Source organism: Sipha flava, unplaced genomic scaffold (genome assembly GCF_003268045.1).
Source record: "Sipha flava isolate LNK unplaced genomic scaffold, YSA_version1 610_pilon_pilon, whole genome shotgun sequence".
Taxonomy (NCBI): Eukaryota; Metazoa; Arthropoda; class Insecta; order Hemiptera; family Aphididae; genus Sipha; species Sipha flava.
Genome location: NW_020273587.1, coordinates 1 through 57,049, shown reverse-complemented (window position 1 = coordinate 57,049; position 57,049 = coordinate 1). Strand labels below are relative to the sequence as shown.

At 30.0% G+C, this 57,049-nt stretch overlaps 4 protein-coding genes across 9 annotated transcripts; 3 read left to right on the top strand and 1 right to left on the bottom strand.

Annotated features, from left to right (window-relative positions):
* Positions 1-24,367: 24,367 nt before the first annotated feature.
* Positions 24,368-43,479, top strand: LOC112691399 (very low-density lipoprotein receptor-like). Of its 4 annotated transcripts, none has more exons than XM_025565640.1 (11): positions 24,368-24,473; positions 30,745-30,860; positions 32,059-32,178; positions 32,451-32,576; positions 32,924-33,046; positions 33,530-33,655; positions 37,553-37,675; positions 38,561-38,683; positions 38,886-39,008; positions 41,897-42,060; positions 43,169-43,479. In XM_025565640.1, exons 1-10 carry the CDS (start codon positions 24,386-24,388, stop codon positions 42,029-42,031), a joined length of 1,203 nt encoding a protein of 400 aa, XP_025421425.1. In that variant the 5' UTR covers positions 24,368-24,385; the 3' UTR covers positions 42,032-42,060; positions 43,169-43,479. The 4 variants fall into 4 exon arrangements, with proteins under 4 accessions (XP_025421425.1, XP_025421426.1, XP_025421428.1 ...); XM_025565642.1 differs by having other exon boundaries at positions 24,386-24,473; positions 30,745-30,855; XM_025565641.1 differs by lacking the exon at positions 32,059-32,178.
* Positions 24,975-28,638, bottom strand: LOC112691400. 2 transcript variants are annotated; one of them, XR_003149305.1, is made up of 6 exons: positions 28,323-28,638; positions 27,644-27,716; positions 27,475-27,585; positions 27,172-27,409; positions 25,366-26,481; positions 25,016-25,303 (listed from the first exon to the last, which is right to left on the bottom strand). XR_003149305.1 is itself a non-coding variant. In XM_025565644.1 (5 exons), exons 4-5 carry the CDS (start codon positions 27,371-27,373, stop codon positions 24,984-24,986), a joined length of 522 nt encoding a protein of 173 aa, XP_025421429.1. In that variant the 5' UTR covers positions 27,374-27,409; positions 27,475-27,585; positions 27,644-27,716; positions 28,323-28,638; the 3' UTR covers positions 24,975-24,983. The 2 variants fall into 2 exon arrangements, 1 of the variants encoding a protein (XP_025421429.1); XM_025565644.1 differs by lacking the exon at positions 25,366-26,481 and having other exon boundaries at positions 24,975-25,303.
* Positions 43,480-44,946: 1,467 nt separating the features above from the next.
* LOC112691397 (translocating chain-associated membrane protein 1) lies at positions 44,947-47,412 on the top strand. Its single transcript, XM_025565636.1, has 7 exons — positions 44,947-45,367; positions 45,450-45,617; positions 46,169-46,284; positions 46,375-46,590; positions 46,687-46,802; positions 46,861-47,166; positions 47,227-47,412. Exons 1-7 carry the CDS (start codon positions 45,236-45,238, stop codon positions 47,328-47,330), a joined length of 1,158 nt encoding a protein of 385 aa, XP_025421421.1. The 5' UTR covers positions 44,947-45,235; the 3' UTR covers positions 47,331-47,412.
* A 614-nt stretch (positions 47,413-48,026) lies between these two features.
* Positions 48,027-56,918, top strand: LOC112691398 (dynein assembly factor with WDR repeat domains 1-like). Of its 2 annotated transcripts, none has more exons than XM_025565639.1 (5): positions 48,027-48,316; positions 48,385-48,457; positions 50,817-51,038; positions 54,258-54,380; positions 56,438-56,918. In XM_025565639.1, the coding sequence occupies exons 1-5, from the start codon at positions 48,277-48,279 to the stop codon at positions 56,676-56,678; spliced, it is 699 nt and encodes a 232-aa protein (XP_025421424.1). In that variant the 5' UTR covers positions 48,027-48,276; the 3' UTR covers positions 56,679-56,918. The 2 variants fall into 2 exon arrangements, with proteins under 2 accessions (XP_025421424.1, XP_025421423.1); XM_025565638.1 differs by having other exon boundaries at positions 50,817-51,050.
* The last annotated feature ends 131 nt before the right edge of the window (positions 56,919-57,049 follow it).

The window sequence follows — 57,049 nt, the reverse complement described above, 5'->3', positions numbered from 1 at the left end:
AAAAAAACATTGGATAGATACTGAAGATATTATAGTTGATGAAGTTATAGATGATGCATTATTAGACTCAATTCCAAATAACTATGGTACTAATTTAATTAAGGATACTATATTATATTACATAAGTGGATTTATAGTTAGAAGTATTTACTTGAAAATTGATTGTGATACATGTGTAAAAAGTTTTATGCATGTTTCTTCTGATTATAATTATTGTCATGAATATTCATTTTATGTTTTAACAGATGTTAAAAATAGGGGAGGACTGGTAAAAAGCTCAATAGATGTAATTCAAATTGTAAAATTTGTTGAAATTACATTGTCCAATATTACTAATAACTTAACAAATATGAAATCTTGCATAAGTTCTAAAATAATAATTTATACAAAAAATTATGTGTTTAGTAATAATATTTTTCATAATTTAAACTGCTATGACAATAGCTTTTTGGAAATCCATAAACTTAATTTAGCCACTCTAATATGTAAACAGTACTTAAAAATTCGCTTACATCATCTAGCTAAATCAAAACTTTCTAATGCAGTAAGTAAACGTCGATTACTTACAAAGTTGATTTTATTTAATAATCAATAGTAATAATTAAGTATTAATTACACAAATAAGTACATTTGTTTGATAACTAAAAGTAATCAAAAATATCTCCTATTAATATTGGTATTTTATACATTATAAATTGTATTGTTTATTATTTATTTGATTGTATATGTATTATATATTGTTGACTTATTTCTTAGTATATTAAATGAGAAAGTATAAAATACGTACTTTTCTATTTTTATTTATTCCAATTGTTCAAAATGCCTGTCCTGTTCCATCTCCATTAATTTTTTAATGATGGTTTTTTCTTTTCAGAGGTAAACAAATGGTTTTTTATAGTTTTACTATGATATATGCTTTTATTTGTCTTATATATTCCATTGGTCATTTTTACCCTTTTTTAACTCCTTAAAGTTGCATTTTGGAAAAAGAGGTTGTGAATAGATATTTTATTCATTATAGGTATGACAGAATATGCATGTTAAATTTAAAAAAAAGTCGACCAAAAAATAACGCTTTTATTTTTACTCCTTTTAACCCCCTTTGGGTTGGAATTCGCAAAACCTGTTCTTATCAGATATCTACATAATATATACTACCTACCTACCAAATTTCAGCTTCCTAAGTCAAATAAGTTACGATATTTCGTATTTAATCGAAAATACTATAATACTATATATATTTATAGAAGACGTATTTTTTTTATTTTTTTTTTGAGACAAAAGGTAGCCTAAAACCTGCTTAGCGATGTTCTTTTTAATTCAAAAAAAGTTTTGATGATGTGATAAGTAGTTCCAGAGATCATGCGTGACAAAATTCGAATTTTCACATTTATGTATATAAATTAAACTGTATTTTGCCAACCGACAAAATGGCGGCAAGCTTCTACGTGATCTTCACTGATAACAATGTAAATAATATACGAGTTCCTTATCTAGTGTAGTATAGAAGTCTGTGTTCATAGTATACCTAGTACAAGTAATATTTTTAATAATATAGTTTTTATGCGTTATAGAAAAACATTCTAAATGTAATTATGAAGAATAATTACAGTAATTACGAATTAACAAAGATGGAAGATTGTATGCTAAAATAACTGAAAACTGAAATGTAAATAATATATTAATAAAAACATTAAAAATTCTTTTAATTATAATATATTTCATAAAAAAAAATTAAATAACATTAACAATTACTTGAATTATGATGTAATTCATAAAAAATTATTTCATTTTAAATATTGACCATGATTATTTAAGCCATTGTCAAATTCCAATAAAGCGTAAGGTGTTAATTGCCAAATCTATTGAAGTTTTATCACTAAGTCATCTTAGAACTCCGAGGAAGGCAAAGAGACATTTAAACATGGTGAAAAACAAATATAGTGAAAAGCAAATTCAAAATGAAAATCTGAAAAAACGAATAAAAAGATTGACAGAAAAACTCAATACTTATGATGATCTTGTTCTAAAATTACATAGTTAGTTTAGATGCTTGTCTTTAAAACCAAATATTATTACAGAAAATTTAATTTCATAAATGTATTAAAAATGTTTATTTATTATTTTTATACATATAAAAATTTAATTTATTATTCATATAATTTAAAAAATTACTATTTCAAAGAACAGATAAAATATGCAGTAAAAATTTAAAACATATTCATTTATAGGAAAAAAATTGAAAATAGAGGTATGCATAAATATGTGCAAAAAACTTTTAAATTTCAAGTCCAGACACTAGTACCTACAATCATTAAAATAAGTACTGAAAAAACAATTAAATACTTCATAATAGGCACTGAAATAAGCACATAAAAATATTAAAAAGAAGCAAAAGAAGCACGATATGATTTATCAACCCAATTTTTTTCCAGTTTAAAATACGACCCATGGGGGGGGGCAAATGTCCCCATCGGCCCCTCAAATACGTTTTTTCTCATCGCTCGCCAATGTAAACCCGGCCTACAAGGCCGTATCTGGGGGGGGGGGGATCCAGGGTGTCTAGACCCTCAAATTTCTTCAATATTTTACGAATGATTAAAATAATTATTTATTTTTAATACCAAAATAAATATTTTCAGTCAAAAATGATTTAAGCTCCAATTAACAATTGACTGCTTTTAGTTTTATATCATAAAATCATATGAAAATATGATATTAATTTTAATAAAAGAATATTAAATCTGTCTTATTTTTATCCAAATACTAAAAGTTAAAATCTAAATTCAATAAAATTACAACATACATGTTTTGGAACCCTACCGTAAAAAATGTCTAGGTACGGACTTGATTAATATTATATACTTTTATTACAAACCAACGTTGGTAATTATTTATATTATATTTATATTATTTATTGACGTCGGAATTGAAGAACCACCATCAAAAAAAAGACAATCTAGAGATTCTATAAATGATGAGGAGAGCTGCTCATCACCGAATTATTAATTTTAAAATACAATACGAGTACGAGCCGTGTACTTCCTTCCAAAATAGTTAAAAATAATAAAAAACAAACTAAAATCATAAATGTTTTTAACATATAATACAATTTGTTATAAATAATAATAATAATAATAATAATTATAAAATTTTATTATATAATATGTATTATGTAATAGCTAATACGAAGTAAAAACAAAATAAAGTTAGTAATTTTATTCAGATTTTTGTTTGTATTATTTGCCATGTCACCTATAAGATTCATTCGGTTATAAAATTCACTTTATGCTGGTCCTAAAGTTATAAGAGGCGCTCACTGCATATATATATACAGTGGCGTAATTACGGGGAGGGTATAAGAGGTTTCCACCCCCCTACAGATTTTTTTTTTTAATGATATTTGATTATTATTCATTAATATTTATATATTAGAGTAAAATATTTTGATTTTATTATGATTAGGTATATATTAAAAATTGAATAACAAAATAATTTTCATTAAATACAAGACATAATAATAATACCATTTTAAATGTAATATTATTACATATAACTTCGTTTTAAGATATACAAAGAACACTGAAAAACTTATTCTTAAACACCCCCTCCAGAAAAAAATTGTATCTACGCCACTGTATATATATACATAATACATAATGGTGAAAACAATACATTCTTTCTTTCACTTTAGAGTCTAAAATGGTGTCTGGCATATCTTAGTAATTACTCGATAATTACAAGACCGATTTTAACGTAGTTTCTTGAAAAATGGTCCGTATTGTCCGGAGAAGTTTATAATCCAATTAAATAATTTTTATGTCCCATAAAAATTTAGTTTTTAGGTATTTAGGTATTTAGGGTTTTAGGTACTTTTGGTACCTCAGTATCAATGTACACGCTCTTGAAACCGAACACTACGAGTATGTATGGTTGGTGGTCGATGATGAGTGGATAGGAGTTTTGTGGTTTATCTGAACGGCTGAGTATGAAAGTTGTATGTAACGTAAGTAGTAGTGGGGGTGTGTATGTTGGAACGGTTACACTAGATATAAATTATGAAACCAATAAGTTTGATTTTCAATTGCAGTTTTAACTTAACCATATGAGAGGTAGCATTTCAATAGGTCATCGAAGTGCACGAAAATGACTTGCACAAAAGTTGACGTGGCTAGTTGTTAAGTTTTCATTTTGATGCTTAAAACTCAATAATAACATAGTGTTAAATAATGTATTTTAACCAATGTAAATTTAGTTAATTTCATCAAGTGACTTGTCGGCCGTTTGCACTATAACAGGCATCACCATAGGTGCAACTAAGGGGGCGCAATAGGGTTTTTACGACCCCCAAGTTCAAATGTAGAACTCCTGTTTTTTTTTCAGATCTATATAATCTATGGTAATTACAGTTAAATACTATTTAATTTTATTTTCAGCGATTTCAGCACCTCCAATATTTAGGTTCTAGTTGCGCCCACGGGCTATCACTTAAGACAATATTGTGTATAATAATAGCAAATAACAGCCACTTATACCAGATTTGATTATTTTTATTGTGATTAGACAATATTACATTTTTGATTATATATACGAGTATATATATACACTCGAAATTTCATTAAAATCTAACCAATTATCAAACAATCGGATGCAATACAATTTGTTTGCTGTCGACATTTATTACCATGCGCTAGTACGGCGAGTAACGACTATATTGTCAAACAATTTTCGTTAATTAATAATAATAATAATAATACACACGAGCCGCCCCTGCATACAACCATATGGGCTTATGCTGGGACCTAGTGTTTTTCTCGTTTTAAACAATATCTCGTTATAAGCGGTGTTCGGTTGTAGTGATTTCTACTGTAATACATTTTAAAGATATAGTATAGAGCAGTGGTTCCCAACCCATGGGCCGCGATCAGTGTCGTACTGGGCCGCGAACCATATTATATTAACATTACTGACATATATTTTTAAAATAATAAATATCAGCTAGTGAAAAAGATTCGTTGATTGAACTTTCATGTGATCAGACTCTAAAATCGTTTTTTAAAACTACTCCATTATAACCATTCTAGTTAAATAAAGTCTCGGCAAGACTTTCCAGCAATCTCTAAAATTGCACTTAGAAACTCGATGGGCTATATTTCAACAACCTGTGTGTCTGTGTGAACGAGCTTTTTCCACTTTATTTTTTTTAAAAAATAAATATAGGAATAAATTGAATTTTGAAAATGATTTAAGGCTAAAACTTTTTAGTCTTAATCAAGATATTGATTCTCTCGTGGGGACCAATAAAAAATCATATTAAATTGTTTAACTCTTGAATAATCTGGTTCAAAGAAGTTTTTTTTTAATGAACAATTGTTTTTTAATAAATAAATTGTAATAACTGACGTGTGTGCACTTTTCAAATATATAACTAGGCTTAGGGACTTATAGCTCTAATAAATACACAAATATGCATGCAAATATGCATTATAATATGCATTTATATGCATTAAAAAAAAAAAAAAGACCACATAGTACACAAAATAAAACGTGTCCATCGAATTTAAATATATTTTTAAACTCCGAAACAAAACTTTGTAGTCGGCTAATCATAGACTGTTGTAATTAGCTGCATGTCCCCCGCCCCCCCCCCCATCTCGGACTTTCGAGTTCAAATGTTTACAATCGTTTGTGTTTCGTTTGTGTTTCGTTTGTGCTTGTTTGAGCTTTTATTTCCGTCCTTTATGCTTAACCTGTTTCCGAGATGTTAAACATTCATAGAGGGAGGGGCCTAAGGACATGTTTAATAAATTCAAAATATATAATATAACCATTGGTGGGCCTCAAACATTTTTTTACAAAATTGGTGGTCCGCAATACTAAAAAGGTTGGGAACCGCTAGTATAGAGGGTACTCGTATAATCACTATCGGATTTTCTAGTATCCCGCATTACTTTGTAGTTATCGAAAAAAAATCCAAAATAACTTTATGTTGTCATACAATTCGTATTTAACATAAATAATTTGAAAATTATTTAGAAATCAGCGAAAAATTCAAAAATTCCTGGCACTACTTATGTGTAGGTACATATCATGATAAAATTATGTTTTTTTAGCATTGAAAACATTTTCAACATTTTAAAATTTCAATATTTGGAAATTTAATAATCACATAAAATCTTTTAAGTCGTAGGAGTATTAATTGTAAGAAATAGAAGATAACCTACTCGCAGACCAAATATTTTTACTTTTAATGATAGATTTATCGATAATGAATTATTGTTCGTATTTTTATAAGGAGATACACGTACAAGACAACCTAATCTTACATATTTTCAAGTTCCCTTATTTTCTCTATGTTCGTTTTATAATATATCGCGGTCAGGTCTACTTTTCTTTCACCGAATGAAAAATGACTATTCTTTTCAGGTTCAAGTATTAAATCTAAAAATATACATAGTGTATTTTGTGAAGTTGGACTGGTAAATTATAGAATACAGGTTTAGTTTCAGCAACACTAAGACACTTTAAAAAATTATTCCGAAGGCTATTGATGCGTGTCAAACTAACATTGGGTTTAAATTTTGGTGCATACTACTTACATCTCAGTATGCCTTAACTTTTATAACTTAGTTGCATCTCGAATAAATCGTTTGTTCGTATATATTATTTGTTATGCATGCGAAATTATGAAGATAATTTAAAGCTAATCTCCCGTCATGTATATTCTATTAGAGGTCCATTTTTTTTTAAACATCAAACATTATAACTTACACAGAAGCGCATATAACTTATGCACATTGATTGCTATAGAGAAAATATTAAAAAAAAATACAACACGGCTGATACATCAAAACGTATTGTAATATAATTTAATCTTATCGTTTATCAAACAAAGTTATTAAAACTATTGTCAATGTAGTATTAATATGCATTTTTTTACAAGCATCAACGGTCGTTGTTTGGGGAAATGCCCCAGTTACCACCCCCCTCCCCCTTCTCCAAATGACGCCACTAGTTCAATTGTATAGTACAGTACAATATTATCTCTATGCCGGACCCTATGTAAAACAAAATCATCCATAAAATAAAACAAACGTTTATGTTTTCAACATATTTTGATGTTTTACGTGTTTATTTATTTATTTTTCGTTATGCCGATGCCATATGCTAATACAATATACTATGTATAATCAAGGACGATCAAGAAAAATCTACTACCTATAGCGGCGATTGACAATGAACATTCCGCGCTAACGGTTTACAACTTGTGTTGCACTCGATCCTACCATAGTTCGAGTTTCGAAACGTTTGATCGAAACATTGTACGTCGAAATCTAATGTGTACATATCTCGCCTCTTCGAAAACCGACGTCGTGACAGCGGAGATCCGGTGCACCGGGTATCGTACGCGGTCGGCACCTCCTGCGGCGTCGCCTATTCTTTTCTCGTGTTATTTATTTTATTTCGTACTCGTTTCGATTTAATTCTCTCGTCGTTGTCATGTTCGCGTACACAAAACCATACGAGCCGGCGCAACGGCACGCGTCCACGGTCGGAAAGTAACAGTGCGCGCGGGGACGAAAGCCAACCTTGAATTCGTTCTACTGACCCTTATTGCGGTTGGCGATTCATCGTAATATATACGCGTCCTGCACGCTTGTCACCGTGTGTCGTCGTGTTTTGTACACACGTCCGTGTGCGGTATGGCGTACGCGTCCTGTCAACGAAAGTGACCCGTTGCAGGACGTTCGTGCGTGTCGACCGCCGTCGAAGGTCTCGCGTCGACATAAACAAACGGCTGGTACCGAGGTCGTACGCGTCATCCATCCCTTTTCGTCGAGCCTGTCCGGTAGTAATTGGTTCAAGGACAAAGCCGTCGCGCGCACATACATTATCACGTGCTCCGCCGTCGTCGAGGATACGGCACATCCTTGTACGGCTCGAGAACAAGGCCGGTTAACCGATGATGGTATGCAGGGACACCCGCAAATATGTAGCTCGGGGTGGGCGAAAAAAAAAAATTGCCAAACAAATATGAACTACGGGAAGATATAGGTACCACTACATCGTTCGTAAGCTTAAATTTTGTAACACTATCATTTATAATGATCTAAACAAATTTAAGTTGATATAAAATTACACTATTAGTTCAAATGAAGAAAAACGTAATAAAGTTTAAACAAAAAACAACTTTATTTGATCAAATTTACATCCAGAGGCGAACTGGAAAGAGAACGGCCTACGGATATTTGATAATCTAGCGACCTGTTTTAAAATTTTTAGTAGACAGTAGTGCTCTGTTCGGTCCGTTATTTAAAGGACCAAACCGGACTTCAAATTTTACCAGGGGACCGAAGTCGGACCGGACCACATTTGAACGTTAATCAAAGACCAAAATTGAACCGAACCGACGGTTTCATATTATTTTTGGACCGGATTGAAACAGTAATTAAATACCATTTAATAAAGTAGACCGAGGACCGGACTGTCGGTCCGATCTTAAGATATTTTGGACCGTTTATGGACCGATTCGTAAGGTTCGGTCTGTATTAGTCAAGACCGTACTATATGATGTGTTTAATATTACACTGGACCGGACTTTATAAATAAATATATACCTAAAGTTGTAGGTTTTTATCGTTTTATTTGTTTACATAACAATATATTTATTAAGATTTTAAGTATTATGATTGACACCGGACTGGAGTGATTTTCTTTACTTTTTTTTTTTTTTTTGAAACCGGAAAGGACTGAAAATAATGTATTTGATCTAGGAACTACTCCTAAAAATTATTTAACCGGACCAAACCAACGATTCAATAATTTTTGTATGTAAGGACCGTACTTGACTGGACCATGCAGAGAACTATTAGACAGGCTTATAACAACATATTATTTATTAAGTAACCATGGTTCCAGACAATGCATGAAATTTAACTCAACAATTATTTCATACGTTTTCGTACACTTTTTCGTATAAACTTCTGGTAGATCCAATTCAGCATAAGCCAGCCCTCACACAAACAATATTACTGAGAATATGACTTGTGTGTTACTCAAAAGTAAAAGTAATGGCTGCATATCACCGAAACAAAAATTAGGTACCTGTAACAAAAACTTGTACATCAAAACCTATGAACGGGTTCATAAATTAAAATGTTATTGTTAAGGGAAATATTGCATTTTAGGATCGGGTGGAAGCTTAGGTTAACTGTTCCTAAATTTTTTCATCATGTACCTATTGAGGACTAAATGTTTAAATTGCGACTTGCTTCATCGATGAATACCGTCAGTCACTGTTTGCGTATATTATATACGCCAAAAACACGACTTAGTTACGAATAATGTTATGTCAGCATATTTGATCATTCCGGCGCAATTTTAATTGACCTAATGTAACAACCGATGGGTATCGAAGAAATTACTGTTGGCGGTTACGAATCGGTCGACGGATTCGTACGTATAGTTGGAGAAAAAAAGCATCGACTGTTCACCGTTGCTTCGACTAGAAAATCAAAAAGCCATTATAAACACAAACGGCTTAACATAATGCATTAACTGTTGTACGCAACCATACATTATACAAGTATAAATTATTGTCGAGAAAAAAACCATGGCGAGGGAAAATCAAACTAATACGCGCAAAGCAGGATTCAAACGATCGGAAGCAGTATATGACGCACGTAAAACAGGCGGCTTGACATTGACATTGCACTGAACATAGTTTCACTGAACGATCGAAACCTTTAGGGTGGATCTCATTTTGAAGGAATTTACTTTGCCACATGAGAGTTAGGAATAGCAAGTAAAAATCACCAATGAATATGCATACGTAAATTCCTACAAAAATAAAACCTATAGCAAATTGTATTGTATTAATAAACCTACAACTTTAGTTAGGTTCGGATTTATTTTTGGCACTTTTTTTTAGCCTCTTCTAGCTTTTTTTTCCAGCCTCATCAACAATCTCAGATGTTTTCCGGTATGAATTACCGCACTAAATTGACGTTTTCATAATACTTTTACGCAGTAGCGGTGCGAAGTTCATTTTCTAACGAAATAGTAACGTGCATCTGATCACCCCAACTCAAATCAAAGTTTTAGATTCAGAGTGAATATTAAAATTAACGGGTCCAAACAAAATAGTATACGATGACATTTTACGTGAAATTCGCAAATTATGTATTAAAATTTTCTGTCACATAATACTACCCACCCAGTGACGGTGCTAGAATTTGCGAGGCCCTGGGCAAAATAAATGTTGAGTCTTATAATTTCTATTAATAAAATATTTCAAGTTCAATTAAATTAGAACCGCGGGGCCCTGGACAACTGCCCCTATTGCAGTAGTATAGATTTGTAGGTTCCGAGTCCATTTTTTTAACTTGCAAACTTACAAAAAAATAAAAACGAACTCAGAACCTACAAATAGGATGTTGGAAAAATGGACTCAGAACCTACAAATCTATATTACTTATTGCCCTCCCCTCGCGCCGTCCCTGTACTCACCTCATTTTAGTCATGAAGAACCTGCTTCGATAAAACCCGAATCGCACGGCACCGTCCTTACGTTTATCTTCTAAAAAAAAAAAACAAAAATTTATAATAATAATTAGTTAACAATACATATAGAAATAATCGCACCACATTAGTTGTGGATCTTTACGTGGACGTTTAAACTAGAGCTCTTAAAACACGTGTACACGGATTACACGTTTACACGTGAAATTAAAAATTTCGTGATGAAAACCGTGTAATCCGTAGTTCACGTAATTCACGTGAATTTCGTGTATTTAAAAATCTTACATGTGAATTTCGTGTATTTATAAATCCTACACGTGAAAAGATACACGTGAAAATGTGAAATACACGACGTGCATTTAAAAGAATTTTATTTTTTTTCAGCCACCCCCATAAATACGCCCCTGGCACACACGTTAAAACCGTAGTGCATGCTTGTACATTCGTGGTGCACATTGTGTGTCGGGGTGCACATAAAAATATGGCCTGGTTATGAGATGTATACTGCATGCAGGTTAAAATCTCATTCGTATAACCACTAAATTAGACAGATTTTAATAAAATTATATCATATTATTAACAATAAGTACAATATTATTTATAGATATTGTAATACGTTATTTTAACAATACAATTTCAGATCAGAATATTTAATTAGAAATTAGTAATTACTATACTGCACTAATAGTAAAACAATATTATGGCCAGGCTCGTAACAGTATTTGTACGATGATGACGTCACTTGACAAGGGGGGAAGCGGTAGTTTTGAATGTAAACACATGATTATGAGGTAACCTTTACTATCTATAAACCTTGGGTGTCAGTGTGTGAGTTCTATTTTCACAACCGGACGCCTTGAATTACCACGAGCACATAAAGATTTCAAATAAAATACAACAAAATAAACAGTACCCAAAATCGGTTTTTGTAATGCAATATATGACCACCATGTAGGTATCATTAACAAAATTAACAAACTCTTTTTGTTTTACAAATAACTATTTTTTATACAATCATATTTTTGATTAATGCCAATTCACGTGAATATACTAATTCACGTGATCACGTGAATATGATTCAGATACGTGCTCACGCGATTAAGCTTTCGTTGATTGCCGTGAATTAACCATACGTGATTTATTTTGATTCATTCGCGTGATCACGGTATACGTGAACACGTACATTCATATTCACGTACAAAAGCGAGACCCCTAGTTTAAACAGCCCGCCCACGCGTGTCTTTGTACATAAATCCATCCCGTCGAAAACTGTACGTGCAATCGAATCAATATCCGGAAACAATATGACGGGGAACACCGGGAACAGCTGTATCAAAAACCCCCGGACGAGTGTACCGTAAACGTACCGTTAGACTCATTGATCCGCTGTAGATCTTCATATGCGCCATTTTAGTTTAAAAATGTTATTTGAATGGAGACGGACTTAAAAATGAACAAGAATCATTAACAAGATAAAAATTGAGTACTTATAATTACAAATAAAATATAATAATTACAAATAAATATTCGTAACAATTTTTGATATTTTACTAAATACTGTTATTTGTTATTACTTTAGCACCGCGATTCGCATTCGCTAAGTAACAATAAAAATGAAAATTTTAAAAAAATATAATTACTTTATAATATTTATAATAATAATTATCTGCAGTAAAATTTTAAAATGCCCCGATTGTGTTTGGGAGAGCATTATCATTTTTTTTTTTTGTCAAGAAAATGGATAAATAAACTTTGTGTAATAATTTACTATTTACGATTTTTGTTTTTTATCCTTGACCTATCGGTTTTTTTGATCTTCTTTGGCGCATTTTATGAACATTTAACGTTATTTTGCTATTGTCGATGATTAATAATTAAATATATACGAATATTACAATTATAATAATTTTTTTTGTACCCATTAAAAATATTTACCAGTTTTAATAATTTAACATTTTTCCTAAGTATTTTCATACTATTATCATTTTAACTGAAAACATATTTAGAAAAATTTCTCAAAGCACTTAGAATAAATGTTGCCAGTAATTTCTTATACAATCTAGAATCACATTAAATTTTTTAATTCGTCAAAGGTTTCAGAATATTTTAAAGCATTTAATTTTTGAACATACATGTATTGACTTTTTACAATCATTATTTTCATTTTCTTATTTGTATAAGACCAATATATTGTGTATATATATATACAATATATATTTATTACCTGTATATATACAGTACCCTACTAACTGCCAATAACGCCCTAAGGCAACAATATTTCACGCCCTCTCCACTACCCGAATTTTTCGTTGTAAAATTTACTTCACATTTTTAGCGTATAACTTACTTTATTCCTTATTTATTTAAGTACCTATGTTTAATATTTAATAATAAAATTATCTACTTATATATTATTATTATTATTATTACAGGCATATTTATTTTGTTTCGATATAATTTAAAAATTAACTTTTCGTTTTCTTGATTAAATTATAGAAAAAATACTTTTTTACACAAAACAATAAATAAAAATTATAAAAATATTTCTATTCATAAATTAAATATAATTATGAGTACTGGGTTATGAGTTATAATTATGAGTACTGATTATGTTCGTCACGACACCTCCTGCGGTACTCTACCAGTGTCATCAGTCCACGACTGGTCGCGTCCCGAAAAACAGTTAGTACATATTTTTCATATAAACAGATACCGTCCCGCCTTGGAACACGTACCATAGCCGCTTGGAGCACTGCGTTTCGTTGACTTCGATAATTTTTTTTTAACATTTGTACGAACTATTTTCATGTACATATATGTTCAATTACATTTTTACGTCATCCGGACTTTTTAATTCACTGGGCAAAACAATTATTATACACTTCATTACATGAATTTGTTTCGCGATTAGCGTTGCTAAAGTGATAATAAATAACAGTATTTAGTTAAATGTCAATAATTTTCACGAATATTCATTTATTTGTAATCATAAGTTCTTAATTTTAATATTGTTAGTGATTCTCGATCATTTTTTGGTCCGTCTCCATTTAATTAATATTTTCAAAAATAAAATGGCACATTACAAAAAGACAACATTTGTTCCATCCGTCTCCTTGAAACGACGTGATAATTTGGTGGCATCCAATTACACCAATGTTCCAAAATTCATACCGTCATACCAGGCAAAAAGTGAAAAACCGAACATGTTGTCTTTAATATCGATGGAATACCAACAAACATGGATAAAAGAAAAAAACGAATATTTGAAATCGCAAACAGCAAGAAATACTGAGAAAAAGGAAAACAGTTGGAAGTCGAAGACTAAAGTGAACCAACAAAGAACCGTACGTCCGAAAGTAACGGAAAAGCCACTTGCAAAAAAGACAACGAAATACGATCATATTCAGTCGAGGTATAAAATAATTAATCAGAAACCTCGATCCCCGAGTGAAAATAATCTGATATCAAACGATCAACATAAGACAACAAAAAAGTTTCGAAATAGAATCTAATGTAAAAGCAACTCGTGATATTTGAAATGGTATAGACTTAATACAGAGACTGGAAATTAATTTTCTAGTCTAATACCTTTGAAATGCCAATTGACCAATCGAAATATGTGTGAATTTAGTCAAGATGTAGGATAAAGCCTTTACTTAAATAGTATCTTGAAATAGCAAATTATTCAAAGTTACCGCGGGTAAAGGCTTAATCTTACATCTTGACTATATTCACACATATTTCGAGTGGTCAATTGGCATTTCAAACATATTGGACAAGAAAATTCATTTCCAGTCCCTGTATTAATTTATCAATTTATTTTTATATTTTTTATGGAAATAGTATTCATTCAACTTTTACGATGAAATAAACCTTACAACTTTGTTTGTAACCTAACATAATATTATAGTTCTTGATAGTGTACGAAATTAACTTACTGAGCATATCTACTAAGGTATACTTTGTACTATTCGATATTCTTTATCCATCATTAAGTCGTTAATTAAAATCAGTGGAAACACGTGATGTTTAATGCGAATAAAGATGGAATTGAAGAATAGCTTTTCTATATACAAATAATTACACATTACACATCACTAGTCGTCACTGATTTTAATAAACAACTTAATAACGGATAATGAATATCGTATAACACACGGTATACGGTAATAGATGTGCTCAGTAATTTAATTTCGTAACTCATCGAAAATTATAATATTAAATTACAAACAATATAAACAAGGTTTATTCTATTGTTTATTTTGAATGAATACTATTTTCATAGTAGTAAAAGTAGTAAATCACTTGATTATCTCACTTAAATAAATCGTAACTTGGCGTTTATCTTAATAACATTATTACATAATAATTAAATATTTCCTTTACATGTGTAAAAGATCGAACTTATTTAACATCGTATGATCGATTGTTTTAAATTTGTTAAAAATTTTTAATGTTGTAAATATACTACATTTATTTTAACCAATATAAAACGCGTTGTTGATTGTTTAAAATGTATAACACGAAAATATAATAAACGTCCGCAATTCCTAATATTTATCTTCCTATATTAATTTCTCGTTCCTAAATTGTTGTTATTATTATTATTTATTATTATAGGCGAATTCTCTAACAAATAAGCAAACTAGAAAAATTAATTATTTTTTTTTACCTGAGTCAAAAAAACTAATGTCAACCAGACTTAAAAATACCGAGATCAATACAAATAGTAGACAAAATGATAGTGATAAGATTAAATATATATAAATTTGCTGAACCCTTCCCCCCCTCATAAATAGTTCCTGGCTACGCCACTGTACCAAATCATATTATCAAATTTATTTCCGAAATTGGAGAAGAATGTCAATTAATGTTTAAAATCATTGTTTTCATTTGTTTTTTAGATGTTATGTTATTTTAAGTTTATATTTTGTTTATCATTTGTTTATATTTTTCTTATTATCTTAATATTTAGTAATTATATTATTTTTTTTTATTTTTATATTGTATTTCCTTGTAAATATATAACATATGTATAAAGAATATATCACTCACAAGTAGAGCGTAGCTTGTGATGGAGCAGAAAGTTACATTTATAGATAATTTACATCAAAATAAATACATTTTATACAAAACGATAATTTAAAATTTGAATGACAGAAAATATATTTATAATGATACATACAAACCGATTAATTATAATATCATTTAATGTAAAGTATTAAAATAAGTTTAGGTTTAAGAACTAAATATTTTTTTTAATTAACAGTAAATAAAATAAAAATGAAATATACATGAAATAAATAAAATAAAATAAAATTGGCAACGAATAGAGTACATAAATAAATAACAAAAACTAAAGATATCATTAATGCAGACACTAAGAAACTGATAATTCTGAAAAAATCCATTTATATACTACTCTTTTTCAATTTAATGAATTACAATGAATATTTCTTTATATGATATTAGCATTTCGTTAAAGTACTTTGAACCCAAGTAGTCTACAAATGATTTCCCAAATTACTTTTTAGTATATTCCATCGGCATATCATAAACCCTATGGGCTCTTACCCGTCCGTAGATTCTGCCTTGGAATTATATTAGTTTTTATTATGAACATTATAGCAATTTTTTCGTATAAATATCTAACTGGAAGAATACTTATATTCATATAATTTAATTTAGTTGAGCCTTCGAGTATTTTTTCTTCTTCTTCTTCTGACCTGTTAATACGGACCACTGAGGTCCTTTGCCGCTTCCACAATCCTTCTCCATTGATCCCTATCCGTTGCCATGTCTATTTTGAAGGTGTTGTTTATTTTTGACAGGTATCTCTTCACCGTATCAAACCATCTCTGACGTGGTCTCACCAGCGGTCTCTTTCCAGTTGGGTTCCCCGCCATAACCTTCCGTATGAGGCATCCTTCTGCCCGCCACACGTAGCCTGCCCATTCTATTCTCTTACTACGGACGAACTGGCATATACTTGGGTTGCTAAAAAGTCTTTGTATCTCGTTATTCTTTCTTCTTTCGAATATCCCTGAATTCACATTATACACTGGTCCATATATTTTCGAGTATTTTTTAAGTAAAATTATTCTTAGTATATTGTTTTGATTTGATTATAAAATTTTTAAATATTTATTCTTAATCCTCTCCATACTAAAAGTCCATATTATTAAATGGATTGATAAAAGGCAAAATAAATATTCCGTAATGTCTCTATGGGTAATATATCTCTTAGTTTAACACGTATATAAGATATGAGGCGAAGCTTTCCAACCAGATAGTTAACATGAAGATTCTATCTCAAGTTATTATCAAATATAATACCTTAATAACGAATTTTAGTTATTTGCTTAATTTGAACACACTTATGATTGTCACAATTTATGGGACATTTACAGTTATGAATTAACAATGGATAATATATATTACATTTATTAATTGTAAAGTTTATATACGTCGTAATTGATCGTTAACCCTCTTTCACTTATACATTTATAAGTTAAGTTAAGACTTTTGATAGCTTTGTGGTTGACCCCTCCCACGAAATATCCGAAATTAAAAGACATGAATCATCTGCGTATGTAATCATTTTACCATCAATACTTAACGTAAGTACTTAACATATACTAAGTCACAGACAGCATTAATGTAAAGTAAGAACAAAATGGGCTCTAATACACTACCCTGTGGAACACCATATTTGATAAGATTAGCATTACTTTTGGCCTCATTCAATTTCACTTAGTGATGATTAAAATTGATCATGGTCTTGCGGTCTCGCAAGACTCTTGCTGCAAGACCAAGACCAAGATTAGGCTTGCAAGAACAAGATCAAACCAATACCGAAGCTGCAAGACCAAAATAAGACCATCACTATAAGACTTGCAGTCTTGCAATTTTTTTTTCCCCCGAAAACACATTAGTTATTTAGATTATATTAACTAATAATTTATAACGAAAATTCTAAGAAATTATTTGTATTGTTATTAAATTTGATCAGTATTCGAGGAAATGACGAATTATTGAAAAAATCATTAGAGATAATTGGAATTAATATTACAAAATAACCTAATATAGTTGTTTCATACTTATAACTACTTACTCATATCATTTTGATTGGAAATACGTTTTTATTTTTGTTCGTAGCTAGAGTGATTTTTCCATATTACACATTGAGTACTTAAACTAGTGTCTTATACAGTATATAATTTCATTACTGTCGTAAACTTGTAGTCTATAATATTGATATTTATTATAAATGTAATAGGAACTTAGAAAGTTAATTATGCTGATAAATTGATTCATCAAATCAGTAGTAAAAACAAAGTAAAACAAGTAAAATAATACAAATATAATATTTTAAAATGCAAAGTCCTAAACGAGTATCTACAATAAAAATTAAATTGATTGTTTTATATTATTGGTATACTATATAACAGTGGTGGCCAAACTTTTTTTACCTCGGGCCATTAAAAAAACAACTTTTTTACCGTGGGCCATAAAAAAATGTATTTTCAATTTTTTTTTACGTAAATGTAAAATATTACAGTTATGCAAATAAGTGTTGTAATGTAGAATACTTTCGAGAGCCAGATATTAAATGATGGTGGGCCGGAGTTTGGCCACCACTGCTATATAATATATTGGACTTAAGTTTCATCTTAGAAGTCATAGCAAAAAACCTACACAGCTATAACAGGTAGGTACCTATTTAGTTTTTTTTTTTATATTTTGTGAAAATAACAAGAGTCTTGCGTAAGGCCAAGACCAAGACCGGGTCTGCAAGTTCAAGACTTTTGAAAGTCTTGGTCTTGTTTTGATGAAATCACTAATTTCACTACTTGTAATCTATCCGAGATGTAACTATTAAACCAAAGTAGACTTCGGTTATTTATGCCAAAAGTAGGTAGAATTTTTGATAAAATACCATGGTGAAATGAATCAAAAGCCTTAGCCAGATCTATAAAAACAACAATTGCTTTCAAGCCATTATCCAGTGAACTGTATAAAAATTGCGTTACATCATATTAAGCATTCTCTGTGTCTAGTCCTAGTACAAAACCGTATTGGTTTTTGGATAATAAGTTGTTGTGCTCAAGGTAAAATATAAGTCTTGTTTTAATTATTTTTACAAACATTTTATCAAGATTAGTAAGCATAAAATTAGGCCTATAGTTACTCATTGTTTTGCAATTACCGCCATTAAATAAAAGTTTAATCACAACAACTTTAAAGTAATCTGGAAAAATACTGTTTTTTATACTTAAATTAAATATGTGAATAAGTGGAGACATGATAATTTCTGATATATTTGTTAGGATTTGAACCATTATTCCATCCCATCCAGCAGTCGTATCCTAAGTAAAATTGTTTATAATTTCACAAACCTCTGAGACCTCAATTTTATTTAAAAAAATTCTGTCAAAGGAACTTAAGATATTATCATTGTTCCTGATCAAATCGATATTAGCACTCTCATTAAACTGCCAGATTTTTTCCTACATTACTAAAAAAAATCGTTAAACAAGCTTGCCGCTTCTTTAGGGTTATCATCAATATTTAAAAAATAATCATTAACTTTAATAGCAATTACAATTGATATTAAGAGGAAGTCGAATAAAATTTATTGAACTTAAACAATATAATATATACACTAAACCAGGTTTAACTAAACGGTTCTTAACCTTATGTAGATCACGGACCCCTGATGAAAGATTTTTAGAAATTGCGGATCCCCTTACTAATTTTTTTCTCGAGTACATTTTTTTTTACAAAACATCTCATGTTATTAAAACCAAAATTATAATAATAAATTACATTAATAGACATAACAATACATACATATTTATAATTATTTTTATTTGACTTAATTTTTCAATTGACTTAAATTTAATTATTTTAGTTTTAATTTCTTTTTTTAATATTCTTAAAATTTAATTTTTAATAGCTTCGTACAATGGTTGGACACAAGTTTCATAACATTGCATAATGATAAAATCTATCTATTAGGTATATAATAAAAAATATATGAAAAAAAATAATAATAATATTAATCCAACAATATTATAATAATGCACTCATGTCATGTATTGATGTATGTTATGTGTTAGAGCTGCTGCGGACCCCCTACATGAGTATCGCAGACCCCTAGAGGACCGCAGACGAAAGGTTAAGAACTGCTGCACTAAACGACATGCACACAAGATTTGACACAGGTAGGCACTGATAAGTAACTGAATATAATATAATATAAAATAATAATTACTTCCTATTTATTTAATAAACATTGATAAAATACAATTTTACAATTTATTATTGATAACTTATTATTTTGAGGTAATATGTTTAATGCTCACATATAACATTGAAGTTATTTAAAAATGTTTAGTTATAACACTTTTATCAACAAGTAAAACCATAACAATTAACTTTGAAAATTAAGCAATAGCCATTAAGGAAAAATATGAGACCAGTTTATCATTTAATTTTATAACAATTTATTATAAAATTAATGTAAATGGTTGTATAATTATTTAATTATTGAAAAATCAATCCATTTTAGATCCAGATCTTAGTTAACTAAAAACTTATTTTAAGTTTTTAATTGTACACTGTTTATGCTTTTTCAAATGTGTAAGCTTGATAATAATTATTGTTAAAATTAATAGCTCTACTCTAATAATATACTTTGTCTTAAAACCTTACATTAAAAGCATTATTTATAATACACATAAAATATTACTATAAGAGTCTAATTACACCAATAATTTAATCATTAATCATTTACAACAAAATGGGACCACTCCAATATACCAATTTATACAACTTAAAGGACAAATAATTAATAGGTTTTAGTTCATTAACTAATATGAGAATTTAGAATATGTGCTTGAAAAAACCAATACAAAAAAAATTAAATGAGAATTTATACCTACATCATATGACATAAGTTCTAATGAATATATAATAGGCTAAAATGTATTAAATTTAAATAGGTAATTTACTTAGAGCCAAATAAAAATGCTCAGCATAAAGATTTTATAAATATTTCAAACTTTAATCAATCAATGTATGATGTTTAAAGAAAAAGACCTAATTTGACTCAACAATATTCTTTTATTAAATTATTTTCAGTGTTTTAAGTGAAACTTTTTATGATAAGAAATGTAAATGTGCATGTAGTCCTAGAACTAGACGTTTTTAGATTCGGTGTTGGATTCCCATTTACTAGAATAAGATTGCATTACTATGTTCATCTTCCTGGAAATGTGTTCAACTAAAACAATAAAATTAAGTTCATAAAGAGTTTTTTTTTACATTATAAACAATAAAACTTATTTGTCATTCAAATGAACTTCTCATCCTTGAACAGAAGCTTAAGATGTTTACACTTAATATTTGATCATTTTTGACAAACATCAACCTAAACTGTTGTTAATATTTCAATGGATGGTTTTTCTTTACAGCAATGTAATCATTTGTCATTTTAGCATCCTTTGAAACTTTATACAAAATGTAATAATTTTTTGTCTAAAAACAAAAAAATAAAAATGAATACATGGCATAGATTGTAACTTAAATATAAAAGCTAAATTATACATTTAATGTTTAAAAAAGATTATAATTTAGTGATCTAATAATTAATTGATAGAAGTTTTCCAAAAAGGATTGACTAATTACCATTAAATTAATTATTGATCAACATAAGCTATGTATTGTAAGAAAATTACACTATTTAAGATTTATTATATGCTTTTCATTCAGTCAGTTTTCAAAAACAATATTTTATTAAATAATAAGCAAGTCCATAGTTTTTAGATTAAGTTAAATAAAAAAATTTTCTCTAGAAAAAAGTAAATAAACTGTATTAGAAGAGAATAGATGTTGATCAATAAAGGTTTTTCTCGTAAACAACATTTACTAAAGAGAATCAAAATATAATTAAATGGAAAAACTAATATGTAAGTATAATTAAATGGTTTTACTAATTGTAACTGTTAGATATGGCTTTTGTGTATTCACATACTAAGTGTAATGTCAGTTGATGGATTAAATTCATAGTACCTAACCTACAATAAATGGACTGTTAAAATTATTAAAACATATTCTAAGCATTAAACGTAATGAATGGAACACCAGAAGTGTTTCAAACTGTATTATTAATTTACACTCACGGTTTTCTGAGAAAGATTTTCAAAGCCTTTCACTGGTCATTCATACTTTGCAAACAAATACAATTCCAAACCAATTGGAACACTGTCTTGACTCAAAAACTTACATTAATAATAAATGAATAACATAAAATCTCAAAGTCAACCACTTGCGCGTTACTAGAGTGATGATCTGCTGTCGAAATTCGCCATTTGATTTTTACAACGAAACTGAGTAGAACAGTGTTTCAAACACTGGTAACTGGAATCATTATGACTAGAAATGCCGGTTATTGTTCATGATACAAAATGTTAAAGTACAAAAATAAATACATAACGCGTATGTAAAGACAACAAAATTAAATACAATAGTTAGAAAAAAAAAATTTCATTGATACATACAGGGTCTGTCGGTCAGTTATTAAAGGGGCTTAGTTCAGTTCTGTATAATCGCTGAAAGTTTTCCCATGTAATAATCGCGGGTGATAGTCTTAAACAATAACCAAAGTGATAATGATTTACGATTTTCGAATGCAATCAGTAAAACCGTTAAATATATAAAATACATAGACACTGGATTGCTAAATTCTTTGGCGTTAAATTCCTGGCAGTAAAAATGTTGATTCCCAACAGTTGGTGTATTATTATAAAATGTTATCTTATCATTTTTATCTCTTATCAATGAGGAGAACTGACCCAAGCCCGCAGTACACATCCATTCCATCAGTAGTTAACGTGCCTGGATATAAATTTATCCAAACATGAATACGTGTATTTTTAATAGGAGGCATCTTATTAAATAGATTAATATTTTAACGTGTACGTTTTGGTGGATCACGAATATGAGACTGAAAAGTGTACACAAAAATAAAAAATAATTTAATTTTGTTCGAGCATGGCACGATCAACGATATCTTCGAAAACTTTTTATATTATTTATATTTAACGACGGCAGTAGAAACTCGTCCGGTCAATTAGTTCGGTTATTATGTGCTATACATGTCTATATAGTATTTGTTTTAAGACATTTAATCAGTGTGTTTCTTGTATAAAAATACGATTATATGTCATTTACATTACGAATCATTGAAATATGCATCTTTGGTAAAAAAAAAAAATACTATTATATGCAATGGCATATGCAAATGCATATAATCCGCGGACTAATGACGTCGTGGATCCGAAGTTTTTTCCTGCGAAGATCCATTCGTGATATAAAGACGTCAACTTGTTGATATCTAGTATCTGACAAAACATTTTGTGACATTTTTCCTGTCCGCCAAATTCACCAACGTGGGCAATGTGAAGCGTTTGGTGTATTTAATAGAAGGAAAAATGATATGTTATCCATTGTGACTAAAAATTACAGTATGTTGGGATATTGGTACACCACTGTTGAGTGAGGATGTCGACGCACACTCGTGTTTCTCTTCGGCTTATTATTGTTTCCTTGATTGATAGTGTCGTAGAGTCCCATCCATTTCGGCGTATACCACTGTAACACACAAAAAATATAAATAAATATAAATTCGATGTGAACACTAAATATCGTCTAGTGATCGCCTCGTACGACCACACAGAAGACCGTTTATTCTCTCATATTCTGTATTTTATAATACACTTTGTCCTAATTAAAAATAAATGCATATACATATGTAAATGTATTTATCACTTAATGATAAATGTAAAATATATTAAATATCTCTTCATATTGATAAAATATTTGATTTATTTGGTTTTTGTTTATGAATAATACTGCTGAATACTATTGGCGTATCTAGGGAAGAGTTATAAACGCCCTTCCAAAAATATCAGTTTATATTCATATAATATTAGTAATATAAAATATTTATAAATAAAATGCGATAATTATAAAAGAGTACGTAATGCTACCGAATAAAATAATTTTTGTTATTGGTGATAGTTGATGTTCAGTTATAAATACATTATATTATATTCCCATTCGATCATTATTAAAGTAATGTATTTTTTTGTTTAATAATGTAACATTTCCATATTGTATCAACATATATAGTGTTGATTTGTTCATTAATGTATCGAAATTATACGTATTTAACCTTCATCAATCATCCCTAATTCCTCTTGGTTCCGTGATCTGGACATTCCTCGATCTAAAATGTTTTTTTTTTCGAATTCGCTTTGGTTATAATCTTCTTTCTTATCATTAATTTCTTCTTTCATTCAAATCTTCTCCCCTTTGCATTCTTCACACCCACAAAGCAGTATGTAATTGATATTATATTATTTTCTCATGTCCTTACTCTTCTCCGCGACTCATTATTTTGCAAACTCTCCTCTTTTAGCTACTTTTCCCCTTATCTGTAATCCTTCTTCACAATTCTCATTCTCCATCTATTACCTCACTCATAATTAATTCCATCCCCAACACAGGTTTCCGCATTTAAATTATTTTAATACATAGGTGTATTGTATTGTATAATTTTAATATCAAACACATTTTTTCGTTCATAAATAATTTCTAATTATTGTCTTTAAAATAAATTTAAAAAAATCATGCTGTAATATTTATTAAATTCAAGCAATTAGAAAAAATAAAAAACCTTCAAACCATTTTATCTTTACATTCTATAATCAAACGTGCATTTAAGTAGGGATAAAGTTTTGGTCAGATTATTATTTTAGTTTTGACTGTTCATTGTAGATTGAATTTATTCACTACCATGCCTTTTTGTCTATCAAACATAAATATGTTAAATGCATTATTTAAATCATATACTTTAATAGTTTTCGTAGCAATCACTCACGCAAGTAAGTATTTTTTATGGCTACATAATAAATTTAATATGTAAAATACACATACATAATATACATAGGCACCTTCTATGATGATTTTTATAAATTATCAGCAAACATTTTTTTCATGTTACCTAAAATAAAATATTTATTTCATTTTTTAATTTTATTTTTGTAATAATTTTGGGCATTGGTAAACTCTACCGATTGTATGGTAGGTAAACTTTCCTGATTTTTAGAACTAGTCTTAACTCTGCAGGTGTAACATTATGTTTATCTAGAAAAAACAGCTAGACTAGGTTTACTCATGGGCGGATAGGCCATTTTTGGTCTACCGGGAAATTTTAAAAAGTGGCCCCAGCTTAAAAAAAAGTCGCACTTAAGTACATTATTATATGAATTTTACATCAAAACAAAGCATAACACATAACCCAACAATGTACAACAAAACAGATTTTAAAAATCATTTATTTAGTTTTTCATTTTAAAATAATAACATTTTACCAAATACTGGGCTTCTAGCTCCTAATTTATTAATGATGTGTTCAGAATGACAATTTTTTTGAGAATATCTTTCTCTACATTCATTAACAACATACTCTCTAATACATTTTGACTTATTGTATTTCTTAAATAATTTTTTACAAATTTTAATTTAGAAAATGTACGTTCACATTTCACTTGTGTAATGGATAAAGTAAGCATAAATTTATATGCAAAGTAGAGGCCACGATATGTATTTGCATATAAATTATATTTCACCAACACTTCAAAACAGCATGTAACACAACACTTGGCACTGGAACTATGCACATATACTATAATATCATCATCACTCTTGAGTCCTAGAACAAAACATTAAATAAATATAACATAATTATTGATGATTTTATATTTTAATATTTACGTAAAAATAAATATAGATAACCATTTTCTGAATCATTACATACATACATACATCATCAGTAACTTGATTATTTAGTTCATCATGTACACAAGCAATGGTTTTTTTAAACTCTCCATTTAGATGTAAAGTCAATATATTCATTTCTAAGATCATCATAAGTTATGTCCGGAATAAAATTTCTGATTTTTTCAAATACTTTTATTAAAGCATTTGTTAGAAGTGGTAAATTTGGTTGAAAATTGTTTTAGTCGAGGCAAGAAAAATCGGCACATAGTTGTTCATGTTTTTCAAATCTTGATGAAATATTTTCAATAACAATATCAAATACTTGGTTGTAAACATTGATTTCAAATGCACGTAATGGATCTGTAATAGGATCATATATTGATTCATAGTCAGTAAATTGCCTTTTTTTTTCTTATTCTACTATGAGGTAGCTCATTTAGAATTTCTAAAGTATTACTCTCCATTTTATCAAACTTTTTATTACTATATTCAACAAAAGTATTAGCTGCTTTTTTCATACATTGAAACTGTCGGGCACAGTCTTGCAAGTCATTCAAAGTTTGTTTCACCATTTGATAAGCTGCAATTATATTAACTCCATGCCCTTGTGAATATATTGATAGAGGAGTGGTTTTTTTAAAAATTCGCAAGTACACCTGGGCAGTTAAAATAATTGCATATTTTAACAAACCTTTTAAATTTTTTGCTTCGAATCGAGCATCTGGAATTATACCTAAATTATTTTCAGTTTCATCTAATGTAGTTATAAGATCAGCGTACAATCCATTTTCGGGTTCATTAAAATTTCAAAAACCTTTGTCATTGCTGCATCTTTGGAACACCATCTTGTTTTGCCGATTGTACATTTTTTTTTTTGGAATTTTTGGTTGTTCATACGTTTATATGACCCACGTATAAATTCTTCACATCATTGCAAAATATCAAACAAAAAAATAGATTGGACAATTTTGCTTGTAATATCACTAATAACTAAATTTATTACATGTGCATAACACCATACATGTACTTGTTCAACCGCTGCTTCGCTCATTTTTGCGGAAAATCCATTATTAACTTCTAGCATATTTGCAGCTCCATTTATTTCGTTTCCTAAACAACATTTTGCGTCTATATTCATATCTTTGAGAACATTTAAGAGTAACTTGACAAAATCGGAGCCTTTACTTGAGCTACACCTTACCATACCAACTAATCTTTCGAAGACAAATGTACCATTTACATATCTTAATATTATTGAGCATTGATCTATAATAGATATATTTTGTGTTGTATCGAATTGTATAGAATATATTACAGCATCTTTCACTTCATTAAAAATTGAAAATTTTATACTTTTAGCAATAATTTCAAGAATATAATTAATTTTAGTTTTTGATAAAAAAGTAACTTGATCTCCTCTTGTTGGGCTACAGCATTATGACATTTTAAACTTTTTTTACAACTTTATCTAAATGTGATTTAAGCAAGGAATCATATTTTTTAATAAGTAAAGTTATTTTCAAAAAATTCCTATGGTCTAAGGAAGAATCATCGAGTGAACAAGCAGCCTCATTTGTTTTACCTCTATAACTTAGTCCGCGCTTTCCAATTAACTTTAATACATCAATAAGACGAAGTAATACATTACGATTGTTTTCCACTTGTATTTTTCTAACTGAACCAAGTTCGTGTGTTAAAAGTGAATCTACTGAGGAATATTGCTTTTTTATCAAATGAGCATCAACATTTAATTTGTGTGTTATTGTTTCTTCATGATCAGTGACTTGCTCATAAACATACCTTCAGACAGAAAATCCTTAGGAAAATGATCCTGAACCATCACCATAACAAAGACATATATTGCAAAATAAAACTTTTTTCTTAATTCAATAAGATATCCATTTACGATGACCTCCATCCTTACAGTTGTACAATTTTGAAAGTATGAATGGAATGTTTGTTTCCAGTTGATAAAGATAAAATGACCAAAAGCTTGTAACATTAATACTTCTAAGTTTTATAAACATATCAGTAGCCTCTGTAAAAAAGTTATAATTGTTTAAAATTATAGAATTTAAATTTAGGTATACATTATATAGGTACCATTATCAATATTTGAACAGGTTTCAACTATTTCCAAGGTAATAACATTTTCTACATCTTCAGTTGTATTAACTTGATTTTTTTTATTGTCTTGTTTTGAAGTATTGACATCTAGAAAGTAGTTTTAATTTTTTAAATAATTTAGGTAAAAAAGTTAAATAGAAATTACCATTATCACTATTCAGATTTTCTCTTTCGTTTTCAATAACACTACTGTTACATTTTTTCAAAATTATTTTCACCTAAAAATGAAAATTGGAATGTATATTTATAAAATTATTAAGGTAAAACATAATATACCTAATGATTTATATTATTATAATTTTGTTTTTTTAATTTAACTATTAACATTATTTCAAAATTGAATACAATAACAATTAATGCATCAATTTATTTTCTTGCTTAGTATGATTTGACACACTGTCTGTTATATTAGTATCTAAAAAATGCATAATATATCTATAATATAAATATATTATAACACCCATTATCAATTAAGTAGGTACATCTAATTATACAAGTGTTTAAGTTAAGGTTTTATACTTCAAATAATGTTAATAATTATAAATATCATAGACACATTCAGAACACAATTTGTGTTTTAAATATTTTAAGTATATTTATTCGACAAACCCTACTTATTTTATACTGCTAATTGTTATCAAATGTAAAAATGATACAAAGATACCTATATAAAATAGTGTAATTTTAGTTAATATTCCTACATAACATTATATAATTATAATAATTAATGAGCACCTATATTGTTATAAATAATGTATTAAATAATAAAAAAATATATTATTATACAGAACGGCACCCATAGTTATACCAATGTTAGTACTTACTTGATTTTACAAAATTTAATTTTTTTTTGCTTAGGGTTTTGACCTTCCTTTCTAAGCAAATCTTTCTCCTTTTTTTTTTTTTTTATTTAGCATTTCCGCTTTTATGTACTTTTTTGGAATTGCCCAATGAAAAAAATTAATAGCAGCACGTAAACGTCTGTCTTCACTGTATGTACTATGCAATATATAAGAACTAAGGAATATAGTATGTAACACTGATCAACTATATAACTTAAATTAAAAAGAAAAATGACTAACGAGTAACCGCGAGTAGGTAACGTTATGTCTGCAATAGTGCAATAAGTACATAATAATAATAATTATAATTCTACAATTTGTTTGTGATAAGATACCAGTAAAATAGTAAATATTACAGTACCACACACAAATACTCGATAGCATTGAAAAAGTCCAATGTTTAGTTTAGATTATTCTAAAAATAGTATCTTCAACAACATATTTGTGAGTTATTTCCCATCTCATCAGTTAGCGATTTCAACCGTGACCACTGCCCGTCGCCAACCAGTAATCGACGTTGTAGTTGGTGGTAGCGCGGCGACTGCGGGCCGATAAGAATTTTTTTGTAAAAGACCACACTTAGTAATAGATATAAGATTATAATATTTTATTTTAAAATTCAAATTTCTACCGTAGGTAATTGCATAATAAAGGGCCCCATTACCAAAATACGAAGGGGGGCCCACCGGGAAATGCCCGGTTTCCCGGTAGGCCTATCCGCCCGTGGGGGGGTTTACCAAACCAACAAATAGGCAATATAGGTGCCTAATTAATTGCTACACTGTGGTTAATGATTGTAAAAATTTATATTCAAGTGGTTATATTACTGCTGATTTGTAGTTGTTCATATTCCTATATATTAAAAACATTAAACTTGAATGTAAACATTGTATATCCCATTTGACTATTACTTTTTTTGTTTTAATTGAGTATCTCGAGCGATACAGCTCATTAATTATTATGTACAAACAGTTTTTACGAGGAGAGGTTACATTTACCCTTCAGGTAGTACTGAAGTTGACCCAGTTGGAGAGTGCGCTAATCATGAAAATCGGAAGAGTTTGCAATCACCAATAATTTGATATTTCATGTTTTGAAAAATGTAAACATTTAAAACAATAGAAGAATGAGAAGTTATACATATTTCAAATAATTTCGATTTAGTGTGCAGTTAAAACAGTATTTTTACTATAACATGTCAAATATGGCTTACGTTAGAAAGATTTTTTAAATTACCTAGTGGAAGGTTAGCAATAATAAAAATAATCTGTACTATCGGGTTAAAGATTTTGTTTAAAAAATATTTCTTATTTTTTTTCAAAATGGTGGTTAAGTTGTAACTTACAAAACGATTACATAGTAACTGCTATTAGAAAAAAGAAACATAAATTTGACCTTAGTATCAGAAATTAATTTTTGGTTTTAATTTAATCTAAAGTTGTAATCAATGTCAAATCATATGCAATGGTTTATGTTTAATCCATTATTTTTTTCGTTCAATATACGTTGCATGCTAGCGCCGATTCAAGGGTGAAGGAAAGGGTTCCCCAAAATCTCCGAAAAAACTTTTTTTCAAACATGTCAAAAAAAATATTCAATTATTTTTTATCGATCATTTAAGAATCTTAAACTTTCCAGCTACTCATAGAACACTATTAATATGAACAAGTTACATCGTATAGGATCGGTTATAATTTCTGGTACGCACACCAATTGTATCTTGTATCAATCAAAACTATTATGCAGTGTACTGTAATAAAAATTATTGAAATGTTATCTTTGTTACTACAGGAAAACGTTGACCGTCACGCGTCACATGTCGTCTCGGTAATTTGCGTGAAAAAAATAACAATAGTTTTTTATTAGTAAATCCTTAGCTTATAAATATAAATTCTGCTTATAAGATACAAATCGTTTCGATCAAAATAATTTCTTTACACTTTAGTTACTTTGCCAATTTCTGTCGCAACAGCGGAAAAAAGATTTTCCTCTTTTTGGCTGTTTATAACTTAGTTAAGAGCAATAATGGGAAAAGAAAAATTAACAGGGTTGGCTTTTATGCAATATTTATAAGAATATACGAGTAAATATTGACAGCGAAAATAACATAACAAATATAATTAACAGATTTTCCAAAGAAACACCACGAAAACTTGACTCTGTATTATGAAAATAAAGTATACTATTAATTTGCAGTACCATAATATTATTTATTTTTTATTATAATTATTATAAGATTTAACTTTGTCCCTAAAGCCGACAATTTACCATTACTTACCATACATATATCCTATTTGTATAAATAAGGCTATGCGCCCCTCCTGCGTGAACAATTTCCCTTTTTTGCATGATATGTAAGTAGTGTCCATTAAATATAAATAAAACAACAATATTGTTTAATTAGGAATTTCAAATCGTCTGTTTACATGCAACAATGGTAACAAGATTTATGACTATTTCGCTTGTGATGAAATACCTGATTGTGAGGATGGTAGTGACGAAGACGTTAATAACTGTAATGTATGATTATCTCATATATATATATTATTGTAACAAATTTACTATGTAAACATTTGTATATACTTCAGCTTTTGTTATTATTAAGTTAGTCATTGGTAACGATTTATTAATATATTAGTAATTAAACTAATAGTATTAGTTAACATAATTAACTATTAATTAATTAGTATAATTTACACACAATCATAGTTTGAAAGTTTGTATGTTTGAAGTTGTACCCTATAGACTTTCATCAACCAGATAATGTTTACTTTGAGGCATAGGCGTACGCAGACCTTTTTTACAGGGTATGCAAAAAAGTGCCACTGCCTACCCTCAACACTACTGAAAATTAATTTAAACGTTCAAAATTCTGGTAAAAATATACACACAAAAATCTAAATAACTATAATTAAAAATTTTAATTTGTTTTCAAAAAAATGACTGAATAGCCATTTATTCGTTGTTATAACTATCTTCATAATTAAAATGTAATTTAAAATAAATTTCGAAAAAAAAATTAAATACAAAACACTTGAAATGGTTTAAAGAATATGTTTAAACAGGGCAAATAAAAAAAAAACATAATTATATAATTATATGAAAAAACAAAATACATTTGATAAAAAATTATAGTTGATCATAAAACAATTCTGCTTTTAGTCGAATTATTAATATCACTAATGTCTTTGAAATCTTAATTTATTGCCATTTATTGCTCTATAGTTTAAAGCTATTTATTCTCTTTTGTAGCATAGAACTTCTTAATTTCATTATCACGTTAAATGGTTATTAGTGTATATTATTTGCGTTTCAAAAATAAATAAAAATGTCTGGTACTGAATATAAAAATATAATAAAAATCATAATGCAATACAAAATCACAACTAACCAAATATGTCATAATTTATATTTATTTTTTTGTATGTATGCAGTTGCATATCCTGCATAAACCCTGCGCACGCCTATGCCTATTATTATTCTCGAAGTTCGAGGATAATGCATTAGTGGTCTTTTTCTTATTCTGATTTTTTACATACAAACACTGACTAGTTACTAGAATAATAATTCATTTTATAATAGTATAATCAGATGTTATGCATGTATCGGTTGGTAGTCAACTTTCGGAGACATAAAAATTGTAGTTTAGAACGAAACTTTGATTACAGTGTATTATACTGCAATTAACGAATGCTGTAATGATTACATTTTAATTTAGATGCACTTGTGTGATGGTGAATTCTCATGTGATTCTGGAAAATGTATCCCAGATTTATGGGTATGTGATGGAATAAATCATTGTAGTAAAGGTGAAGATGAACACCAAAATATGTGTAATGTACGAATCTATTATTACGTTTATTAACGCCATACTTGTATATTTTACTTGAAGCTAAATAAATAATTTTTTATTTCAACTGCACAATGTTTTTCGATAAATTGTTTTAATTCTCTGCGAAATATATTAAAAGATAACGTAGACTAATTGTACTCGTATTTCAAACAAGTAGTTTACACAAAAATGTAAACATTTATTGTTTTCCTATGAAATCTAAAATTTAAGAATATATTATTCGTTTTTTAATGTCAAATTGAAATATTTTGTTGCAGACTCGTGTGTGTGACGACAGCACATTATTTAGGTGCAGTTCTGGTAAATGTATTCCAAAAAATTGGATATGTAATACAATTTTAGATTGTCCTAATGGGAATGATGAAAACGAATTTTTATGTAACGTATGAAAATTGTATTACCTTCCAAAACACTTTTATGAAGTTTTTAATTTACCTAGTTTTTAAAACGTTATTATAGTATATTATTTAGAGGATATACAATTTTTGTAGAAATAATATAACCAAAATAAAATTAAAATGTATTAAATTATAACATATTATATCAAAGTAGTGAAATAAATAATCTTTTTTGTACGATCATTTTAGATGTGCTGCAAGATATAAGTATTTCAGTAAATTGAAAATTTAGTTTCGTACATTTTTAAAATTCATGTTTTTAAATATATTTATATAATAATTTAGCTTTAAGTACTTTTACCAGATATTATCTTAAGATTTTTTGAATTTAGAATCGAACCTGTTCGGTGGATGAATTTAAATGCAAGTCTGGTCAATGTATTTCAGAAAATATTGTTTGTGATGTGCGTAATGATTGTTTTGATGGCAGTGATGAAAACAAAGCGATGTGTGATGTATGGAATTATATTTAATTAAATAAGTCGAAAAAGTATTTTATGTACCTACTCACAATTTTATTTATTTTAATATTACTTTATACATTTAAAGTTAAATATGCCGTATTGATATCTGTGAGACAGTTGAAATATGCTAGTGTATTCATCTTTACTTTTAAATATATTAAACTGTATGCACAAACACGACGTTCAGTTTACTTAAAATTAATCTCACAATCGAAATTATTGTCAATATGTATTATACGAATTGTCTTATAATAGGTTATATTAATTTTGCGTCACACAATTGTCTTGATAATTTCTCTTCTATACGCGACTTAATATAATATTTAAATATTGATAAGTATCAGTAGTATCAGCATTTTCATTCCAATCGAACGTGTTCATAACAAAATTATTATCTTATACTCAAATGTAATAAAGTATATTATACTCGTAGAACGTATTTATAATTAATGTATGCTTTTTATCTCGTTGTAGGCACGACAATGTTTTAACGAAGAATTTAGATGTGATTCGGGTAAATGTATTGAAAAAAATAAGGTTTGCGATGGATATATAAATGATTGTGTTGGTGGTGAAGATGAAAGTGAAAAAATATGCCAAGTACTAGCCTAAGTATTTACTATTCAGGATATTTATATCCACCGTTGATTTTTTCCTACTCTTATTTTTTGATCAATTAATCAATAACAGTTAAATTGTGAATAATTATTATGGTAATGACGTTTTTTATAACGAAACTGATCGTGAATTCATTTAAAAATACAGCATTGAAACGTTATAATCAGGGCACAAAAACATTTTTATAACGGTAAACTATTCGAAAACGATTGAAATCAGATAATGGATAACGAAACAGATACAAAAAACGATTAAAATGAATATCGAATAACGTAACAGAAAACGATTAACGATTGAAACATAAATGAATGTTTTAATGGAAAAAATATTTATAACTAGATGTCGGAATTATATTTTTTTGTTGTGCGCGCTTTTGATCACAACACAACTCTATTATTATTATATTTTCCGTAGGTAATGGTACGGGTCCGAAAGAACAAATATCTGGTATTCTTAATAGAAGTTAGATTTATTTTATTCAAAAGAGGTTCTGCTTATAGACGTGCACTACTCACTATACACTTCACACACTACTGACGATCGTCCAGACGAGGGCCGAGCCAGTCACCAAGGGTTGAATCAGCACATTCCTTAGCTCGGTCCCCACTGGGCGATCAATTCATGGAAGTGTCATATCTACTATTACGATGTACAACACATGTCTTATACACTATACTAAGACTACACTTAATATTACAATAACCCGTAGGGGTTCTTAACACCTCCCTTCTTAAATGAGACATAGGGGCCTAATGGTCACCTATGTTTCACAAGCTTAATGTAACATATCACTTAAAGATTTTTGTCATTTTCTTCAGGAGAATGTTTGTCCGCAATTTCCGATTCGTACATTATAATCTTACTTCTAATTTTTACTATAATTACACTAATAACAACTATAACTATGCATGTCAAAACATATAATATCAAAATGTTAATTTCGATTTTAAAGATAAAAAATGATTCAACTTCTTTATGTTGAAGACTATTTACATTCATTGCTTTATTTGTTAAATCTACAAAGTCCTTAATTGTTTTTATACTAGACAGGTTCTGCGGTGTTACAAAAGGGTTTTCGTAAAATATGATAATACATTATTATTTTGATTTTCTGCTATTAAATCTAAATTTACATTGGTATTAGTGCTGTGCATAGGTAAATGGATCGAATTTTCTGTATGCACATCACAATTGGAAGAAATAGTCATTCTGCCCACACCAAAGATTTCGATTTTATGATTTTCTGCTGAATTTAAACAAGTAATAGTACAAAAATCGGATTTTGTATAGAATAGCCATGAGTTTATATTTAACAAACTATGCCATACTGAAGTATCTAATGATATAAATTTAATTTTACAAGTTTTCTGTGTATTCTGTCTATTAGTTAAGAATGAGGTTTCGCACATGTCCGACATTGATCTTTGATAAAAAGGTTGACTATTTTTTTAAAGTTTATGATTCTTAAATTTCTTACATGCTTTCCATTGATTTTCTGTCAAAACGAAAATTTTTTCGTTATTATTACTAAGTGTTAGGTACTCTACATCAGGTGCTATTAGAACTACCGAATTATCATCATATGGAATTGGTAAAGGGATTGGTTTGAAAACTTTATATTCGTCATTTCCACTGTGGCAGGAGTTTATTACAAGAATATTTCGTTTCTAAATATACCTTATCACCTATCACAAAAGGTACTTCACTGGATTTTTCATCATATTTTTTCTTAGATTTTTCCTTACTAGTTAGAAGTCGGTTCTTGGCTATTTATTGAGTTTCTTGCATTCTTTTCTTTAGTTCAAATTGATAATCCGCATAGTTATACTGAGATTCTGGAGATTTCGTCAAACTGGTGGGTAATTCTATCTTCCTACCGAAAAATAATTCATAGGGCTGGTACCCCGTTGTCGAGTGGTTACTGGAATTATAAGCGAACATCGCAAATGGTATTTATTCGTCTCAACTCGATTGATCTTTACTTACAAAACTTTTGAGATAGTCACCCAAAGTACGATGACTCCTTTCTAAAGAGCCATTACTCTGAAGATGATATGGACTTGTTGATGACTTTCTACTTTCTTCTTCTTTCTTTCTTTCTACTTTCACTTTCTTCTATCTTGAAATATTCTGAAATATGCTAAAAAAACTTTTGTCATTAATTAACCGGTTATAGATTTGCAAAGATTTCGAACCCCCGTCTAACTGCATAGCCTCAAAAAAAATATGCAAAAGAATATACTTCTGGCCCCAATTTATAACTATCAGTAAAATAGATATACAATATAGTCATTTTTTGTAAAACTGACTAGGTAATTTAAATAAAATAAAAATAAAGCATGTTTAAAACAGCAATACATTTATCAACTAATAAAATATGAACATTACCAATTATAATTTATAAATATGCTTTCTGAAATTGCGTCAAATATTGTCGGCGCGGAACCCGTATGGCCTGCCCCATCAAAAATAATTTCAGTGAACACCGATGAAACATTAGTAATACACTATACAAAAGTTATAAATTGACAACAAATACATATTTTGCGTGGTATGTGCATTTTATTGTTTTTTGTACAACAAATACGATTGCTTCATTTATAAGTTATGAGTTATGAGAATTACATGTAATTTGCAAAGAGAAAATATCGTTAAAGGTGATATTTATCATATTATATTTAAAATATGTATTTTACATAGTATTGATGATTATGTTTTACAATTGATTTATGTTATTTTACATAGTATTGAACGATACGTACTATATTTAAAAACGATTAAAATTGTTCACTAATTTAAATAAAGCAAAACGCAAAAAAGGAAAACGCTAAATTGTTCATAACGCTATAATTGTCAAAAACGGTAAACGGAAAATTTTATAAACGTTTAAATTATTTCTAACGTTAAACGCTCAATTACTTATAACGTTTAAATGTCCCATAACGGTAAACAATATGTATTCTTTTCATTGAAGCCCTGGTTATAATATTAGTTGAAAACGGTTCTGTGTAATATTAGGGCGAAATAATATTAAGGAATTAAATTTCTGTTTTCATTTATGAAATCGTTGAAATGTTAAAATTATGAATTCATAATATTTGCCTCACGGATCAATGTACGTAGTGTTTCATTTTTTCTAAATAATAATTGAAAGGCATTAAATAGTGCATTGTTTTAATATTGAAAATCAATAAAAATATAACAATTATCTACGGAGTTATGTAACTTTTAAATTAAAACAATAAGTTACTATATCTGAATGTTTAATAATAAATACTACTAACTCAATTTTTTCATTTACAAATGTTGTCTAAAAATATAAAACTTATATTATTATAATTTATTATTTTATTATTTATTATTTTTTAATTTATTATTATTTGATATTACATACATAGAAAAACAGTTTTGTTGGAATTTAATTCAAAACGGCATTACCTGAAATATATATATAAAATTATTTTAATTTTGAGTAATGGCACTTAAAATGCATAATATTTTAAATACTAAAATGGTGTACGTTTATTTTTAGATTTGTCTTCAAACCTAATATAGTATATAATACAATTACTGATATATTTTATAAGACTTATAGTTTAAGATATCTTAAAATTATATTCTTATGCAAAATATATTTAAATTATTTTATTAATTACATAAATAACATAATATTACGTTTTTCGATGTTTTTTTTTTTTGATTTTGAGCTTTTTAGTTTAAACAGAATTTTACGACTGATTTATTGATTTCATCTTTTTACTTAACCAAAACCAATGCTCTAAATCCAATTAACATTATTGATAATGTTTAAGTTTTAGACATCTATCTATATACGTAATTGGAATAATTGATGATTTGAAAAATTTAATATTCATATAGGAAAAAGTATGTGAAAATAATGAGTTTACTTGTAAATCTGGTGTATGTCTCAAATTTTATTGGGTGTGTGATGGAAGGAAAGACTGTTCTGATGGAGCAGATGAAAATGCAGAAATGTGTAAAGTATGAATTTTATTTTATGTTATATTTAAATACTCATTAGCCTAATGGTATTACATAGTTGAAAAATTTTAAATAATTAATAATTTGTGCCACATTTTAGTTTTAAATAATTACAGTTAAATTACTTTTTTAATAACTAATATAATAGTGTTGTGTTTCATGCGAGAATAAACCTTGTGTAATTTTGAAAATAGTGTTTGGTATTTTAGTACACTAGATACATAAATAAACTTTTGTCACCAACTCGCTTTCAATTTAAATATATTGCATAAAACCATAAGGGGTTATAAATTCTGATTTCATACTTAAAAATGTTTCCTGATAATTTATTATGATGATTGGTGCAATAAAATTGGTGTGAACTAATAAAAAGTTAAAATACCAAAGAGGAACTCAGCTGAGAAAAGTTTAAGTGGAAACAACTTTATAAAAATGGTTAACTAGTGATTCAATGATTTGTGGATTATCTATTTTAATTTATATTTCAAATTAAAGTTTTGAGCTAGCAGGTGCTTATTATAATAATGTACTAAAAAAGTATTATAAATTATTTTGAAAACGAGCAAAAGAAAATATTATTTAAAATTATTATTTTAATTTATAAAAAAAAAACAAGTAGAATAATTTACTTGGCGTATTTTAAAACTGTCACTTATAACTGTGTAATCATACACCTATAAATTCCATCAAAACAAAGTCCGTGAAGGGTCATTTAAAAAATGTTTAGTTTTATCTTAAAAATGAATAACTAAATTTTATTCTTCAGAGAAAATGGGATATTTAATTGTGATAAAACATAACCCGAAATAGAAAAAAAATTGCACTGTTGAAATTCCAATATATTCTTCTTCACATTCAAAATCTAAAATCTATATTCTGTTATAGAATCACACATGTTCAGATGACCAATATAGATGTAGTTCTGGAAGATGTATTGAATTTTATTGGGTTTGTGATGGTAGAAGTCATTGTATTAATAACGCTGATGAAGACTTAGACATGTGTAGGGTAAGAAAATATTATTTGTTAATTTTAGTTATTTATTTCTTGATCGATGATTATTTTCAATATGATTGATAAGATTATGAATATTATATTAAATATTAGTTTTAGTAGGTACTAATTAAAATAAAATTATCAAAATTATAATCCATATCAATACGCTTTTATAACATCAAAAACAATTTTTAATTTAAGAACAACATTTTAGACGCATAATTGTTCTGAAGATCAATTTAGATGTTCATCTGGAAAGTGTCTGGCATTTTACTGGGTATGTGATGGAAACAATGATTGTCCTAACAAAGAAGACGAAGACGTACATATGTGTAAGGTATGAGAATATTTATACTTTTTTATCAATTAGACTCTAATTTTTAGAATTATTTCTTTTTTTTTTTTTTTTACATTGTTAAATTATTGAAGAATAACTTTAACATTATGATTTATACTTTTATGATATTATGATTAATATCTTATATGATTAATACTTGAACAAAACTTAAAATTTTTACTGGTATTTGAAAAGATACCTATCGTGATAATTTTTTATTCGTTTAGAATGACCATACATTATTTAATCTCAAGCGCGAACGCAGAGGTAGTGGCAGATTTAAGGAAAAAAGCCCAGGCGACATACGATATACGAGTAAATGACCCAAGAATTATGAATCGCCGTAAATACTAACTCATGACTTCCCTTTTAAAATACTGTTAAACTAGTTAGGTATTGAACCAAAAAAAAAAAAATATATATACATTTATTTAAATCGTCCAAACTGAATATATTATTTCTGAATAACCTTATTAAAATTATCATTAAATTTAAACAAAAAAAAAAATTATATTGTTAAACACCTAGTATCTTACTAATGTAACTCGGTAATTCAAATAATTGTAAATTTTCTTTTGGCTTCAGCAAATATTTCAATAGTTGTGTCTGGATTTATTTTATTTGCCACCGATCTTTCGATTAAAATATAGGTACTGAATTAATTTAAGGTTTTTTCACTTAAAGTGGCACACGATGTTTTTTTGATTCTTTTTAAAGAACTCATTATTCATTCAGTACTTGCCGTACTAACAGGGAGTGTAAGAAATAATCTAAAAAGACTGCTAAACTCTGGAAAACTGTCTATCAAATGTTTATCGATGATAAATTTTAAGTTATTCAATGGACTGTTGTTAATAAAATGTTAAAATGTTAATAAAACTAATTAACTCATATTTCAGATCAGTTGTAAAGAAATCAGCGTATTTCTCAATCAAAATACCAACACTGATATCTAAATCACCTTCTATCAGCTTTTATAAATTTTTAAGCATCAAAAACCCAAAAAATTCGTATTACTCCACATTGTATCAAAAACTTCATACTAACTATGTTTATCAAACATTTTCAAAGAAGAATCAGTAGCTTTTTCACCGGCCATTTTTTTAATTCGCCGCTTTCTCACTGTTGGAAAGTCAACATGATCCAAACCCATTTTTTTCCAATTTGGTTTTGCTTTTGTCATGAAATTATTGTAAGATTTTTCATTTCTGGGATTTTTTAATTTTGTTAATGCTGTTAAAATACAATTTTGAGCCATTATCAAATCAATTTTTTTTTTTTGTAGTTGTAGTTTCCCAGGATTAATATATCAAAAAAATTATTTAAATTATTAATTGTTTGATATATCAAGAATTGAATGCCATTATAACAAATTAAAAAAAAATAACCAATTATTTGATGATAGTAATGTCTGGGCAGCCATAATATCATCTCCAGATGCTCCAACTCTTGATATCTCATTTTCTAGGCAGTCTATAATGCACTCAAAATTTTGAATTAAGGCTTTTACAGCTTTTTTAATATGCCGCCCAACAATTTTTACTCAAACTTTTGAACTTAATTTAATGATAGTCAAGTAAATTCCAGGATATTTATAATTTTGTAAATTTTCTCGGTGACCACGCCTAAACCAGACAACGTTTTTACAGTATCGAAAAGAATATTCAAAATCGTGGTTCATTTCTGTTCTATTTTAATTTTTTTGTTCAAATGAAAATTAGTGAACTGAAGACTGGATCTGAGTTTCGGGGGTCTTTACGGGTAGGGGCCCAGGCGACAAATGTCTATTTTTTCCCGTTAAATTCACCACTTCGCAGAGAAGTTAAGAGATTCAAACCTTCCTCCTCCAAAATATCAGATAAAAATTGAATGGAAAAATTAAATGAGAATTAATAGTTATTTCAATGTTTCCGATGACACTTTCAAATAAAATATATAAATTTATTTATTATATATTGAGTAGGGCTCGGAACTTAATGCACTTAAAAAGCATTCAATATGCATGCACTTATGCGCTTAAAAAAGTACAAATATGCTCTAAAAATATGCACTTATATTTTATTTTTGTACACAAAATTTTCATTTGCACAAATATTTTATAAAATTATAAATATAGAAAAAGCAAAGTATTAAAAATAATTCTGATTAATAAAATAATAATAAAAAATAATAATAAATTAGCATTAAAAGTGTTTCTTGAATAAAAAAAAAATCATCCGGAAGAATGTTCAATAATCATTGAATTATTTTCCTAGAAAAGTATTTATAGAAAATCATCGAATTTTGATAGCACCTGTTTCTAATTGATAGTTGTATAATATTTAATTTTGAATAAAGCTAGCTGTAGTTATAATTTATAAATATATATTTAACCGATAGGAGAAAACATTGTTTTTAATGTCAAATGGAAATTTTAGAAATACGATACAAGAATATCAAGAAAGTTCTCTCAATATGAATGTATTTTATTTTTTTATTTTTCGAATTTTCATACTAAATCTTTAAGATTATAAAATATGCTCTAAAAAATTGTAAAATTAAGAAATATGCTCTAAAATCTAAAAATCACTAAATATGTAAAAATATGCCTTATAAACTTTTGATATGTTTTTCGTAGTATTTTGGAATACATTTCTAGCTCACTTAGCAATAAATCCAATGGTGCAAAAAAAAACATGCTAATGCAATAACCTCCGAGTCCTAATAATGAGTAATAAAGCATGCTATTGATCAACATTTAAAATTATTTCAACCCCCCCCCCCCATCACGAAATTTTTTCTTGGGTTCACCACCTTTTGGCCTTGTTGATATTAAATTATTTTATTTATTTTACTTCTGATCGTATGTTTGACATACAAGCATACATTAATTTTTACAATTTATACAGGTGCATGAATGCGATCCAGATCAATTCAGATGTGATAGTGGTAAATGTTTAAATCAAGACTGGGTGTGTGATGGGATAGCTGATTGCCCCGATAAAAAAGATGAAGACGTAGAAATGTGCCAAAAACACGTTTAATATAATTTTATTTTATCACTTTTAAGAGGGTGAGTTTTCTTCATTTAAAATAATTTTATTTTTACTTATATTGTAAAATATCTTTGAGTTGTATGGTTTTTTTTTGAGTATTTTCAAATTAATTTCAATAAAAGTCCTTTACTATTTTAGCATTTTATTTTAAAATTCACCAAAAGTACACAAAAATATAAAAAATTTGAAGATATTTGTAATTAGCTAATATTGAAACACGTAATATTTATATGAACATTAATCTCAATAATTCCAAAAGAGAAAAAATTGTGTATGTCATTTTGATTCATATTCTGTGCAAAAGACTATATTATGTGCTGATAACATTAGGAAGATCAGGTCGATTTAAAACATGTTATTTCACAGGTGTTTCCAACAAATGGATTGAATGTAGGCCTAAAAATCGATTTGAATAAAAATTGGTTTGTTTTTTAAACGTAAACTATTGGTAAAGGTGTAATGTAAACTTAAAAAGAAATAATTTAGTAACCATTTATAAAATATACAAAACTTTTAACTTATTAAAGTCTCTATGGTTGAGTGATTTTTCAATTATATCGCAAAAATGCTATTTTTGTCCAAACCCATAGTAGTATTCGTAAAAATATCAACACGTTATCGAATAATTATTGCATTAATATAACAAATGATTGATTACCTACATCCGGTATTGGTGCGCTCGACGACAAACAATTCGTGTCACAGCGCTAAAAGTAATGAAAGAATGATACGATTTGTGGATTATTTGATAGATGCAATACTCGACTTGGAAAAATTAAAGAAAGGGACTCTATTTACTTTAAAAATAAGAGCGTCCTCGAAACTTGTTAAGCATTATAATTATAACATAATTATAGTAGGGGGACGCTAAAATTTCTGAAAATTAGTTAGGGTACTCCGTCCCCTCGCGTCCCTCCACAAGACGAGCACTGGATAGATGTATATTATAAGTGAAGTTCACCTGAAATATGGGCTCAACAGAGCCAAACTTTAAGGTTAGTTATTAAATGGATGTAACCAATTAAGTGAAAATTAAAGATTGTAATTTTAGATTAATAATTTTGTAATTTTATTTAATTTTCAAAAATATAGTTATTAATTTTTGAAATTTTAAACTTCTTTCAGAATTTTCTACAGTCCTGCGCTATATTTCCCAACAAAAATGAACATTATTCCTGTTGCGATTTATCTAATAAAGCTATTTATCCTCTCCTACAACAAAATCAAAAAAGTTGAAAACGTGCTCCACACACGCGCAGGAAACGTGTCGTAAACACTGTGCGACGCAGGCTGACGTCGGAGCAGTACTGCGTTGCCCTAACTCATTCTACACTCATCCATTGTAACCGGTAGATCACAAAAATCAGCGGTGCATTCAGACCCAGTTCAAACTTTTACATACACATAGGCAAACCTAATTTTTTCCGCCCCTTACATATAAGTACTACGTTCAACAAAAGAATGTTGATTTTTTTTTTTTTTCTAAAACGATAAATTTATTAAATCGATTTGAAAAATTAATTTAAATAAAACAAAACCGTTTTTGACTTTTATTTTTTACTATACACAGTTTTTTATGAGTAGATTCTGGTAAGTGTAATATTTTTTCAAAAATGTTAAGTTCCGCCTCAGGCATAGGCCTATGTCGCCTGAGTGCATCGATTAGCGCAAGGCCCAGCAGGTACAACTGCAGTGGTGTCTAGCAGAGATCTGCACTAGCCGTTTTTTTTCGGCCCGAAACTTAAACCTACAAAATGCTCCCACCTAAGTCCGGTCCTTAATTTCTTTTTTATTTTGAAGCCCAACCCGACCGGGCCCGGACCGTAATATTTTTTTCGCAGTTCGACCCGCCCAGGTCCGTTCGTAATATTTATTATTTGTTTTTATCAGTGATCAGGGCCGGATTGGCCCGACGAGTTACCGAGCAAAACTCAGTGGGCCGCGACGATTTTTGGCCTTTTAAGTTGTGAAAGGCCGCTAACAGAAAATATTAATGGTTCAAAATTGAAGATTAGTGCACCTATTAAAATATGGGATTAAAAAAATTTGGACAAGGGCCACCAGTTAGTAAGTGGGCCGGAAACATACAGAAAACTCGGTGGGTCGAATTTGTCCAATCCAGCCTTGTCAGTGATCTATTATTATAAATATCGAATACACTAATAATGTATACATATGTATTTTTATTCCGATTTGCGACAAGCTTACTCCATCAGTTCGTAAACATTTGCTTATCCAACGCCAATAATCGGCATTAGTATTGTACTCTTATATTTAGGTAGTTTTATTTTCGACCGACCCATTCCAAAGAAAAAAACACAACGATCCCACCCATAACCAACCCCTCAATATTCTTATTATGGCACGGCCCGGTCCCAGTGCGGGTCGGAATAGTTCGGCCCGCGCAGCTCTCCGTAATGACTACGCGGTCAACTATAACGGTGCGTCCTAGGTGAACGCGATTTTGCGAGCGGCCGAGCGGGCGGGCGACGCGATAAAATTCAAAATAGATTTAATTTATGGAATGCCCTATCTAGAAGTTAAACAAGCGGGCGGGCGGGCGATTAAAATATCATCGCTCGCGTCAAAACAAATATTTTTGTTTCTGACGCGGGCGACTAGTACTATTTTCGAATACTTCGATTCGGTTATTTGTGTATTTTAATTGATAAAACTACAAATCGTCCGCCCGCGACCAGGACACTCGCTCGCGCGCGTTGAATACCGCGTCGCCCGCTCGCAAAATCGCGTTCACCTAGGACGTACCGTAAAACGGTCAGGGAAAAGCGAACGGGTGCGTTCGGGTGAGCGACCGGCGCGTCGTGTTGGACGACCGGTACCGCTGAACGCGACCGCGGAGAAGTGACCGCACTCGTTTATCGTTCGTTATCAATAACGGGAAAGACGTAAACACGCGCCGACAGGTGTATTCGTAACGTTGTCGACACATCAGCAACCTGTGAACGGCCAACGCGACTGCCACACGCTCGGATCCGGGTACCCGACCGCCGTTCTCCAGTGTTCTCGATGTAGTCCGTCACCGCGAGCCGTCACGCGCGCACGTACCGTGTCCTACTCCCCAGTGCCCGACGATCAGGTATATACGACGGCACGCGCACCCGAACGCAGCACACCTACGTGGCACCCGCGCGGACCGACTTTCCAGCTCCGTCGCCCAGCTCGTCCCGGACAATGGCCCCGATCAAAGGCAGGAAGTCCGCCAACAAGAACTTGCCCGTACTCAGCCACGAGTTCGTCATCCAGAACCATGCGGACATCGTGTCCTGCGTGGCCATGGTCATCGTCATCGGTCTCATGGTCCAGGTGAGTGAGTGTGATGTTGCGGCCACGTCCGCGCGATGCGTTTCGCGTCTTGTTGATAATGTGTGTCCGTTGCCTTTCGCAGTTGACCTCGCCGGTGTCGTCACTATTTGTCGCGCTCCAATACGGCCAAGCCACCGAACCCAACGTTTTGCAAACATATGGTACCGGTCTGAAGGATTTGTTCGCCATCTTCTTCTATTTCCTCATCTGCATCATATTTCATGCCATCATTCAAGAATACATTTTAGATGTAAGTAGTTATCTAATAAGTTATTTTTTTTTAACACAACTACGTAGTCGCCAAATTTAATTTAAAAATATTTGTGCAAAAACCTAACTTATTCATTTTCTGATTCAATAATTTTTGTGTTTTCCAATACATTAAGATGTTCACATACATTTTAATATACTTATAGGTGTCTAGTTTTGTAATCCGAGTAAAATAAACAATTAAAGGATTTTCAACTACCTATACATTTATGTATGTATTTAAATATTATATCTCGATCAAACTTATAATTATTTTATATTGTCTTAATAATATCACTTATTTGTATTGATAAACAATTTTGTTAAACATAATATTATTAAAAATGAATATTTGGATTATTTGTGTTGAGATGCATATATATTAACAACAAGTATGAAGAAATACTAGAATATACTTAATTCATAAACTTGGTGTAAATATAAAACCATTACTTATATCTACTATTATCAAATGTCATTTTTTTTATTTTTTATTATAAATTATTTTAGTTAGTAAGTAATTTTTAAAATTTCACTAATTTTTATATCTAGAAAATATGTCGTAAGCTGCATTTATCAAAGTCGAAGAACTCAAAATTCAATGAATCTGGACAGTTAATAGTGTTCAATGCAGTTTCTATGATTTGGGCTTTAGATATTGTCATAAAGTAAGAATTTTATAAACAGTATTATGTAAATTTAAATTTAATGTTTTTTTTTTAAATTATAGAGTAATTATTTTTTTATTACTTTTTCAGAGAAAATTGGTTAGCGGATCTCTCATCATTATGGACAGGATACCCATATGATACTTTGTCTTTTTCGACAAAATTCTTTTACATCATTCAATTTGCTTACTGGGCTCATATTATACCAGAATTATACTTCCAAAAAATTAAAAAAGAGGATATGTTTAGTAGAGTGAAATATTCTGTGTTATATTTAGCATTCATTTCATCTATATATATAACTAAGTAATTAAAATGCATATTAAATTCAATATTTTATATATTTATATATATTTTCATATTTAATTGTAATAAATTTATCAAATTTTATTTACATTATAGTTTCCAACGTATTGGTGTTGTTGTACTGTTGTTACATTACATTTCTGAATTCGTCAACCATGCCGTAAAACTAATTGACATTACCGAAAAGGAAGAAGATAGTAAAAAAGTTCAATGTAAGTGATCTTGGTAATAATTCATTATTTTAAATTTAATTTATTACAATATTTTTAGTTGCCCAAAATGTATACAACTTATTCTTCTTTGCTGTCCAATTGTTGACTTTGATCCTGTCACAAACAATGCTGTGGTTTGGTCTTCAAGGAGTTGAGTACAGTGGAGAATTACGTGACTTCAACACACCGATTTTCAAATTAATATGTTCAATCAGTGCATTGGCTACTCAAGTTTGGATTATTTATGAGTTTCTTAATGAACAAAAATCCTATAGTTTTAATATAACAGCCTCATTAGGATTGCTGAAACCCAAAGCCAAAACAGCACATAGTGATAATCCCAACAAGAAACGCAAAAATGCTGGTATGAGTTTACAAATTATGATACTTTGAATTTTACTTAATCTAATTTAATATTTTTTAGCCAACCGAAAGTTCAATGAATTAACAGAAGCTGATCAAAACATTAAGAAAACATTGAAAAATGAAGCAAAAAAAAATGCTAAGATTGCCAAGAATGTTAAATAGTTTTAATCAATATGTATTGATTTTTCAATATTTTATTTTTTTGAATTATAATAATGTTGGCAATATTTGTGATACATCATCACTTGTGGAAAATTGTTTTTTATTATGTTCAATAATTTCTTCCTATTTACATATGTACCATTTATTTTTATTTTAAATGTTATTGCAAATTACTATTGTTATGTGTGATACATTATGAGCTTTTTTAATGTTGTGAAAATTTTATAAATTATTTAGTCTAATTTTTACAATCAGTAATGGTATGTTTATCATTTTGATCTTGTAAAATTCTTTATTGATCAATCAAATGATGTTCTACAATTAATTAAAATGCATTTAGTTTATAAATCAGTTAATTTTAATGGCAAAAACTGAAGTAAAATTAAAAAAAAAAAGTATATTATAAATAAGTAGTATTAAGTTTTGTTCAAATGTTATAAAAATTAATTTGTCCCTCCATTGAATAGATCAAATTTTTTTCGTATCCGAGCAAATAAAAATATGCATCAGTTGATCAATAAACCGTTTTAAGTGAATCTTTAACTCAATTTTTATTAAAAAAAATCTTCTGTTGACATTTAATTGCACTTATAGATCTACATCAATGTTATTCGTGTATTTATAAAATTTTATTTTTGTTTTGAATAATTTGAATATATTTAATGGTGCATGTGTTATAATTTTATCGGTGTTTTATTCAATAAGTTTTAATGCAAATTTGTTATTTTTCTTGTTATTTAAATAATGTTAATGGAAATTATAACCATAATACTAGTAATTAACAAAACTATAGTTCACAAGAGTTAACCAAGTCCTGAACAGTTGAACCAATGGTATTTAGATCTAACATCATGTTACCATGACAACATTGGAAAAATTGGATATAGCACTTACCCTTAATGGTTTACAAATCAAGTTATACATTATTATTATTTAAAATTTTTATATGAAATTAAATAAATTTTATATTAGATATTATCCTCCAGGTAATTGGTTATTTATATAAATACAGTTTGCACCTTCAATTGTTTATAAGCTGTGGTTATTGATACAGGTATTGTTTTTGAATATCAGAAGCAAAGAAGAACAAAGCAAAAGATTTTGGATTTGTTTGACATCGAAAAAGAGTAAGTTTGAAATTCATGTTACACTAAATAAAAATAATGTAATTTGGTTAAAATCTACAATATTCTTAGTATCTGTATAGCATAAAGTATTAAAATAATTTTAATTACACAACCAAAAGGAAATATTTGAAATTTTATTTTATCATTTATTTTTTGTTGAATATTTGTTCATAAAATGGTAGGTATACTTTTCCCAAAATAAAATAATTAATATAAACAAATGCTAACATTTATTAAGTGTGGGTTCATTAAGCTATCATATATCTCACAAAGAAAACGAAAAAAAAATTTACTTCAAGTACATAAAATAATAATAAAAAACTTTAATAATAAAATTGTCTTTTATTGCTTACGTTACATAATAACATAGGCAAGGGAACAAAATATTTAGTAAGTTGAATAAAAGATCACAGTTTATTAGCAAATTAATTTTATCAATTCTCTGTTTTTATCTTTCAAGATTAGAACTATTGAAGGTTATATAAATGATCATGATTATCAATCCTAAATGTCAATAAGTAATGTATTATATGTCTGTATAAGTTATAGGTAAGTATAGTATTGAAATCTTGTAAGTACCTAGGGCCCAAGGAAGGAGGGGGGGCTTTAGCCTACATATCCCCCTTTGTATCCGCGCCTACTTATAACAAATAAGTGACTGTGACTCGTAATTTATTAGTTTTATGGTAAGTACTAGGTACTTATTTTCCAATTTAAATTTTATATTACAATAGTCTAACATTAAATTTAAATGCTTACCAAGACATGAATACCCGATTATAAAGTATTGTTAAATATGTTATACCATTGATTAAATGTGCATGTATTTAATCAGTAGCAGTGGCGTAGATACAATTTTTTTCTGGGGGGGGGGTTGTTTTTTTCTCCTATTATAGCATAATGTCACTTCGGACTTACAAGTTACAGGCACGTGGCTAGGATTATACAACTGGGGTGGCCTTATTATCGCTAACATTTTTCTTGAGTGGCTAGTATTTTTGTTGTGGTCAACTTTTACTACCCTCCCCTCCATAATATCCCCTAAAAATAATATGATAATAAGTATAAAAATATATTATACATTTTTTTTTGAGATTTAATTCCTAAGTTTTTTTAGTACATTATAGGAACAAAAGGTAATAAGACTAAAAATGTATACGAAATAAATTTCACCATTATAATATATAAATCTTATATATAACAAATTTATTTTAGAATTAATACAAACTTAAAACTAAGTTATACTAAAATAATTTTTCTATTTTTATGGTTGAATGCAAATTTATCTATCATTTCATTCAAGTCCAATGATTTTACCAATTCTTTTTCAATGCTCATCATAGCTAAATTCGATAGACGTTTATCTGTCATTTTGTTTCTCATGTATGTTTTTGGCAAGAAAACATATTTATAGATTATCAATAGATACATACAACAAGCAATGATGGGAAATGCCGAAATGGCCTACGTTGACATATTCTACGTAAACACGACGAATATGAAGAGTACCAACGATGAGAATTTATATTTTGACCATTGTTTGAATTGCGTTCGATGTGATAATAAATATAATAAATACAACTTGTTTTTTTAGTATTCGTATTCGTCATGTTTACATAGAACAAAGCGTTAAAAATAATTACGTAATAGTTAATAACAAAATATTAAGTTGAAGCATAAATATTTATATCAATAGAAGTATTAAATTACGGTTGAACCTTTTATACATTAATTCAATTATTTAAGCCTTGGGTATTTTAACAATATAGTGGGGTCGCCAACGGAGTGATCTGTGAATATGTTGGGTGGCCGGGTCACTCCAAGCCACCCCTTAGCTACGTGCCTGACAAGTTATAATTTAAATACTCCTACTAGTCCTGTATAATATAATGTCTCAAAGTTCTGAAGTGCAGACTAAGTACAACTTACTAAATTGGTATTCCTAAACCGTACCCACCTAATGTTTTAATCGTACATTTTCATTGAATTTTCATGCATTTAAGCGAACCATAAATGTATAAATAATTTAGTAATTAAAAACTTTACAGTAGATAAATAGATATTCGCCTGTATAATATTTTATACCTGTAGCTGGTGTTAAACTTCATAAAACGATAAATCTTTCGAAAACGGTTTAACGTCACGGGTGGATCGATGTAAAAATCGAAACAACTATACATGTAGTTGTAGGTATACGTACGTCCTTGGATAACGATGTCTACGACCTACCTACCGAATCGGTAAAATGTGCGAAAAGGTTTCCACGTTTTTCCTGGTGTTACGAATTAATATTTTGTTACATTAGCCGCGACGATTTCGATATAACCGTAATATTGACACGTCAAATGGTAAATTGCAGGACGGACGTGGAGGCACTAGCCGCTCGGATCGCGGTCGACGAGCCGTTAATCACCCCCGGGGTACAGCCTCAACTGGTAGCGCTGTTGCGTAAGCTCAGAAACAAGTCATCGTCCGACCACTGCGGGGACCGACACGATGTGACCGGATCGCCATCGTTCCGCCTCGACCGGACCCTGAGCGGTGGCCATTCGCTGCCGATAACGAACGTGTGCGCCGACAAGTACGGAGACATGTGAGAATCCCAAAATGAAACGAACTGCGACCAAGCCACTGCAATCGTACCGTAAAAAAACGATTCCTCTGCAAGGAGGTCATTTACGTTGTCCCTAAATTTTTGACGAGCCTACACCTACTCGCTAACGCTTGCGGTACAACAAACTCTTTTCTACCGAAAACTCGATGATCGGTAACGGAGCATTCAATTTCGTGTTAATCCGTGTTAAGTGGTTTTGGGTACAAATAACATTTTTGTTTTGTACAAAACTTGCTGCGGAATCGTGTGCCAGTAGCGTGTTTACGGGGGAGGATATGGAGATGGATTCTAACCCAACAACGAGCTCCCTTTTTTTCCATGAGTATTTCTCCTATTTCTCAACTATAATATCACATGTTTGAATTTTTTTTTTTTTTTTAGCCAGAAGTAAGACTCAGTGACGTGCGCAGGAATTTGGTATGGGGGGGGGGATGCCTTTACATAAAAATGTATTATTTTCAAATTCAATGAAGGCGGAAATTCATCCTTCTGGCTTTTACACTAAATTCAATTCATTTAACCGTGGCTGCTTCTTTGTCTTTCGTAAATACGTTTTTAAACATAAGACTAAAAAAAAAAAGCCCATGGGGGGATATATCTGCGCACACCACTGGTAAAATTGTATTCTTCTTTTATCTATTTTATAGTTATAACAATTACAATGTGTAAATTTTGTTCTTCTGCAGTCAGGGGCGTATTTAGACTTTCTCCATACGTGTGACTTACATGTTTACTTTAATTCAGTCTCAACATTTACAAGTAAATATTAATAATATAGGTAATAATATTAATATTTGTGATTTTTTTTTTAAACTAATGGCGGATCCACTTAGAATCTACTTTTGTGTAGTTCTTTTTTAACACCTGTCTGTGTTTTGAAAGTTACGCTTATGTTATATTTGATTTTTCAGTGAGTACAGACACGAAGTATTGTTATAAAATGATCCACATTAAAATAATTTTAAATGTATATCTCACATATGATCGATTCCTTAAAAACGGATTCAGGGGGGACGATCGCTCTTTCCCCCCTATAATATGCCCCTGTCTGCAGTATATTAGTAACTAGATCCTCCTCCTCATCTAGGGAAAAAGAAGTATAATCATTATATTACATATAATTATATTACATGACTACACTTAATATTATTCTACGACACAATTGTATTATCCATGTTCTATAAAGTGCGTATTTTAACACTCCCAGATTGACTAGGCTGAGACACTTTTTTAGTAGTGTACGAATTACTATGTTGGCTTTTTAGTTCGCTAACATTTTTTTCAGAAACGTTTCACATGTGATTTTTGTTTCTAAACCTTTGGTCGAAACGTGGGTAACGTTTTCCACTCCGCGATTATAAAGAAGTTTTTTATAAGTAATCGTGTTCCACTTTCCACACATTTTGACGAGACGCGAAAAGTTTGTCGATTGAATTACGAATACACATTATTGCATTATAATATACGTACCTACACGAGGTCTACGTATTCTTTTTTGACAAATCTATTGATCATACAATAATCAAAGGTGACATGTTTGTAATTGTTTTCCGGGAATCAATATTCCTTTATTTTTTTAAATCTTTCTAAAACGCTTTATATAAGTGTCATGTACGGTTGATTTGTACTCAAGCGGTATGCGTACATATAATATAGTTACTTCTTAGAAAACCAAAATATTGTTTATTATTAATATAGGCCTATGATAAGAATAGAACAGAATATTAGTGTTGCGGAAATGAGAATGCTTAGATGGACGAATGGAGTGACAAAAGAAAATAGAAAAAGGAATGAATACGTGAAAGGTAATATAGGTTTAGCGTCTATAAAGGACAAGAAGAGAGAAAATAGATCGAGATGGTTTGGGCATGTGATGAGACCAGGGCTGGATTAACCTAGGTGCAAAAGGAGCATTTGCTCCGGGGCGGCAAATTTAGTGGGGCGGCATAAATAAAATAGCCTCATAAAAATTATTTAAGATCGTCATTAATACAAGAAAAAATGTCCAACTTATCAATTTTATGCACAGAATCTGATTTGATTGAGGAAATGAAGTGAGAAGAACTAATATGAAAAACATAAAAACTTGTAACTATTAAATATTATAATTGTATTTTGTCAATATTTTCTGTTTAAAAAAATTCTTTGCAAAACTATTCTGTGACATTAATCATATACCTAATTATACTTTTTAGTTTAAGTCAGGGGCTTATTTAGAGGAGTGATATGGGTGTTAGAACACCCACCCCCTAATTACTTACAGCGTAATTTGAAGAAACGTTGTATACAACTTGTAGATTTTACTTATACAGTCTTAATATAATCGTTTTCATTTATATAATAATTTATATAAATACATGGTATTCATTAATGTAATACAGGAAGGGGAGAGCCCCCACTTATCATAAGTCTATTCAATTTTAAAACACCCCCGTTAAATGAATCCTGGGTTTATGTAGATTAATTATTATATTTAACTTATATTTTATAATAGTATTTTATTTTTTTAATTAATACATAAAAACCAGGATTTTTTTTTGGTTTCACTTAACCTTATTTTTTTGAGGTGGAGAGGGCAACACTGTTTGCTCCAGGGCGGTATTGGCCCTTAATCCAGCACTGGATGAGACGAGAAAAAATAAATGCAGTAAGAGTTGTTATGAAAATAAACGTCGAAGAGAAAAGAGAAAGAGAATGACCAAAAAAGAGATGGTTGGATGCGATCGAGAATGATATGATGAGAATGATATTGTTGTGCGCGTAGGGAGTGTAGAAAATCGAGACGAATGAAGGTTTAGGACAAGGGAGGCCGACCCTAAATAGTTGGGAATAAAGCGAAGGAGAAAAAGATGATTGATATAGGCCTGTAGTCGGTTGGTAGTATCGGTACTTATTGTACACGGTTTGTAGACAATCAAAACACGTATTTCTTACGTGTGTCTCGCAAGTGAATCGGATTTATAAACATCGAACACTTTTGAATACGGGTGTCCAAAACGGACGCCGGGGAAAGGTGCCGTAATGTCATTACACGGATGTTTTCTAATCGGTTCGCGTTAGAAATTAATATAAAAAAAAAAAAAAACGAATGAATCCCACGCAAAACCCCGTAGTCCGTAACGGCTTTCGCGTGCGCCCGCCAACCGATTCACGCCGTACGTAACGTTATCGTTATTACTGCTACAGATGTGCCACCGGAAGCTACGATCGGACGTGCAGGATTTGGAACGCCAGGACGGGAGCGGAGAACCTGACGCTCGCCGGACACGAGAACGCGGTGTACTCGGTGTCGTTGGCTGTCACGGGAAGGCAAGTATCTTTAGCAGATCACTGACACTGGCACCACCAAGTAAAAATGTTGGTGTTAAAATGATTTCACAAATTAATAACCAATTCGTAATAATTCGTAAACACAAATTTTGAAATTGTCACACAAGTATGACCGCCCAAAACCGTTTCGGACACTGTACAACGTTTTTCGAGTCTCGGGTGCTAGAGTCAACTGACACTGGCACCCGCAAATAGAAAATTGATTTTGGGCGGTTTTACTTAAGATACAAATTCCAAATTTGTGGTTACATTCGATAATTCTATCGCGAATTGATTACTAATTTGTGAAACCATTTTGACACCAACATTTTTACTTTGTAGTGCCAGGGTCAGTGTCCTCTCTTTAGCGCGTACTCGTCAGCTGTCGGCGGTCGCGCGTGCGATTCGCGTTTGCTTACAATTTTACAGTAGTACACCACCGGTATACGTTTTTACTGATATCTCGGTTTCGTAAAAATAAGTGACTCGTAATGGTTCTATTGTCACGTGGTGTCCGCGGCTGCGAAAAGCACAGAAGTGGCGTTACTTGGCGGTGAGGGGTGGGAGGGAGTGCTAGGTTGAAACGGTGTGTGAAATTCGTTATGGAAAAAAAAATAAAAGGACGACTTAAAAGAGGTCGATTATTGCAACTACGTATTAGGCTGTTGTCCTCTTCCACTCCGGTCTACATTTTGTTTTGTACGTTTTTGACCCGCACAGTTGTATATCGAAACCCATACGAGTCATTATAACATTATCAAAAGTTTTTCAAAATATTTTCTTTTGGGAATATTACGCCAGGTGCACACGGAGAAGGCACGGAAACAAAGCACAAACTCGACCTACTTTTTTTTAAAAAAAAAACGAAACACGTTTCCACACCGGGTTGGGTAAAAATTGAACGAAAACGTTTTGTTAAAATCCCTTTGTGGCTCCAGATTTTTCCATAGCTTTATGGTAACGCCTTTCCCTCGCGTACTTATTGCGAGTGTAGGTTTTTTTCATATAGATTAACGAAGAAAACAAAACTTAAATGAAAATAAACACCCGTCGCACCTTCTCTGCCGTGGACGTGCTAGCCCTACCACGACGAGAGTCAATTTTTATTTTAGTGTACTTAACAACTACTCAATAGTGTTGGTTAATCTAGTATTACCTACAGTCCTGAATGATGAATTTATTTTGATATTATGTAACGACAATCCTACGCAAATGTGTGGTTGGTTTTATAAATTTATGTGGACAAAAATAATTTGGACGGCACGTTGTGAAGGTTGCTCCTGATCTGTAACAAAAGAGAAAAGCGAAATTCAATATTTCTAAAAAATAATGATTTATTCAGGATTATTATTATTGGATTCGTATTATTGTGAAATTAAAAAAATAATCCGGGGTTACAGAAAACCTACACATTTGCGTGTGTTAGTTCTAAAACTGACTTTATACGATTTTTTATTAGGTTTTAAGCGGTGCTCGACTTGAGGGGATACGAAGGGGATGGAGTACCTCAACTAATTTTCAGAAATTTTAGCGTCTTCCTTCTGTTATTATTACGGTATAATCGTAACGCTTAACGAATTTTGGGGATGCCCTTTTATTAAAACAAATCAAGTCCCTCCATTCTGTAATACCACCAATTCGAGCACGGGTCTTAAGTAGACCTACACACAGCTGCCGATTGGTTAACAATTTCAGCCCGGGAAATTACCGTATGACCGGCCCACCAATCAATAATAATAATTTTCCATAAAAGTCTCCTTTATTCATGGATTAAATGCTCGTAGAACTGTTTACATCACGTTTACACTAGGTTTTTATCACAATCTTACAGTTAAATACAATGTACTTAAATAAATTATTTTTATAAAATAATTTTTAATCCAAGTACATCGGCCCAGTGTTATAATACGATTACCGGGCCACCGGGAACTTTCCCGGTATCCCGGTGGGCCAATCCGCCGCTGCCTACACAGATGTGTGTGGTTTAGTCGCGGAAGGGCTAGGGATCGCGCGCGCGACGTTAACGTGAAGCAGGTTCTGAACACGAGGTTCCGTAGAGCGTTGACCGGATCATTCGACAAGACCGCGCGGATATGGTCGCTGGACGGCGGCGGCGAGTGCTTGTGCACCATGAGCGGACATTCGGCCGAAGTGGTCGCGGTGGACGTCTGCGCGCCCCGGCAAGTGGTGGCCACGTCGTCGATGGACCGAACCACCAGACTGTTCAGCGCCGCCACGGGTAAATCGCTAGCATCTAATCCTAAAGCCGGGTCCACACGCCCGTGGTTAAACGATTGACGAAAGAACAAAACGAAGAAAAAAAATCCGTAATCACTGCAGAGAACGACGGGCAAAGTGGCAAGCCCTCCGTGCAGGTACACTGTTTGGCAACCGATGGAACGCAACGCGACAATAGCGCGTAACGCGTAACAGCAGGGGCGTATATAAGGGGGGATGTGGGGGGGTCAGATCCCCATTCATAGGTATTCTTAAAATTGTATAAAATATAATGTTCTTAATGTAAGGAAATTATAAGGAAACATAAAAATATTGCAAGGATTTATTGTAAATTATTATTTTGACACATTCAATATATATCTTTTATTATTTAAATGTGCAGGTACTTAGATTTAGGAATTTTCCTTCCATAATGATTTGTTTTCAACTGA

What these genes read in the sequence shown, in the direction of transcription:
- LOC112691397 (XM_025565636.1), top strand. Translation starts at nt 45,236, where the DNA reads ATGGCCCCGATCAAAGGCAGGAAGTCCGCCAACAAGAACTTGCCCGTA. An exon ending in TCATCGGTCTCATGGTCCAG is followed by an intron (nt 45,368 to 45,449) that starts GTGAGTGAGTGT and finishes TGCCTTTCGCAG; the next exon opens with TTGACCTCGCCGGTGTCGTC. An exon ending in CAAGAAACGCAAAAATGCTG is followed by an intron (nt 47,167 to 47,226) that starts GTATGAGTTTAC and finishes AATATTTTTTAG; the next exon opens with CCAACCGAAAGTTCAATGAA.
- LOC112691400 (XM_025565644.1), bottom strand. Translation starts at nt 27,373, where the DNA reads ATGTTACAAGCTTTTGGTCATTTTATCTTTATCAACTGGAAACAAACA. An exon ending in TAAGGATTTTCTGTCTGAAG is followed by an intron (nt 25,304 to 27,171) that starts GTATGTTTATGA and finishes GTTTTGTTCTAG; the next exon opens with GACTCAAGAGTGATGATGAT.
- LOC112691398 (XM_025565638.1), top strand. Translation starts at nt 48,277, where the DNA reads ATGAAATTAAATAAATTTTATATTAGATATTATCCTCCAG. An exon ending in TATTAGATATTATCCTCCAG is followed by an intron (nt 48,317 to 48,384) that starts GTAATTGGTTAT and finishes TTATTGATACAG; the next exon opens with GTATTGTTTTTGAATATCAG. An exon ending in TCGTTGGCTGTCACGGGAAG is followed by an intron (nt 54,381 to 56,437) that starts GCAAGTATCTTT and finishes GAGGTTCCGTAG; the next exon opens with AGCGTTGACCGGATCATTCG.
- LOC112691399 (XM_025565640.1), top strand. Translation starts at nt 24,386, where the DNA reads ATGCCTTTTTGTCTATCAAACATAAATATGTTAAATGCATTATTTAAA. An exon ending in CGTAGCAATCACTCACGCAA is followed by an intron (nt 24,474 to 30,744) that starts GTAAGTATTTTT and finishes TTGTTTAATTAG; the next exon opens with GAATTTCAAATCGTCTGTTT. An exon ending in AAAACAAAGCGATGTGTGAT is followed by an intron (nt 33,047 to 33,529) that starts GTATGGAATTAT and finishes ATCTCGTTGTAG; the next exon opens with GCACGACAATGTTTTAACGA.